The 52491-nt window shown below is 32.1% G+C and overlaps 4 protein-coding genes across 8 annotated transcripts; 3 read left to right on the forward strand and 1 right to left on the reverse strand.

Annotated features, from left to right (window-relative positions):
• Positions 1-1457: 1457 nt before the first annotated feature.
• On the forward strand, positions 1458-8449 carry LOC132754064 (zinc finger Ran-binding domain-containing protein 2-like; the record flags this gene model as incomplete). Of its 5 annotated transcripts, none has more annotated exon segments than XR_009629036.1 (7): positions 1458-1510; positions 2119-2224; positions 2839-3004; positions 3455-3583; positions 6141-6417; positions 7909-8003; positions 8217-8449. XR_009629036.1 is itself a non-coding variant. In XM_060744650.1 (7 exon segments), coding segments are annotated over 6 exon segments (772 nt in total), but the record flags the coding sequence as incomplete, so codon positions are not given.
• Positions 8450-14447: 5998 nt separating this feature from the next.
• Positions 14448-20352, reverse strand: LOC132754068 (doublesex- and mab-3-related transcription factor A2-like). The gene is made up of 3 exons (XM_060744655.1): positions 20115-20352; positions 16014-16269; positions 14448-15748 (listed from the first exon to the last, which is right to left on the reverse strand). The coding sequence occupies exons 1-3, from the start codon at positions 20289-20291 to the stop codon at positions 15159-15161; spliced, it is 1023 nt and encodes a 340-aa protein (XP_060600638.1). The 5' UTR covers positions 20292-20352; the 3' UTR covers positions 14448-15158.
• A 2533-nt stretch (positions 20353-22885) lies between these two features.
• On the forward strand, positions 22886-24532 carry LOC132754067 (uncharacterized). Its single transcript, XM_060744654.1, has 3 exons — positions 22886-23069; positions 23410-23549; positions 24512-24532. Exons 1-3 carry the CDS (start codon positions 22913-22915, stop codon positions 24530-24532), a joined length of 318 nt encoding a protein of 105 aa, XP_060600637.1. The 5' UTR covers positions 22886-22912.
• A 3180-nt stretch (positions 24533-27712) lies between these two features.
• LOC132754065 (tubulin polyglutamylase TTLL7-like) lies at positions 27713-43632 on the forward strand. The gene is made up of 15 exons (XM_060744653.1): positions 27713-27824; positions 29886-30062; positions 32550-32801; positions 35388-35445; positions 36482-36613; positions 37255-37413; positions 37759-37975; positions 38692-39015; positions 39710-39804; positions 40146-40293; positions 40957-41169; positions 41795-41896; positions 42203-42499; positions 42833-42967; positions 43423-43632. The coding sequence occupies exons 2-15, from the start codon at positions 29990-29992 to the stop codon at positions 43615-43617; spliced, it is 2400 nt and encodes a 799-aa protein (XP_060600636.1). The 5' UTR covers positions 27713-27824; positions 29886-29989; the 3' UTR covers positions 43618-43632.
• Positions 43633-52491: the final 8859 nt, after the last annotated feature.

Raw genomic sequence — 52491 nt, forward strand, 5'->3', positions numbered from 1 at the left:
TGTTTGAGTGGAAAAATATATTCGAACATGCTGATGGTGCATGGGCAATTATTTCCTTTAAAAAATATTCTGTTACACCGTTTGCATTTGAATTAGCCAATCAGATTTTGCTCACTGTATGGCGGCCATTTGTTTATCCGCTGCATAAGGAATTTAATTACGTCATGACAGGATTAAATTAATATGATTTTTCTGATGTGACAGTTTCGGGGGAGCATATAGTTGGCGCCCTGTCCGTCGGTCTGTCAGTCCGTTGTCTTGTCCGGAGTATAACTTGAAAACCCTTGGAGATAATTTGTTTAAACTTCATACAGTGGTAGAGGGCATTGAGGGGGAGTGCAGTGTCAAAGAACCATAACTCTATTTTGCCTGGTTTTTGAATTATCTCCCCTGATAGAAAAATCTTGTTCGGGACATAACTAAAACTATAAAAGATATTAACATGAAACTTTGTAGGTGAATAGATCTCAATGGGTAGATGTGCAGTGCATAAGAATAATAACTCTTTTTGTCCTAATTTTGGAGTTATTGCCCTTTGTTATTTTTAACACTTTGAACATTGTCAGGAACATAACTCTAAAACTATAAGAGATATCTAGATGAAACATTGTAGGTAGATAGATCTCATTGAGTAGAAGTGCAGTGCAAAAGAACCATAACTCTGTTAAGCCTCATTTTTGAATAATCTCCCCTTATAGAGAAATCTTGTCCGGGACAAAACTCTAAAATTATAAGAGATATCAACATGAAACTTTGTAGGTGAATAGATCTCAATGGGTAGATGTGCAGTGCAAAAGAACCATAACTCTGTTAAGCCTCATTTTTGAATTATCTCCCCTTTTAGAAAAATCTTGTCCAGGACATAGCTGTAAAACTATAAGAGATATCAACATGAAACTTTGTAGGTAGATATATCTCAATGGGTAGATGTACAGTGCACAAGAATCATAACTCGGCATTGCCTAATTCTGGAGTTATTGCCCTTTGTTTATTTTTACTTTTTGAAGTTGTCCGGGACATAACTCGGAAACCATAAGAGATATCAACAAGAAACTTTGTAGGTTGATAGATGACTTTGATTAGAAGTGCAGTGCAAAGAACAGTAACTCTTCCTTGCCTCATTTTGGATTTTTGCACTTTGAACTTTTTCCACGACTACAAGAGGTGTACTTTCCTGTGTCCAAAACCTATTCGGGGAGCATCACCTGGCTCAAACCGGGCTCTTGTTTCCATATAAAGCCATTAAAGGTCAAAATTAATGTAAGTACACGCTTGTTTTTTGTTCCGCCTGATTTTCTGGCAGAACATGCTATGGGTTTTCGAGCAATTTTGATATGACATTGCTTTGTCCAGAAGCAAAAATATCTCTAAGCGACATCATATTTATAGGAATAAAACAGGGGAAGGATTAATTTTGTTTACCTCACATTAATTGTATTTCTTAATTTAACTTTCAGGTGTGGAAATGTTAATTTTGCAAGAAGATCACAATGTAACAAATGTGGAAAAGGTACAAGTTATTTAAACCTGACCATACATTATGTCTTATTCTTAAATGGACTTGTGCATCTTTTAATCTGGACAAAACCATTCGTCAAAATAATGCATGGCCATTATGGAATGGCAAAATTTAACCACCTTATCTGATTTATAAGCCTTTGTCACTATGGCCTAATTTAATGATGCCCCTTACCTAATCACTTAAAAAGATAACAAGATGAAAATTGGCATACTTGATTTAATAAACATGAAATTGACAAGGTGCATTTGTTAGACAAAAGGCATACTGTGAAAGCTATGTTTGAGTTATGCACCTTTTTGACTTAAAAAATTATGCTTTAAGCCTTTATTGATAATAGAGTTATTTAATAAAATCTTACGGAACGTCGGTGGTTCTACTCAGGTACCCGTTCGTGCCTGAAATAATGCACAGAAGGGCACCTTAGGTTTTCCTCCACCAGTAAAGCTGGGACATCTCGACTCGATATGACCTATACTGTGGCGATGTGACGTAAAATCCAATTTAATAAAATGCATCAATTGTAAATTTTCTATGCTTATGACGCCTATATTTCATCGGGCAGGAGTTTTAATTATGTTAACTTATTTTGAATTTAGATAGAAAAGAAGGAATTGTGTATAAGAAAGGTGGACAAGAAATTGGTAAAAACTTGGCGGAGAAAAGCAAGGGACTCTTCAGTGCCGATGACTGGCAGTGTAAAACGTAAAATGAACTTATTTGATCTTGATAAAAGATTTAATATATAATATAGTTTCTACTTATGTTAATTTTACCAAATTTATTTTAGATCGATTGTGTAAAAAGCTGTATAAAACTCAAAATTGTTCCTGAAACCAACCTAAGCAATGAGGGAAATTTTCTTGTTCAAGGCATTAACGTTTGCCTCTATCTGGGTTTGAACCAATGTGACTAGCAATCCTAGATTACTAGTCTGAATGATGCATCTACCTGACAATGCCACTACTTAAAAAAAAACACAAAATTGTATTAAAATGACATGTGACAAGGTTTCACTTATTTGTTTGTTTCTTTTTACAAAAAAATAAATCAACTAAAAATATTTTCAATGATTTGTAAATTTTTAATAAATGATAATGTAGTTTCTTTGCAGCTCATTGTTTTCCCTTTGGGAAGATATGGGAGGGTAAGTAGGTCCAATCATGAATGTCAAGGTCACCAAATTAAACTTTATTGTTTTGTTTGTCAGTGATAATAATTAAGCTTGCTAAAGCAATGTAGGGAAGCTACTTTCAGTATATTCTTGCAATATATTTTTAGAGCTTAAAAGATTTTTATCTCCTTTTTTTCTGTTAAAGATGTGGGAATGTAAATTGGGCAAGACGAATGACGTGTAACATGTGTAATACTCCAAAATATGGCAAGCAGGAACAGCGAACTGGATTTGGTGGTGGCTACATGGAAAGAGACGAAGTTGTGGAGTATAAAGAACGAGTTGTTGATGATAATGATGAATATGATGAGGTATTTATACTGTTAATTTTTGTTCTAATTTGAATGTAGAATTTCATGGCCTCGGAAGTTTTAAGGACTAATCATGGGGGAAAAGATGCTTGTTTGTTTCGGGCAGCTGGGTTTCTTCAGTTTTTTTTTGGCCCTGATTGTCAATTTAAAAATATCTTTGGTAATGACTTTGAACCTGTGAAATGACTTTTTGTAAGATTTCCTAAATTGGATAGGTCAAGGCAGTTTCATGCTTATACATGAAGTGATACATGTTTGCCATTTGATTTGCCATTTGACTTTATAATAGTTTGTGTGCAATGTATGTGTAGTGGAAATTTTAGATTAATGATGGAAGTCAATGTATTTAAAAAAAAGTCACCTTAATTTAACCTATTTTTTTGTAGTCATGTGTGGAATCCTATGTTCTTTATTTATAGAGCATTATAAATAATATGTGAAATTCTATAGTTTGGCAGAAAAAAGAAAAAAGGTAGACAATCAATTGATGAAGTACAAAAGAAATATCCTGATAATGATGAGGAGGAAAATGACAGCAATGATGATGAGGGAGATGCTTCAGCATACAAACTTGACTCGGTAAATGTTATTTTAGAGTTTTTGCTTATTTATACCCCCGCACAACAAAGTTGTAAGGGGGGTATACTGGAATCAGCTTGTCCGGCCGGCCGTCCGGCCGGCTGTCCGTCGGTTTTTTCTTGTCCGCCCAATAACTTAAGATTCCTTTGACCCTTAGTCTTCATATTTGGCATGGAGGTTAGTCATGATTAGTAGATGACCCCTATTTATTTTGAGGTCACTAGGTCAAAGGTCAAGGTCACAGGGGCCTTGACTTCAGAAAGCTTGTCCGCCCAATATCTTAAGATTCCTTTGACCTACAGTCGTCATATTTGGCATGGAGGTTAGTCATGATTAGAAGATGACCCCTATTTATTTTGAGGTCACCAGGTCAAAGGTCAAGGGCACAGGGACCTTTACTTCAAAAAGCTTGTCCGCCCAATAACTTAAGATTCCTTTGACCCACAGTCTTCATATTTGGCATGGAGGTAAGTCATGATTAGTAGATGACCCCTATTGATTTTGAGGTCACCAGGTCAAAGGTCAAGGTCACAGGGGCCTTTACTATAAGAAGCTTGTCCGCCCAATAATTTTAGATTCCTTTGACCTACAGTCTTCATATTTGGCATGGAGGTTAGTCATGATTAGTAGATGACCCCTATTTATTTTGAGGTCACTAGGTCAAAGGTCAAGGTCACAGGGGCCTTGACTTCAAAAAGCTTGTCCCCCCCAATATCTTAAGATTCCTTTGACCTACAGTCGTCATATTTGGCATGGAGGTTAGTCATGATTAGTAGATGACCCCTATTATTTGAGGTCACCAGGTCAAAGGTCAAGGTCACAGGGGCCTTTACTTCAAAAAGCTTGTCCGCCCAATAACTTAAGATTCCTTTGACCCACAGTCTTCATATTTGGCATGGAGGTAAGTCATGATTAGTAGATGACCCCTATTGATTTTGAGGTCACCAGGTCAAAGGTCAAGGTCACAGGGGCCTTGACTTCAAAAAGCTTGTCCGCCCAATAACTTAAGATTCCTTTGACCCACAGTCTTCATATTTGGCATGGAGGTAAGTCATGATTAGTAGATGACCCCCTATTGATTTTGTTGTCACCAGGTCAAAGGTCAAGGTCACAGGGGCCTTCACTTCAAAAAGCTTGTCCGCCCAATAACTTAAGATTCCTTTGACCCACAGTCTTCATAGTTGGCATGGAGGTTAATAATGATAGGTAGATGACCCTTACTGAATTTGAGGTCCTTGGGTCAAATGTCAAGGTCACAGGGGCCTTGACTTCAAAAAGCTTGTCCGCCCAATAACTTAAGATTCCTTTGACCTACAGTCGTCATATTTGGCATGGAGGTTAGTCACGATTAGTAGATGACCCCTATATATTTTGAGGTCAAAGGTCAAGGTCACAGGGGCCTTCACTTCAAAAAGCTTGTCCACCCATTAACTTAAGATTCCTTTGACCCACGGTCTTCATATTTGGCATGGATGTTGATCATGACTATAAGGTGACCCCTATTGATTTTGAGGTCACTGGGTCAAATGTCAAGGTCACAGGGACCTTGACAAAAGCTTTTCTTCTCAATTGCTAAAGAATGTCCTGTCCGCAATGTATTGATTTTGACATTTTCACATTTGAAGCATGTAGACTACATAACTTAGCAATGCACTGGCTTAGTAACCTCAGATTTGGCAGGGAGGTTGTCCTTGAGCTCTAAATGGCCACTGTTGATTCTGACAAAGTGGTATGCGGGGGTATTCACGCCATGATAGTGGCAGTTCTAGTTTCAATCTCTAGTAGCCATGTTGTGCAATAAAGCTAGAACAATAATTGTTATTTTTGACCGCGCAAGGATCGTTCCTGTATTGTCACATCACAATAGGAAATGTTCATTTGTTTGAAGTGCATGACATAAAAGGCTGATAATTATACTAGAGCTACAAAATGCCCAAAACGCAAAAGGTTGAACAATACATCATTCTTTGCACATAAATACCATGTGTAACTATATATTGACATTTTTTGCTACAGCTGTGTGAAGTATTAAATTAGTTTAAATCATGCTGTCCCCTCTGACAGCTCTTGTAATGGAAACAATTCTTTCTGTTTCAGAAAAAATTAAAAAATCATTTGTCACAATTTTTTAAAAAAAGTTTTTACAGCAAAAATTTTATGTTTTTCGGAAATATGTAACATTGAAAATTTAACTTAGTGTTTTGTTAGTGAATAATGGGTTGTTTTCAGGTTGAATATGGTTGTTATGAACACATAAAGTAGAAAAAAGAATATGCATAATTAAGACCATTTACTGTTTATAGTATAGTATGAATGATTATTCAAGATATCTCGGTTAGAATGTTAACTGTTAGTAAGAATGTGATAACTCGGTATGATAAGTCAGTTAGAATGATACCTCGGTAAGAATGTGGCAACCAGCCTTCATCCTCTGACATTCTTTGAAGGCACATATGAAGTCTTACTCTAGGAATGACCTATACTGTGTTGGTGTGCTGTAAAACCAAGCAAACAAACTCTAGCAATTTATTCTAATAACATGTTTTTAAACTTCCAGGATGAAGAAGAAGAGGATGATGATGGAGACCTGGGGCAGTATGATCTTGCTGCAAGTGATGATGATGATGATGATGATGATAAAAATGTGTCCCGTGGTAAAAGGTCAAGGTCACGGTCAAGTTCATCCAGTTCTAGCTCACAATCCTCTCGCAGCTCAAGTTCAGGTTCATCATCAACATCCAGATCGAGGTCAAGGTCAAAAGACAGAAAGCGTGCTAGATACTCACGGTCTAGGTCCAGGTAACGGGTAACAGGGGTACTGGTAAAGGTCAAAGGTCAATATCACTTGTTAATTTTTTTGGTATCCGATGTTTTGCTAAATTATTGTCAAAAATTTACTGTTGGGTTATACAAATTATCTACAAAACAAAATATGGACTGATAGATATGTTTAGATATTGCTTGATAGGGGCTTGGGGTTATTGTAATTGAGAAAAACAGTCTTCATTATAAAGATGCATGTAGTTATCCCATGATTAAAGATTTTTAGGTAAGGGCATTTAGTAAGGCTCATTAATGATTAACTTCAGCGTTTCCTTTTGGATACTTTGTTTTCCCTCAAAGTATATTTTTATGTCAAAATGGTTTTTTGAAAAATATTATGTTTGAATCAAAGTGTGAGTTTGTGTTATTTTGATAGAAATACTTAAACGTGTAAGTTAAAAAAATATTTGTGAAATAATTTTTCTCATTTAATTAAGTATATTTCATACCACTGGTTTAGTTATAACACAATGTAACTTGATTGCAATAATTATATTTTATATGGATAGAACATTAAAATTTTGTGAATTGGACATACCGTATATTTTAAGTATTGCTTAAAAATTGTGCCAAGGTGAATTTGGAGCTACAATCTATCAAATTTTCAGTCCACTTGATACATGTTTAATTTTGTTAGAAAACTGTATCTTACCTAGTAATTACAGTAGAACTTCTATGAGTCGAACTTCGATTAGTCGATTTTCTCGTTGTGTCGAAGTAAAATGAAAGTCCCGATTTTTTTCCTTATATATTCCTTATAAAAACCTACTTATGAGTCGTGATTTTATGTGTCGAATTTTTCGATGTGTCGAAGTTTTTTCGTGGTCCGTATAGAATAAAACTAGAACCATTTACCACAAATAAGCCGAAGTCCTTCGATTATTTTGACACCTTCGATCTCGAGACATTTTTCACACCTTTTCTGGGCCGGGCGAAGACGATTTCCGATCAACTTTAGTGACAGGTGTTAATTACACAGCCGAGTGTTCAAACAGCCTTTGTATGCGTTTAAATGTGTGAAAAAAATGCTTTAATCGTTACTATTTTAATTGCATTAGCGGATTTTAAAGTACATGTATCATTTGAGTACTTCCGTGACCCGGTGTCGCGTGATAATCACACGCGAAATAATTACTATAAGCTGGTTTAGTTATTGCCCTTTCAAATTGTTACGCCTTTTGTAACTTTATTGAATACGTCAACAGGTAGTCCAAGTCAATTTAGCCGTGAAAAGTTACTTAACGTGTCATATTTATCATTGTATAATGTAAAATATCTGATTAATGAATGAAAGAAAAACATGAAATAGGTTACGTTATAGATCTTATAAATAGGGCTAGTCACGGGTTGAAATTTGGTCATGAAATTCAGACCGATTCATGAGTCGAAGTCTCGATGTGTCGAAGTTTTTACACAAGTCCTCCAACTTCGACTTACCGAAGTTCTACTGTATTTAGATGTTTATCATGTAATTAATTAGATATTTCTTATTTTACTTGCAGGTCATCATCGCGTGGTAGAAATTACAAGGAATCCGAAGATTCAAGAGCAAGCTATGAGTCGGATGGCAAGAAATAACAATGGCTGACTGGTCAAGGTTTGATTGTTAATGAAAATGAAATGAATTTAGCTTTCTTCTCCTAAATTGAATAGTAACATTAAATATTCTATAGTAATTCTAATCAGAAATTTTGTCCCCAACAAACTTTTCTAGATTTTAAGCAGGGGCAATTATTTGTGAAGAGTGGTAGTTTATATATGTTTTTTTTTCTACTTCACTGATTGATTATTGATGTGTTGTCATTTTTAGCAGACAGACAGACGGACACCAAAACCAAGCTTTCAAGTACCAAGAGAAGGATGTTGACTATACAGCTAAAACAAAACATGAGAAATTATTTTCTCGCCTGCTTCCATTTTGGATCATTGCATGAAAATATTTCTACTAACCACAATGCCATGCTTGTTAATAATATTTGATATGAGTTGTATAAATATTTTGAATGCTTGATCATGTGGAAATTATTTCTGATGGATCATTTAGTTAATAGTTTGTCTTTCGTTTATTTTGATCCCTCCTTTCTTCAGATTTAGTCACTGTTTCTTATAGAACCTTCATTTGTTGACAAATATGTTTCTGGTACCTTTCATGGATATCAGATCACTTGATTAATTTTTCAATGCAGCTAAAACTAAAGTTTCCTTTTTTTTCCTCACTAAGGCCCTGTTTTCAGCTTTGTTAAAGCAGCATCGGGGAGTGTTTGTCAGTGTTAATAAAAAAACCAATATTTTGTTTAAGATTATAAACAGAAATTTGATTTGCTTTTAAACCTTAATCTTAATTTGAGTACTTGATTTGCCCTGCTTTGAATCTGGAACAGTCCATTCAAACTTTTAAGGGGTTTTATTAACAAAAATTTAAAAAGGCTGCCAACAGGATAGACCCTGGTCAGATTGCATGACTGTGCTGGCTGGCCTGGCTCTATACTGGTGACAAAGGCTGATCTCTTTTAGTTCTAACAAGTTAAGAGTTGAAAAATATTTTTTCAAGAAAATCTGCTTCTTGTTATGCAATTTAGATATAAATTGAACTAAGCATCAGTGCATCCAGAATTACAGGATGGTTTTAACAGTTTCAGTGACCTTTGAGATACCTTGACATTAGATGAATTTGGTTACACAATATTATGGAAAGATTTTTTTCAGAATCTTTCATTCAAAAATAGCATACTCTTATCATGCAAAAATATAATTCTGTTAAATAATTCTTTTTCTGAACTGAAGTTAAAAAAAGGTTATTATATGGCTAACCAGGTGCAACATACTATATTACATAACACTATATTATCATGAGTCAAATCCCCAAAAATGTTGTGAAATTTTGTTTGAAAATCTAGCACTATTAATAGATTCTTATTTCAAATTACCAAAAATATAACATGATTTTTTTCTGATTTTATACAAGTTTAGAGAATTTTATTTTGACATCAAATGGGTTAACAACATTTACTATGTAAAACATTTGACCTAACTCGTATCTTCCTGTATAATGAATTTGCCCTGCCTTTAATGTGAGGCAGTTCATTCAAAATTTCAGGGATTTCAATTACAAAATACAAAAATTGAGCGACCATCTGTATAGAGCCTGGTCAGTCTGCACAGATGTACAGGCTGGCCTGGCTCTGTACTGGTGGCAAAGGTCAATCACTTCCGGTTCCAGTAGGTTAAGTGTAAAAACTATACCTTCTAAGTCTATAAACAAATTCAAAATTAATCTTTCAAGAGTACCGGTGATTTATTAATGAGTGATACATCTTTTCACTTCAGCTCTGAACATTTTGTCTTACAAGTAGGTAAAAAAGTATAGGGCAATAATGGACTGCTACTTGAGAAGTGTTCATTTAATGAAGTTGGTCTTCTTTACAAGGGGTGTTCGTTAGATAATGTTAATGGAAATATTTTCTGTTTTTTGAGCTTCTAAAATTTAAGTGTCACCTGATGTAACTACATCTGACATTCTGATTTCATTATTTAATAAACAGCCCTGTGCAAAAGAAGACTGATCAAATGACAATAAAATCAACAGAAGGTACAGCTAGAGGGGGCCAATTATTTGTTTTATCTGAAAGGGGAATAAAGTTTGGTAGCTTATGCATATGTTTCAATTTTACATTAATTTAGGTAACAATGTAAAAAAAAAACGAACTGATTTTTTAAACAAAATGTAGAGCATGGACATAGATTCAAACTACAATGTACATATGTACTTGTTCTATTTTACCAGCAAAGGTGTCAATAACATCAAAGATGTCAATATATAAAGATAGTACTGTAAGATTTATGTAATGTTTGTAAATGGAGGATGAATACAACTACTTCAGCTCATGTTGAATTGGCCACTTATATCATTGACTATATTTGAGAAATCCTGCTGTTACAGGCAAATATCATTTTGCTGGATGTTGCACATAGTATGTCTGTAAATTTTTGTATTGCTTTTATGCAAAACCTAGCACCACACGATGATTTTCTGTAAACCATTTTTCTGTTAATGTTCTGTTCTGTTTCTAAGTTAAGGAAAAAAAACACCAACATTGGTTTAATTTTTGCCAGTTGATGAATAGGAAGAATTGTAGGATATCATTTGTAAAAAGCATGTAGAAAATACAGTATTTTGAACAACTGTTATGAATTGATTTAGCGGGTTTTAAAAATGTTAACTTTTATGTACATTGTTTTGTCTTTACTGGATTTTTTTTCATTCTTTTTTGTGAAGATGCAAATTTAACCAGAAGGTAATATTTTACACAGACCATTTGTTTCAATACTAAGTATGATTATGAAATGACTGTTAAGAAATTTATTTAATAATTTGTTGAAGAATATTTTAGCATATATACTGTTAAAGTGACATTTTGCCCATGAAAGTATAAATGGGGAGTGTTCAGATGAAAGTCCAAATACTTTTACATTTCGCCATAATTGTTTTCAATTTTATATTTGGCTTATTTAAACTTAGCACCATTATGATAGTCAACCTTTGAGATTCAATTGTCAAGTAAAAAAATGAGCATCATGTCACTTTATCTGATACAGGAAACATCACAGTGATGATATTATAAATCTCTCATTTTTACTCCTCGTGTTGTTTGTTTTGAATATTACATCTGAAAATGAAATAAATATGAGAAGTGAGAAACATCTTGTGTTGTTTTCATAAGAATTGTATATTCTCTATAGTTCACATTTTTATCTGGTTCAGTTTAATGTGATTCTATATTTTGCCCTTAACCTTCTTAGTTTAAACATTTATTTAAGCTCAATTGCGAAACAAGTTCTTGCAACCTTGTACTAATCACTTTTGTGTCCGCTTCATGGAACCAACCAGTACTGGCTCGAGCCCATGATTCCTGGGTTAAGAGGCTGACACCTTAACCACTAGCCCGTACACCTCTTAATACTGGTTTTACAAATATAATTTGATTGGTAAAGTATGCATATTCATAAAGCCTCGTAACTCTTGTTGGTAGTGATGGCAAAAATGTTTCTTCATTCCTGTTGTGTTGAAGTCTGAACAGTAAGGTATTAGATGATGCTATCAACACATTTTTTATTATATAATTTGAATTGTTTTCTTTCTGCATATTTAGCAAGAAACAGTTGAATGTTTGCTTGTAGACAACTATTTTTAGGATTATTTAAAGGTCACAAAGTGACCTTAAATGCATTGTTGCTTGATTATTGGTGGCGAACTTAGCCTGATTACTTCAGATTTCATTCAAGAATTGTATAACTGATGATAAAATGTCGAGGGTTAAAGGTCAGTCTATGACAATAAAATAGGTACGCTGTGTAAAACCAGCCGTAATGTCACCATTTGAAATGCACAGCTTTTGTGTTTTAACCAGATTTTCAGAAGAAAAAATGGTTGATTGGTAAACATTAGTGGACGAGCGTGTACACAACTTACATTTACAAAAGTTTTGTCGTGGAGGGCTATAGGTATATTTTGTTTTGTGGTTATCATTGTAAGGTCTAATTCTAACCCGTTTGTTCACATATTAATAGATTAAGAAATATTCATTTTCTCGAGAGATTTCAACGCTTACACTTTCTCGGAATTATTTCCTACAAATGCCCTGGCGCATACTGGCGGGGTTTTGTGATTTGATCTCTTTTTTTTTTTTTGGCAGGCTCGAGCTCTATATATAGAAATAAATTTCTCTCTTGTAACTCCCAAATTTTCTAGAGAAATTTCCAGAATTTTTCAGAATTATTGTCATCTTCGAACGTATAATATTATACATCTGGATATACGTCTTGTCGCACCTATACTGCGCGGAGTATTCTGTAAGATTTATTGTTCTAATCCTAAACGGATTTTTTTTTTTGTTTTTTTGTTGTTTTTTTTTAAATTCTTGTACATTTCATGATTTTTCTTTATATCACGATAGAAAAAATATTCATCAGTGTGCAGGCCTTCCTAAATGCCAGGAGGATTTAAACCAAATTTTCACAAAACCATTTTAAGTGTACTACATAAATTGATGACGCTGAAGCTAGGAATTTTGTTGTTATTTTTAAGGAAATGTCCCGTTGTGTACTTTGGAAGAAGACACTGAATATCATTGGCTTGAAACCTGGTTTTGTGACAATTCCTGCCGCGTCTTCGACATTCTTGTTAATATTTTTTGAGTATTTACCATTTCTGTTCAGAAAAAAATATGTGTCCCTATATTACCAGGAATGGCCGAAATTCTGTTTTTTTTCCCCGGATACTTTGATAACGTCACGTCATTTGGGCTTTTAGAATAAATGGATTGTCTGTTAAATTGTTTTTACGACAGTTGGAATGATTATATATAAGAAAAACAACAACAACCCAGTACAGTATTGTATGAAACTTAACTAGGTGAATGTGTTCCAGCTTCCATGCATTTTTAGCATATGGAGAGCTGTCCTACTCTAGATTTGGTCCTCGTCCAGATTTTAGATTAATGTTTTTAAACAGTATAATATTTATACTGTAGATTTTTCACTTCTTAAGGTATCAACTTCAAATATATGTTCCTTCTCATCAACCACATGATACTTGACAAGATTCATAACTAGCACAGAATTATTCCCCTCTTGACCTTGGAATGTTTTTATATAAAAAAAATTGATTTAACTTCTTTATTTTTCAAACGATTTATTTGAATTTAGTTTCATATCAACTCCCTTATAATAATGATATGAAAGGTTCATAACTCTTGCGTCAATATTTTCCGAATTATCTTTCCGTTGAACATAGAATTTTCCATATTTTTTCCATATTTTTTCTTTAATTTCTTTATTTCTTCAGGGATTTAATTCAGACTTCAAAATATGTTTGTTATCATCTTTGTCAGTGATAAAATTTATAACACTACCTCATATATTTCAAGAATTCTCTCCAGTTAAGTTTTAATCTTCAAATTTATTTGAAAATTGTTATATTGTAAATGGTACAAATGTATCTACTATAGACTTAAGATAATTAAGGTAATTCTTATTTGTCATTTCTCACATTATGCATGACAAGATTCATAACCCTAGTATCTTTATTTCAATAGTCTTTTACTTATTTGAACTTATAATTTTACTTTAAATACTTTTTTGCTCTTATTTCTGTTACGAAATGGATTGTGATGCAAACACATTGAACATTGAGTGCTTTCTTGATACTGATACAGAAATGTACTTATATCATAATAATTATTGATTTTTCCCAATAGTTATATCTTCTTTTATCACGTCAAGTATTTAATTAGTCGAGCGCCGAAGTCTTCTCTGACAGTCTTGTTTTATTTTACCATATATTAAGACAGTATTTAATTCCTGTCCTTTATTAAATTGATAAATAAGATGAAACATTTGTTTTTAAGACAAAAGATAAGAAAGAAAAAAGACAAATTGATTTTGACTGCACCTCGAACTTTACTTCGACAGTATAAATTCGAACCCATTTTATTTTTCCCATTAAATATCTTGCATGTAATATTTATTTAGCGTTTGCAGTTTAAGATATCGATTGCGTTTTAAAGGTGCTATTAAATATAAGTCTCTGTTTTCCTTATAAGATACCGGGTACAGATCTTTTGGAACAACGTTAATTAGTTTTTTCGACTAGCACTATTGAAGAGCGCAAAAATATAGATTTAAAAGGTTTAAATTTTTCTGTCATTGCAATGAAAGACGCATTAATTATGCCTCGGAAATGAATACATTTTTACTTCTTTAGAAATGGCAAACGAATTTTTTGTAACTTTTAAATATAGTGGTTAAAGAGCTGGTTACCTGAATAAGCGCTAAATGTGAAATAATTTTTCATAAAAGTAGCGAAATGTACACAAAAACACTATAACTGTACTCTAATTGCCAAAAAAGCAACATAAGCATAAGAAAAAGAATGTTGATGTAATCGACTAATGAATAAATTGGAAATCCGAAAAAAGAAAGTTTTTGAGTAACGAAATTAAAAGCATCTCTTTGGAATATGTTTTTTTGGTTGACAATCTGATGTTTAAGAAATACACCACAGATGCACGGTCACGCTTTATTATCTAATGTCCTAGCGTTAAATCTTTTGCTGAAATTATTTTCTGACATCCTCAGAAAAACTTATACATTTTGTATATAAATCTTAAATCACAATATTAAAATGCAAGTCTTATACAGTCTGAATGCAACGGGTCAAATTATACAATATACTATGTACACGCAAGTAATGTAATTTGAATATGTACATGTATTTCTTCACCAAATCCAAGTATCATAATTATGTCAATCAACACTTCTATTGCTGTTGTTTTCAAAATGAAAAAAGGTCAAACACTGAGGAAAGTATCATTTCCTTTAAGAATACACGAAAATTGTAACAGTAACTGTTCCCATAACAATTGCAAGCTAGCATTTTTTTCAGACATTAAATCTTATTGGGGCATATGCCCAACGTCCACAAAGTTGCATTGGCTGTTTTCCCGACGTATATACTTATCTATAATAATATTTACTGTCTGTCGAAATGAATAGCAATTTTTAGTAAGTTATACAGTATAGAATAAATTCAGCTTCGCAAAAAAGAAAAACAAAACAGGGATCCCCCTGAAATGTTGACCAAATCATTTATCTTCCTCTAGAGAAATTCCTTTAATGTCACGTATGGTCTTTTTTGATTACAAAGTATTACTGAGTAGGCCTACTATTTAGAATTCACATGCATTGTATTTTACTACCCGGAGATTGAATCGTGTTTGACGTTTGTTTCCCTTGCACTTGTAATACGTTTATTTCTGTCCTCTGAATGAGTTCCTGGGATTTCAAGCATCGAGTATGGTAAACTGTTGAAAACTGTTGTCATCGGAAACCGGAAGTTGTCGGCTGCTGTACAGTTTGGAAATGCCCGAAGTCTTCCGATCATAGCGTTGCTGCCATAGATATTTGAATGTAGGGCGTTACCAAAGAAACCAGGTCTTAACATCATAGATGAAGAAACCATTGAAACCGAATTACGCGAATCGTTTAAATTTTTCGACAGAATAAAATCAATTGTCATGGAAATATCATTATCATTGATACTCAAAATATTTTTCACATTTGTGGCAGACAACATTGGAAACAGTTTACTAATGATTTCGTATTTCTTATCCGATTGTGAATGTGCGTCTTGGGTGTCCAACTTTTGGTCCTGGTGAAATTGTCGGCTGCTTCTGTGTGATGAAGCCATCGTGCTGATCGTATCTGATTTAGCAGAAGAAATTTGCGAAGTGCTCTCTACTTCTCCATATTCTGCATTCCCCTTACATTGCTTCACAGGTTTAGCTGAAAAAGAATATTACAAATACTGAATAAAACACAATACTCAAATGCAATCAAGCAACAAGTGTTATTTTGCTTCTTGCGGAGACCATCTTAACTTCAATTGGTGATCTCAAAAAGATGGTTTGTTTATTTATTGTTTTGTTGTTATTTTTCGTGAATTTAAATGTTCAATGGTAATCTTAATTAGTATTAAAATATTGTAGAAAAAGGCCCATTAAGATTGTGAACTGCAGCTTTCGTATTTTTGGGAAAAAAGAACACTTACAATTGTTATGAGAATCTTGTCCATCATTCCTTCTTTTACTGATTTTATTATTAGACACGGGTGGTTTCATGTTATCAGAATTTATGCGTAGAAGTCCGCCGGGTCCATACAGCATACCCAAGTCGCTAGCTTCGTTTTCTTCCTGTGCCTGCTGACGACGGAGAGCGACTTGTGCCGCCATTACGCGCTGACGTTCGGCTATCAGAGTACATTTCGCGCAAAGACAATCCCTCCACTGGCAGTATCGCTTATGTCCCTGTAGAAAAAATATAAAAAGGACATTAGTGAATATTTCTTAGAAACATGATGAACTTGAAAACAGTAATGAACCTCAAACGGCAAAATGAGACCTTTTTGAAGTTTATACCTTTGAAAATCTTTGAGTTAGAAGACAAAATAATAAGTAAAAATAATGGTCATAACTTCGCAAATAATAATTTCAGGATTATCTGCCATTTTACAATTTTAGAAATGTCGTATCAATTTTATGTATTTGTAAATAAGATTTGCCACGAGCTTTGAATGTTGGATATAGGAGCCTGGAACATACGCTTTGCTTTGTTGTCTCAAAGCTCTGTTGCATTGCGAAGTCGATTTGTATTAATTCGTATTACACTTTGTTTCTCATTTTCATGGAACTTAAACAGAATAGAAAAACAGTTTTATGCATACAATCACAATTATCACATGTTGTACAATAATTCAAACATAGTAAATATAGGTAGGTCATGGTTTAAACATTAATACAAGCCCATAAATTCATTTATAAATTAAACAATGTTCAATACTAGTATTGCTGTGTTTTTTCTCTTTTTTTTCTGAAAAATGTTGTCTTAATGCACTTAAAATTATAATCATGTAATATCTTTTGACTTTTTATAGTGTGCACTAAAACCAGTTATTTATTGAACACGCTATCTTTAAATTTATACTTTTAATAGAAATACAACACCGCTATATACATTTATAACATACCCGTGACGTTTTTTGCGACTCGGTAAAAATGGTATTGCACGACCATGCATATATTTTGACGTGACGTCATTTGCGTTATACAAGCAAAGCGTTAAGCCGCTCTAAATGTTAGCGTTATATACGAAAGGCGCGTCAATGAAAAAAGGTTCTTTTTCACTTCAATTGGTCTTTATTTTCAGTCTGTTATAAAAAGAATATTAAATTCGTGTAAGTTCTTTACTGAATTTAATGAACTCGTTGTATGAAATAATATTAAGCCCGCCAGAGGCTCGCATAATACATTTGTATGCACCTCGTTCGATAAATTCAGTTTTAAACTTACACTCATTCAATATTCTCTATATAATGAAATGCATGCATAACTTTGCAGTTGGAGTGATTAAGGATGTGAGAATTCACATAGTAAGTACATGTATTTTAAATCACAGCCGGTCCGTGTGGTATATAATAGCCTATTCTACAGCCGCCAATTCATTTTTGATGAATTATCTTTCTCGCAAGAAAATTATAGCTACATTAAATGTTTAAAATGTCGCATATTTAAATTTAATCCAGGCGAGAATCAGAATATACTCTCGCGAGTCTGTTTCAGACTATCACGAGGAGTAACCTTAAATCTCGCATGCCCTTTTCGGATAACGTGCATGCCTACGGAAAAAATAGCCAAAGTTCTCCGTGCAAGACATGAAACCCTTTAAAGATTTATATATCAAAATATGATTTACCTATTTTTATCGATATTAAAATTTGCAATTGAACTGTTACATTATATCAAAAGTTTTCTGTCAATATTAGGCATTTGGTAGACTTTCAGCTTATTTATTTATTCATTTATTTATCTATTTATTATGTAACATAATTTGCATTATCAAAAGTCCTGAAGTGAGACAATTTCATGTCCATGTTTTTTATTTTTGTCTACAAAAGAAAAAGTTACTTTTTTTCTAAATAATAATACACCCGTACTTGCCTGAAAATGAATGTTTAGGGGAATCGGGACTGAAATAATCTTTTGGTCAAAAACGTACGTCAAAAACCGCTTTCAGGTTTAGTACGCATGAATGGTTTATATAGTTTTATTTTTTGTAATAATATATACTACAACGATGAGTTTTTTTCAATAAATACAAGAATTATTTTCATAAAGTGGTATGAAAAGAAATATTTCATGAGTTGCGGTAGCCACGAGTGAAATATGATAATTTTCATACCACAGGATGAAATAAAATGCTGTATTCATAGAAAAAAGCTTGATTTTTCTGTTTATTATATACATATTTCTCTTTTTTAATATTACAATTTGAAAGACTTGCCCTTAAATTTTGATTATCAGCTGATATAGGAGAAAGTAGTCCGGCAGACATCAGTGAAAATACGGACAATATGTTCCGTTGCAGTGAAAAATAAATTTTTATGTTAAAAATACGGAAAATGAAAATACGCCTTTTTTCATCAATATTTCTCAAAATGTCATTTATAAGTATATGATAAATGAATTTATGTGCTTGTATGTATAACAAACTAAACTTCCCTTATTTTCATTCCGAGTTTATTTTTTACAAAACAACGAGAGATCGCTCGTTTTCGGACAGATTTAATACAGACAATTTTAGGTGTGGATCGAACTTTTGAATCCCATCCCATCTGACTACACATTTCATTTTTCTCCCTAAATTACCAAATGCAAAAAGGTAATACAGAAATATACTCAGAATAAGATTAAAAATCGATTCCTTGTGTGCAATTCTAGCTTAGCCCGATTTGAATTTAATATTATTATTATTATTATTATTATTATTATTATTATTATTATTATTATTATTATTATTATCATCATCATCATTATTATTGTTATTATTATTATTATTGGGATAATTTTGAAAAATAAAAAATGTCCACGAAAAGTCCGATTTTTTTAAATGTTTCGTAGGGTAAGAATTTGATTAAGGATTTACAAAAAATAGCAGATAATTTTGTTTACGTATAGTCGGTTGAGAAGGGGTCAGAGTCAAATTGTGTTCGTTTGTATACCTTTCTTCAACTCAAATAGTGTCATTAGGAATCGTTTATTATTGGAATGGTTAACAGATTATTAAAATAAATCTTTTTATTCCCATAAATTTGAAATAATGTCGACATTATTAAAATATTCATCCCGTTCATTTACAATGAAATCGTTTTTTAAAGGAACTCCACTGAGGATTTTTAGGAAATATCTTTTTCAAGATTTAAGTATCACTCGATGTAGATCTAGATAAATAACTTTTGTGTAAATTTTCAAATCATTCGCTCACCTCGTTCTTCTAGAATTATCACGTTTATCTTGCAAAATGATCTCGCCCCTCCCGGAAAAGAAGTCGGGCTTAGAATCGCACAAGGAATCGATTTTCAATTTAATTCCGAGTATATTTTTCATTGTTTTTTGCATATTGTAAGTTTAAAGTGCTCCGATCGATCTTTGTCTGACTTTCACAATTTTAATATTTGACACGCTTTTGGGCCTAAGTCGAGCTCCTTTAAAGAGTAAAAGTACATTTGAGCCGCGTCACGACAAAACCAACATAGTGGGTTTGCGACCAGCATGGATCCAGACCAGCCTGCGCATCCGCGCAGTCTGATTAGGATCCATGCTGTTCATACTAGCAAAGAACTTGTACGAACGAATGGATTTCATATATCTATAAAAAAAAGGGGGAAATCATCTTGGTAAATTGACATTTTAGTTTTAACCAAAATATTACAATTTTAGATAACCTATCCTTCTTCAAATTAATTTAAAGTTTAAAACACCAAATTGGGCTGACTTTAATAGCGATTGCCTAGTGGTTAATGTGTTTGACTCTCAATCGAGGAAGCATGGGTTCAATCCCTACTCGGTTAACTATCATGTTTCTTCATATGACACCAGTACTGGTTAGTTCCAGGAAGCGAACTCGAATGTGATTAATGCAAGTTGCAATAACTTGTTTCTCAATCGAGCTAAAATAAACATGTTTAAACTAAACTAAACTTCAATATAATAGTTATAGTATCTGGAATGGGTTTTTTGCTTATATGCTACTAAACAAGATCTACATAATAATTATAATTTTATTTTAAAAAATAAATGTTTACCTGTGACCTTACCTTCAGAGCTGATACGACACCATGATTCCTACATCTGGCACATTTTGGAGTTCTTGGAAATCTTTCCGCCTTCCTTGTTTCATTTATAGAGACATTTTCCGTACGGTCGACTGTTTCAAAACTATCCTGCGCATGCCGAATTCCAGAAGATAAAACTTTATCCATTCCAAACTGCATGTTTGCCTTCGAATTTTTTTTCCCAATTTTTTTACAAGATTGGCAGTAAAAATTTTATGTGTGGAATATTTGGTAAAGAAAGAGGATATATTCTTTGGCAAGCGCTTTGGAATGCTCTGAAAAGAAACAAGATACATTTAAAGTAACACAATATAATTATGTTCATGAAGGGGAGGGACTTGACCATGCCAGCTTATCACAGATTCTTTGCAATTCACGAAGCACCGCCTCCTAGAAACATAAATTAATACATCAATGTTCCGATATATTAAGCTCAAATAAGGAAATGGCAACTGTAGAGGAAAAGAAATGAACATCGCCGATAACAACAAGAGTAAAGTTATCATTTCATTTTAAGTCGATCCTTCAGCTTATTTGCGTAGACTGGTTTCTCTTTGATATCCAGTATTTATAATTTGGAAAGGAGGTCGTGCTGGGATTTCTTATTGAAATATGTTTTGTTTGCTTCCCTACAGATACATTGTTTCCACCCCATGTTGCTTTATATTAGCCGCTAATATAGATACAATTCATTATGATATTATATATATTTTTTTCTTTCCTGTAAAGTCAAAAAGGTGAAAGCATAATTAATAATTCTTTTGTTCTTTTGTACACGTATTAAAGGCTATAATAATGTCTTATTGAAACAAAGCGGGGTATAATCAGGTTTGTTTCTTAGTTTTCTATATTTATATTTTACCGTTATGTGTTTCAAATTGCTTACTGTGTCAAACATGTTTAATATCCTTTTTTAATAACGTCTTATTATTTTGTTTACACACCCCTTCTGTCAACTGAGCCGTTGTGAAAATGATGCTCTTATGATTCCAAAAATGGTGCAATTGTTAAGAAATCAATGCTTTTCAAACAATTTTTCAGATCGACAACAAAATTTAAGTTTCATAAATCAAAACCTCATACATATTTCCTCAAATATCTTATTAAAATACTTTATAAAAACATCTTTTCTTTGAAAAAGTTGGACGCATACAAGTGTCTTTGAAATAATTATATCAAAAAGTCAACATTGTCAAGTGAAGAAATACATGAAATAACAACCAAACTTTGAATAATTTCTGTGATAGTAAAATGTGATTAACATCGGTTAATCAATTACAATTGTCAGAAACCTCCGATATTGTGACAAGTCTCGTCCTCGCTCTTGTTATATTACTTTTAATTTCTCCATAGTTGCCCCATCATATTCACCGAAGCAGACGACATTGCTGGAAATGATTGCCAGCAGACGACGGAGCGTTAATGTTACAAGGAACGCTAAGGAAACTTCGAGGAATAACCAAATGACTCGGAAAAAGAAATGACTGTTATTGGCAACAGATATTGGTTAGCTATAGAGCGTGGCTTAAAAACTGATCGCTTGGAAATTATTTCAATCGTGTGCAGAAATTTGTCTTCGATAGGTTCACTTGAACACTCATCGGTGCATTTAATCTTATTAATTGAAGCAATTTGAAGTGCACATCAGTTTTACAATAGGAAAAAAAAGATTGTTCCCCATTATTTTTTAAATCGTGCACGATGTTCGGACTTTTTGGAAGCTGATATTGTTCTAAAAATGTTTTTTATTTATTCTAGTATTTTCAGGATTTTTTTTTATTCATTTAAATTTCAAGGTACATTATGCCTCAGAAGCGAATTTATTTTCTTACTTAGAAATGGCAAACATGGTTTTTGCAACATTGAATTGTAGTTTTAGAGCATGTTAGATACTTAAAACCTTAAGAAATTACCCTTTAATATGAAATTAATTGAGCCGCGTCACGACAAAACCAACATAATGGGTTTGCGAGCAGCATGGATCCAGACCAGCCTGCGCATCCGTGCAGTCTGATCAGGATCCATGCTGCTCGCTTTCTAACAAGTAAAGAAACTGATAGCGAACAGCATGGATCCTGACCAGACTGCGCGGATGCGCAGGCTGGTCTGGATCCATGCTGGTCGCAAACGCACTATGTTAGTTTTGTCATGACGCGGCTCAATAGTCATAAAAGACAAAGTAGTATTTTGACTTCTGTAACAATACTATATAACTATAACTGTAATAATTGCCAAAAGACAACAGAAGCAAATGATTGTCCAGGTAATGTCTTTACTCTTAACTTGGACGAGACTTGCTTGCGAATATTTGCTGTAAAAGTTTTAATCGACCTATTATGTCAAAATGTACAATTTACATGTAATAGGTTTTCCTTTTTAATTATACAACTAAATGAGTTTGTGTTGTTAATAAAGTAGTCTATTGATTCAAGCATGGTATCCGTAGTCTTTTAATTAGTTTTTTTTATAGCAGAATAGTGCCCGTATCTTATATAGTTATTTCTCCTTGTATATTGTATTTTACTCGTATATAGTGTGTTAGGTATTATGCAAGAATTGTAATTCTTAGTAATTTTCTTTAGATGAATAGCTGGATGACATTACACAATGCGCAAAACAAAAACAAATTAATATGACTTAATGACGTAATGACGTACTATTGACGTTGTTTCTATGACCGTAAAATGTTGTTTCATGTGATCGGTAAATATACGGCAACATTTCTGTTTTTGACACACATTAGCGATTTTGTGAGATAAAAAATAATAAAAAATATCAAAATGGGCAGTTGTCTTGTAAAGAGTAAAATTAAAAAGAACAGCGTTTCTCCTTCTTACTCGGAGGCGGAAATACGAAAGAGAAATTCAAGGAATTCACCAGGACGAAAGGCACCGGACCCGATCAACCCGGAGGATATGGTAAAACAGCTGCAAGAGGGTATGTCGTTTTTTGATTCAGTTCCTAATAAATATTAAAAAATGTAAGCATACTTATACTAGTGAATGATAATAACAATATTGTAGAACAAATAATAATGATAATTTGATATTAATTCTAGGATTTAGTTAAGTTATCATATTTACTTTGGACATAAAGAAAATTTTTCACGTTTCTATCATCATCATCATCATCATCATCATCAGCAGCAGCAGCAGCAGCAGCAGCAGCAGCAGCAGCAGCATTTTAATTGTCTATTTCGTCTTTCATTAGCGTCATTACATATAAAGAATGTTTGCTAATCATTCTAATTTATTCACTTCATTTTCTCTTTCTTAAGCTGAAATCGAAGAGTCAAAATTGACAAAGGGAGGTGTTTCATTTACTGTTGATTTCAACACGGGTGACCCAAGCAGGATGCCTTCAAGATTGGCTGACGGTTTGGATGAGGCGGTAACCCCAACCCAGAACGAAGAGGAGGTAGATATATTTCAAATTAAATTATATCTTAAAGTAACATATTTTTAATCGCTCATTGATACCCGATACTGTTGAGATTACTGGTTCAGATGTCCACAAAGAATTTGTCTGGATTACAATTTCATGTGTAGGTCTCTAAAAATTGGTTTGACATTATCGGTAAAACAACAAACGACTGATAACAAAAGTTGCATTGTTACTGACCCAACTTGTATGTGAAAAAATATATAGCCATCATAACCAGAATGAAAAAAAAATATTTGAATACCGTTCAATGCCAAGAATCACACCTATTTGTTGGCAGATGTGATACTTAAAATTAATACCTATATACACTTTTATACATTTAAAAAATGACTGTATGGTTTAATTTAACTTTTTAAAAAGTCTACATTTTATCAAAGATACATGAGTCACTAAAATCTTTAGATACCGATATCAAGTTAGTCTGCGTGACATAAGTCGAGTGATTGGCAAAAGTCGAATCATTGTACTAAGTCGAGTGATTGGCGAAAGTCAAGCCATTGACATAAGTCGACTGATTGGCAAAAATCAAGCTATTGATATAAAAATCAAGCTATTGATATAAGTCAAGTGAATGGCAAACATCGAACCATTGAGATAAGTCGAGTGATTGCCAAAAATCGAGCAATTGACATATGTCGAGTGATTGGCAAATGTCGAGCCACATAAGTCGAATGATTGACAAAGTCGAGCCATTGACATAAGTCGAGTGATTGACAAAGTCGAACAAATGACATAAGTCGAGTGATTGGCAAAAGTTGAGCCGATGACATAAATCGAGTGATTGGCAAAAGTCGAGTCATTGACTATGCTTTGTAAAGTCCTCTAGAAAAGAGGAATAATTCGACCGCTGTTATAGATAGCAATCTAATTAATTATTTTATGCTTAATTAAACATTTTCCTGCCCAGAAATCTTTATTTTCTGTTGTTTTTGTAGGTTCACTACACTTGCCGCTGAAAAAGAGTTGATGGCAAGAATTAATGCGGGATGATATTTTAAGAGAAAAGAGCGTGAAGGCACGTAGAGACGTACAGCTTTATGACGCAGCAAGACGCCGTGCTGCTTACAACACCTAAGTAGAGATAGATTGGTATGTAGTTCTAGAAGACGATCTTTACAAAGATATGAACTAGTATTTAAGTGTGACTTATGAATTTACAGACATTCTAGTTTGGTTTGATTGAAATGAAAGGCTAGCATCTTCCTGCTAAATAAAACCCCTGTTATGCTTGAAAACGTCTTAAATTTCCAGGTAAAGTAAAGAAACAATATATATTTTAATGCTAAATATTTGCATATCATTAACTGTATTTATCATGATGCTGCTACATAAGTAAAGTAGGAAAACAATTACGTAACGCACATTTTGAACGGATATTTATAATTATTTACATTTTTTATCCTTTTTGTTTTCAGAAATGTGACTTTGGAAGACACAGTGGCAACGTTTTGTATAAGGAAGAAACTGCACTCAATATATAGACATGTAGTGAAATTATGAGTTTTTGTTGATTTTTCTTTTTGTTATGTTGTTGTTGTTATTTTTATTGTTGTTTTTGTGTTTCTGTTATTTCTTAACAAATAAAAAGAACCATTCAATTCATATTGAAAACTGATATATATTTGTTATGTATTTTCCATTTTTATCTTTACCGTCAACATTTCAAAGCAAACGGAACATCTCGGCTATTATTAATAATAACCTCGGACTTAATACAGGGCTTTTCTATATGTAGAATATGCAGCTACATGTATATAATGATAAAGCGTGACGAGGTCTGGGCTTTTGAGCAATAGTTTTAAGAAATGATTAAAGGATTATTGTAACTACTGGACACTACTGAAAGTTTTCCCACTAGACATTCATGTCCAAGCCAGTGGACATGGGGATTAGTGGTATTTTTTGTTGTAGTTTACCCTCCGGATCACGGCAGTAAAATATAAATAGGTCTACAAGGAAGGGCATCCTTCAATGTAAGCTTCCCCAAACACAAGACCATTGGTAAGGGAATTAGCAGAACACCAATCAGGACATGACACACAGAAAATGGACTAGATGTCATTATAAATCATTTTTAAAAAAAAAGATATCATAGAAACCTGCAATGTAATTCAAGATGAAAATTAATGAAAAGAACTACAAAAGGATAAGGGTGGAATGGAAGGGGTCAGTAGGACGGTGGGTTGGGGGCCAAATTAATTCTAAAAAGAAATATGGTGAAAGGGATGATAGTTATCTTTGTATGTAACAATTAACAAGAAACACATCTGAGTAACAAAAAGGGACAATGTAAATAAAAACGAATCCCCGCCAAGCGAAATTCTAAATGTTGTTTTGGTTCCAAAAGGTGAATTAGTAAAACACATAAATGATCATGTAGATACAAATAAAAAGTAAACCAAAAGAGCTCATTGTCTCAAAGGAAGACCGAGCAGCAATGATTAATATCACCTACAAGAGCCCGACGAAGCAAGACAGAAGATGGAAATTAAAACAATTCAGTCCCGATGAGTTTTAGAACTGCCCAAAATAGTCTCCCACTTGGTCCGTCAGATGTAATAAAAAGAAGAAAGCGTAGTGTCCAAATTTAAAATGGTTAACACCAAGCATGCGGTATGTCTTAATAAGTTAGTTTAGTAGAGTCATATAACTTCTTTAATAAAACGTTTAATTATTTTAGTAAAGACAACAGAAAGTTTACCATGACCCAAGATCTTGTGCAGTTTGTAATTCGCATCGTTATAAAAATCAGGCTTGCTAATCCCTAGTCGCAGAAGAATTTTCAAATCGTCATTGAATTTTGATATTAAATCGAAATTACGATTATAAAATTTCGTAAAATATTTCCGAAGTTTATGCAGCGGTAGCCCTTTGTTAAAATCGTTTACTTGGATACCAGCCCTGGCTAATCTAATTAACTGAGATGCATTTACCCCGTAAAATGTTGCATGAGGTACATTTCCATCGAAATGTGGATAATTCGCTTTACCAAAATCAAAATCAACTCTCATAGATTTTCATGTAAATATTAGTGTTATTGGCTGAAATATGAAGACCCAAAAATGATGTGGTAAAATATCAAGAATTCGTTTCATTAAGTTTTAAGTTCCATAAGAAAGGTATTATACACCATTTGATGAAAGTAAATATTGTCCAAATGAAAAATATCAGCAATCGGGACGTGCTGTTAAATGATCCAATAAAATATTGTTGTGTATCTGGAAAGAGGCTCATCAAAAAGTTCCTTTCATAGCAATACAGTAACAAATCGGCGACCAGGGGTGCACATTTAGTACCCATAGGAAGGTCCATTACAATACAATTTGTACAGAAAATCTTTTGAAAATTACATGCGAGAATGTTATTTTTCCCGTTAATACGGGAAATACAATGTAAGTAGTCACCAGAGCACAGTCGACCTTGGGGTGGGGATTATTCAAATATTGATACCTGTTGTAGACATTTCCAACGCCTAGCGGAAGGAAGTAACCTTTCAAGTTTAATGCAAGCATTAGAAAAATACGAAGATGGTTTTTATAATCCTGCAGAATGTTATAAATGTTCAGGGCTACTAAAAGTCTAAAATATATATAATCAATGTTTCTAACTGCAACTATGCATTAAAAAAAACGCAAGATAAAGTTGCGGTTAAAACCTAGAAGAAATTTATAAATGACATCTATCTATAGGGGAAGAGCTTAATCTAATGTTGCTAGAAATTGTTGCCTTTTGTTATATAATTATCATTTGTATAATATTTTACAAGTATGCGCTGCAATAACATATGACATTTATAAATGGATCTTCCTTTAAATGCTTAATGAGCCGATGCATGTTATCTATGTCTCTGATTAATTGTACCGTACAATAGAATTGAGATCAATATAAGTCAACCAAACGTTTAAATACTTGGAATGACATTCCCCATTTTGATCAATTTGCAATACAGCTAATGTAATTCTTCAATATTATCTGAGCACATTAAACAAATTAAGCGCCAAGTAAAACTTTCGATGCACCGGTAAACCCAATTTTGCACGCACCTGCTGGCAATTAGCGTAACTAAGCAGATTGTTTATCACGTGATCTAAACAACATGGCGGACGTGCTACCGTAATGACAAGTACCTGCTTAGGCTGCTAGTTTCAATTTACGTTTAATTTTACAAACTTTAATCCAATTTGCAGGCTTACAATATAAAAATTGGAATATAAACGAAAACTGTAAACACTTTATACGTTTGGTAAGGTAAGCAAAGTTCATTTTCACACTCACACGGAATTGGAACGTTAGTAATAGACTTTCAATTTGTTGACAAAAATAACTTTGTTTTATAATTGTTTAAACAGTTGAATAGGTTTGACATTGAATACTATGTATGTAACGAAAAATAGATCCCAAAGTGTGTACATGAATGTACTCTTTATTAAACTGTTTCACATTTCTAATATTCTAACTGAACTGGCCGGGTTATGTTAGCACACTCTTTTACAGTTTTAGGCAAACCCAGTTTCTGGACAAAATACTTTTGTACATTGTTTGATTAAAAGAGGTCATACATCTTAAAAATATATAATACATAAACTTATAATACATATTCTAAAACCTTATTTTGATTAATCTTGTTGAATTGATCCCTAAAAAGCATGTATTCAATTAGTGACCATGACATCTACATGTAATTGGTATTAAAATTAAATTTTTGTTGAATGACTAGGTGGCGTGAAAGCTCAGTTGGTTAGACCACTGACTGTCACTCCTGAGGTTCAGGGTTAGATCCTGGGTAACACCCTTAGGACTTTTCAGAGACACTTTCAGTGTTTCCCACCTACCTAATATGATGTTTACTGGTAATTTAAGAAACCCAGGTAATCCTCAGTGCTTTACTCTGGGCATGTAAAAGAACCAAGGGATCTATTCAATAAGAGCTAGGAACTGGTTCCCGGACTCCCTTGTATCTCATAGCTGTCTCTAGAGTCTGTTGAGGTAAGGACCCTACTGGAAATAAGTGCTTGCACTTTCGTAGCTAGGTTATCCTTGACCGCCAGGTCTAAAGAAAATCAATCAACCACTTCTGATTTTAGACAAATCAATTATCTGAAATTTGAAAGAAAGTGTATCATTATACTTTATATATTGTCTGAGCTTGATTGTGAAACAAGTTATTGCAACATATATATGTATTATTTATCACTTTCAAGTCCGCTTCCTTAAGAGCTAATTAGTTTGTAATTTATAACCAGTGCTAGTGCATTGTTACATGTATGTAAGAGGAAACATAATGTGAACTGACTGGCTTGAGGTCCACAGTCTTTTGGTTGAGAGGCAGAAACCTTAACTTAGAGACCAACTCTCATATAGATAAAATACTAAAAATAGTGTTTTGATTATACCGGGAATCTTAAATGACATAAATTTACAAGATTCCTGAAAGACAAAGACATGGATATGCAGTTCAGTGGCCCAAATAAACTGATTGTGATGTATTTTAATCATGTTGGTATATGACATTTGTTTAACTGTCTTCTTCTTCTTGTCATTTGCCCTTCTACAATGTCTATATGTTGTTGATGAACGTGTAGTCATGGCATAGATGCATATCACCGTGGTTTGTTAGAGAGCGCCATTTGGCCTTACTTAAGTAATGCTGAATTCAGCTGTCTAGGTTTTCTGTAGGGGATTCCCAACCCTTAGCTTCTGGCTAAAGAACCTTCCTTGGAAGCACAAGGGTCGTTGTTTTCTGTCAGGGTCTTCTCCCTTAGCCTCTCCCGAGGCATACACAAGGCAGTGGAGCTATTTACCTTTAGCTGGGTGGCCTGTTCATGGGCATCAGGGCTTGTCCACACGCTGGTGGGCCAGACATGCATGCACGTCCAGGGGCAGACCACCTCCGAGTCCCCTGTAGTTCAGCCTGAGACCGTGAGATACTCAGTTGATGTGTGTCGTCACAAGGAGGCACTACAAAGGGCTTGTACTGGCAGGGATTCACACAATCTGCTTTCATTTTGCATTTGGTTTAAGTTAGCGGCAGAGGCTGAAAGCGGAAGGTGAAACAAGCACACAACACACCTGATACTTGATGCATCTACAAACCAATTGACACACATGTTTAACTGTAATTTAATTAGACTTATATTACAATTTTACTCAAAGGATAATGCATATTGTACTGATATTTACTTGTTAGTTTTAAAATTGAATTTTAACTCTGTTTTGTTGGTTTTTGGGGACCTAGACATATATATAGTGCTGTAGGTAAAAGTTGAATAGATTAATTTTTCTAATTTGCTATATTGATATTATTTTCAGTATAAATCTTGTGAATCATTAGATGGATAAGTCACATATGAAACAGTTAAGTAAGGCAAGCATACATGGTGCTATATAAAACTTGGTACAACTAGAAGAGGAGAATGTCAACAAGTTTAAAACACAGTACATCGGTATCATCTCTAGCATCAATGGATAAAGGAGCAAATAATGACGGTCAGTTTTACATTTTGATTTCTAAAAAAAATCTTTTAATCTTACCAAGCTATAATTTATTATCTTAAACCTGTACAAAACCATCCATCGTTTTCAGGGCACAATTCTAAAATAAGTACTGACTGAATAGTGAACAGTGCAGCCCCTGATCAGACAGCATTGATGTGCCCGCTGATCTTGGTCTACACTGCTCAAATTGGTAGAATCAGTTGCTACCCTCAGGCTATTGAGTTTAAGTCTTAAATTACTTCCAATTATCTTTTCCTGCCATTTCAAATGATTGATTTGGAGCAGTGGAATTCTAACTTGTTGAGAAACGGGTTGGTAGGTCAGTACAACATACGTTTTTACTTGTTTTGATTTTTCCTGCTTGTATATGATATGTTTTACTGTTAAACTATGAAACCATTAAAGGTCATTGCATGAATTCCCAGCATCCCACAACAACCCACCCCCATACTTTGCCCCCTCCCCTGTCTATTCTCTATAAACCAAGTCGTCGAATTCCAAGCATTCCACAAGACCCTACCTCCATCCTCTGCCCCCCTGTCCACTCTCTCTTCCACCTGTATCTCAAATGACTGGTGCATTAGAAAGGTTATCTTGATCTAATTAAGTTTCAAAACAACTGATAGAAGGAAATCAATTGATTCACTGTAAGGTCTTTAATCTTTAATTCACACTGAGCATTTATACTTAATTAAGATCAGTTATTGATGCTGAAATGTTTCATTAATGATATCTTTAAACCTTACCACATAAAATATCTTAAATGAACTTGTCCATCTTTTATTCTTACCAATCATTCACCATTTTTATGGAATTTGAGTTTCAAAATATGAACTGACTGATTAGCAAACAGTACAGACCATGATCAGATGGGGTGCTAACAGGCTACATCTTTGTCATAGACTTTGGGTGTTTTAATTTTCTCTTAGATATGTATTTGATGATTAATTATAAGATTTTTTAATTTCTTTGACTAGATTTTTATTTACTGTAAGAAATGGTCTATACTGTTCACTATTCAATCAGTACTTGTTTTGAAATATTCCCTAAAAATCATGATTTTTTCGTAAATTGAAAGTTGAATTATGATATTAGGCAATAATATTTAATTGATATTAGATCTTAAATAAAAGTTTCTTAGATTTTAATTGGCTCTGACAGCTTTAATTAACACACTCAGACTTCTTAAATTTGTCTGTTGCAAATTTTGTTAAATTCAAGCTAAAAGGACTCCAGTTAGGATAAGGGGAATAAATTTATGATAAGATACAGTAAAATGATTATTGTCTTTCATGTTTTGTTGTTTCTATATAGGTTTAATTGATTTCACGAAGACTGATAACCCTTATGGTATGCAACAGTTAGATAAAAACACTTGATTAAATCTGATATATCTATGAGTAGTTTCTTATCTAATTTTGTTTGACAAATTTAAGCAATCAAGGTTACTTTTATGCATGAAAGGGGGCCTTTGATCTCAGTTGTGTTATATTTAGTAGCAGGAGACATTTTTTGCTGTGGTTTTTTTTTTTAAATATTCTTTTTTAGAATTGTTGGCAAAAAATATAGCAAAAAAAAAAATTTGTTCAATGACTTTTTTATTTGTGTCAAAGTAAACTAAGTAGGAACAAAAAGTAATTGACCTTAATAGAACTGTAAGCCCTTCAGCCCATTGTCAAGTATTGATAGTTGATACTTTAGTTTATTTTTTAATGGCATTTAAATTATTTACTGACTTATTTAAGTAGAGAAAAGTATGACCCATTGTTCTGTAGATAATTGAATGTTTTCCGCTCTCGGGTCTTAATGTGGTCTTAATTACACCTTAACTTTAACCAGTATTGTAATTGATATGTTATATGCAAAATTGCAAATCTATAAAAAGAAACAGTGTAAAAGTGAAAAGAAAATAGCGTGATTTATAAGATTAACTCTGAAAATAAAAGCAGTATATGAATGCATAATGAATGACTAGATTGATGTTATGTTTTATATTTCATAATGCAAATTGAACATTTTGAAACAGTTAGTTGTAACAGTATCACTGTATGTAACCCATAATTTCATACCAGGTTAATTATTGAAATCTATCCAAACCTGTCTTTGTTAATCCATTTTACGCATAAATTATTGTTACTATTATTATTACATGAGCTACTAATATTACTATTATTATTATTATTATTATTATTATTATCATTATTATTATCACTTTATTTATTATTATTATTATGATTATCACTTTTATTATTATTATTATATTATTATTATTATTATCATCACTTTTATTATTATTATTTTCATTAGTATTATCACTTTTATTATTATTATCATCTTGAAAGAGGTAATTGAAGCTCAATTAACTTTATTCCATTGATTACATTGGGAATAAAAGCAGAGAAGAAGAGTGTTGTTTTTGTATATATAATCTTTTACTTTGTGCTGTCATTGTTATGTAATGATCTGTTTTATTTTCAGATATTTCTCTCTCATCATTGCATTCTCATTTCGCTCATCGTACCGCTGCAAACATGGTGCTAGGTCCTGCTGGACCTATGTCCGGGTACCAGTCACATATGCGGGCTGAGAACCGTCCTCGTCAGAATGATGTTAATATGGAAAGGGTAGATAATGATGAAGAGAGACGTCTTAGAAATCAGCCAAAGGCAAAGCGGAAAAAACGTAAAAATATGATCACTGCCAATTTAAGTGGTACAAGATATGAAGTCAGTAAGTAATCAGTTACTATAATAAATATTAAATCTTTATGTCAAAATGAATTTGAGAATGAACTGGTCCTGCTTCAAATTTAGAGTAGTCCATTGTTAATTTAAGGGATTTCTGTACCCAATTTTAGCAGCCAAGACATGTGTATAGTAAGATGTGAAGATTGTTGTGGTAACATTCAGTTCAAACACTTATTGTATCATAAATTGGGTTAATTTCAGTACACATAATTTAATACGATTCATTTGTACTTCAATTATATTACGTAAGTCTGTATGCACTAGATGCATTAACATATATGTTGAAAACTGAAAATAATTGTTAAGTAAACTTTGAAACTTCACATTTAAAAAAAAAATTGTTTGACATATTAAAAGAAAAATTCTGATTGTTGATATTTATACTCTATTTTTATCAAAAGTTTAATGTACATGTATTTATAATCAATAGTACCCCTATTACATTTCATGAACAAGCAGTTTCTTGTTTATAAAGTAATTTAAAGGCACATTAAGCTATAGAAAGTAATATATAAGTGTTTTTTTTCTGTCCAGAGATTTAGGCAAGCTTTATATTGTGACATAATGAATTAATAATAGGTTTAGAACATGTTATATGCCAGTCATGTGAACAATGCAGCATTGAATGTGAATAAATTTGTCATTAAAGTAGCAAGACATAAACAAAGTGGTCTGTTGTTTTGTAAACAAAATATTAAACCGCTATAACATTAATAAAATGACCAAATGTAAAAGATTGTTCAGATTTATGGCCAAATAAATACTTTTCAGAAACTGTATCTAAACATCAAATATTAATAGCTTTTAAGAAATGTAAAAAATTAGCAAAAGCCTTTCAAGATTTTATAAACTTAAAGGCAAATTATGCCTTAGAAATCCATATTTTCTTTAAATCTTTAGAAATGCCAAACATGTGTTTAATAATGTTTTAATAATGGATTAATAGCATGTAAGATATTCAACAACTAAATAAAGCTAAATAAAAGAAGTGTCAAAAAGATTGCAACATGTAAACAAATAAATATTTTGACTTCCATACAAAAACCTAATTCACTAAATATACAAATTGCCAACAGAGCAAAATAAGCAAAGGATAGTTTAAATATGTATTTGGCAAATGAGTATAAAAGTTTTTGAGAAATGGAAATTATAGCATTTCTAAGACATAATGGGCCTTTAAAAGTTGAAGTTTCTCCTGGTGATATTTATTTTAAAATTAGGAAAATACTTAATCATTAACTTGCTGAATTTCCTTAAATGGACTTATTTAACTTTCATGTTTGTGTCACCAGCTACAGAGTACTACATGATTTTACCAGAGTTATGGCCCATTAATGATTTCTATTTTATTTAGTTTGTCCAAACTACTTTTGTTCTATCCTAATGCAATTTGAATGAAATATAACAGGATTGATCAGTACCTCAAGTACTTGTGCATATTTAACATGTTTTTTTGGTTGGATGATTTTAAGCTGAGTTATGGTCATTGAATTAAAAGGGTGTTTTGGGTTGATATTGATTTTGTGTCTCCTGCTACACAGTAGCTGCTACATGCTAGAAAGAAGATGCAACAAATAGGGAACAAATTTTTCAATCACCCCTCAATACAACTGCTTAATTGGCTGTCATCAGGTGACACATGTGGTCACTGATCACTCTTGTTGGAACTGTCCTGGAGTATCAATTTTAATTTTGGAGTATAAAAATGAAAATTTTAGTTGGTCAGCCAACAGTATTGAGCTATGTCAGATTGCATGGTAGTGTAGGCTGGTCTGGCTCTTGACTGGTGGCAAAGGCTGATCACTTTTGGTTCCAGCAGGTTAAGGGTTTATATAATATGGTTCTAAATTCTAAAATTATTTAAATGATTGTAAATGTATAAGATTCTCAATTTCTAAAATTATTGAAATAATTGTAAATGTCTGAGATTCTCAAATTCTAGAAATATGTTACTGTTTAAGATTCACAAATTCTGAAATTATTGTAAATGTCTAAAATATTTGTAACAGTTGTTTTAGATTCTCAAACTTTAAAAAAAATTATAACTGTTTAATATTCTCAAATTTTAAAGTTATTGAAAATATTGAATAATTTGTCTAAGATGCTCAAATTCTATTATTATTATTTTTTTGTAAATTTTTAAAATTCTCAAATTCTTAAATCATTGAAATTATCTGATACTGTAAATGCCTAAGATTCTAAAATTTTAAAATAATTGTTAATGTTTTCAGATTTGAAAATTCTAACATCATTAAAATTATTGTTAACATCTAAGATTGTCAACTTCTAGAATTTTTGTAAATATTATGATTCTCAAACTCTAAAATCATTGTAAATATTCAAGATTCTGAAATTATAGTTATTCTTTATGACTTTCGGCAATTATTTTCAAAGGTGCAGCAGATGCTTAGAAAATATTGTAAATTTTATATAAAGTTTTCATATACATGTTTACATGCACTTAAAACTATTCAGTAAGTGGATGATTGGATAATTACCAGTACTATAACCAGAAATGTTAATTTAGATATACATGTACTTACAAGATATACATTTGTCTCCCTTTCAGTCCGCCAGATGGTAGAACATATTGGCTTCAGTGTTGCCAAAGATGACGACCCAACATCGTAAGTAACTTAAGTTTTTGTAACATTACAGAAAGGTAATTGTTTATACAGAAATGAATGGCCACCTCTAAAATAATTCATTATTAGACCCTTCTCCTGTACATTTTTAGCTCGACTATTCGAAGAATATGAGAGCTATTGTAGTCGCCCCGGCGTCGGCGTCGGCGTCCGCGTCGGCGTCTGCGTTGGTTAAAGTTTTTTGTAAAGTCAAATATCTCAATTATTACTTGAGATATTCAATTGAAACTTACAATACTTATTTATAGTAACAAGGTACATCAGATTGACAAGTTGGATAACTCTGCCTACAATATTGACAGAATTATGCCCCTTTTTAACTTAGAAATTTTGGTTAAAGTTTTTTGTAAAGTCAAATATCTCAATTATTGCTTGAGATATTCAATTGAAATTTAAAATTCTTATTTATAATAACAATGTACATCAGTTTGCAAAATTGCAAAACCCTTGTGACATTACCTTCCAAATAGTCAAGCCAATTCTGTATAATTAGACTCTCTCTAAGACCTATAACATGAATTTATAAAAAAAAAATAGCCCTTTTGTGAACTTAAAAAATTTAACATTATCAAGGCTCTTTTACTATCAAGCACTTAGAATAGTCGAGCGTGCTGTCCTACAGACAGCTCTTGTTAAATTTGAAAGTCCATGCTGGTCTCAAGCCCACTATGCTGGTTTTGTCATGTTGCGGCTCACTTAGTTATAAAGGAAAGAGATTGCGAATGACTCTATCCCACAAATTCTACTGAGGTCATGACACCAGACTACTAGTTAGTTGTAGGTTTTGTGAATAGGTCAATCCACAAATGTAAGATCCATCAAAAATTTTACTTTGTCTAAGAAGTTAAATATGTGTGATGAATAATAAAGTATGAAAAGATTAAATTTGATTCATTTATGCTTGTCAACACATAGACAATTCGAAACTCAGTAAATGATTCACGATATTACAATATGTGTATATTTTAAAATTATAGATAAAATTTTGTACATTATATTGTTGTGTGTTTACTTACAGTTTCTTATTATGGAATGATGCATTTGTATCAACAGAGAAGATATCTGATTTGAAGCCTTATCAGAGGATAAATCATTTCCCTGGCATGGGTGAGGTGACTCGCAAAGACAATTTGGCTCGCAACATGATGAAGTAAGAGATTGTGTTGATTTTAAAGGGACTCCACTGAAGTTTTTTGACATGATGGAACTGGACATAATTTTTCAAGATAAATATTCCATTTGCTGAAGGTCTAGATCAATTACTTGTGTGCAAAGTTTCAGATCATTTGTTTACTCCAGAATAATTATTCTAATTGTGAAAAATGACCAAAATTGAAAAACGTTGCAATGCTTTTCACTCAAACTAGGCTAAGAATAGCACTAAAATAGGATGTTTTATTTGTTTCTTAGTATATTTCTTAATTATCTTCTGCATAATTATCTTTCTGTATTAAATGCCCCAGTTCAGATCTTTGCAACAAATTATTTTCTATAGGTTTTGGACCTCAGTGGAATGCCTTTAATGTATTTTTGATTTATTCTTTTATAGCCATGGTATTTAAAAAAAATAAGGTATTTCTTAAGAATTTTAGACATATAAAAGATATATATTTCTCAAAATATTATTTTACATGTTACAGTTAACAATATATACTAAGTTTGCAAATATTCTTTCAAAACAGGAATAAAATTTCATTTGAACGTATAGGCTGTGTGTCGGACAACCTTGGCAATACAGACAATTGATTTTTCCACCCCTTGAGTTTATATAATTATGATTAATGTTTTCAGAATGGCCAAGGCAAAACCAGAAGAATACAACTTTGTACCTCGCACATGGATTTTACCATCCGACTACAACATTATTCAGAATTACATGAAAGATTTGAAAGCTCATAAAAAGTCAAAAACATTTATTGTAAAGCCATCAAATGGTGCCCAAGGTCATGGGTAAGAAAGTTATTTATTATTACCATAATTACTTTTTTTTTTGATAAGTTCATTATAATAATTGCCCAGTATATATGTTTCCATGGCAAACAACTGTATATTGACATATAAACCATATAACCCGCCAAAAATCTATATATTTAACAATTTTGTTATACTGCACTTGTAATTTCAACATCAAACAACAACAAAAATTTGTATTTGACCAGAGTTTTATAATGGTGAAATACTGGTTTTAGAGCATGTAACATAAGGTTTTAAGAAATAAAAATAAAAGCTGTTCTGAGGGATAATGTGCCTTTAAGGATAATATATAATTTTAATATTTTTCTTTCTTTATTTCAGGATCAGCTTGTATAAAAACCTAGAGAAGATTCCAGCTCAGGAACACTTCATTGTTCAAGAATATGTTGAGAAGCCATTGTTAATGGATGGATATAAGTTTGATTTAAGAATTTATGTTTTGGTAACGTCATGTGATCCACTTAGGGTGTTCCTATTTAATGATGGCCTTGTCAGATTAAGTACAGAGAAATATCTACCACCTTCTGAAAATAACATAGTAAGTATTCAAGGTCTATTTTAATCCACACTAAATATCTTAAACGGCCTTGTCCATCTTTTACAGTCTAAGTACAAAATTTCACCCGTAATTAAATTCAGCCTGGTTATGGTTCCAACAATTTTAAAGAAATAATTTTCTGTATTTGGCGGACTGATACAGACTTTGCTTTTCCGTTTAATGTCAACCCAGAAACAGTGATTCTGCCCCAATTCAGTGCCATTTACGCCCAGAATCTGTGCCAAATTTCATACAGGAATCCGGACAAAACCTTGATTTTCAGCGGAAATTTCAAAAATATACTGATATCGATGAATAGCAATCTATAATGAATAATTATGTTGACAGTATTTAGTTTAAATAGAAAATACTAAATACTGTCACTATAATTATTCATTGTCACTATTACAGTCTTTCCATTATAGACCAATTCACTTTAACATACTAGATTGAAATAATAGACTTGTCATGCTTTTAATTAAGAACAGTTCATTATAAGTTTAACAGATTTTGATTAAGTGCTAGACTTAAAATATCAAACAGTCTGGTTTGCATTGCTGTCAGCCTATGATGCAATCGAAAATTGGTTGTTTGTTACACAGCAATATTTTGACAAGAACTACTTTTGCAAACTATACTATCTAAAGTTATGATTTATTTGTACAACATCCAGTTAGCAATTATTGATCAATACCATGTCATTTTATTTTTTTCAGAGTCACCTGTTTATGCATTTAACAAACTATTCTGTAAATAAACACAACGAGTTCTACGAAAAAGGGGCCAGTCTGGACGCAGGAAGCAAAAGATCTATTAAGTCATTTAACGAATATCTTCGTCGGAATGACTACGATGTTGCATTATTGTGGCGAAATATAAGTGACATGATAGTAAAGACTATGATTGTAGCGGAGCCCCATATTTTACACGCGTACAGAATGTGTCGGCCAGGGGCACCTGCAGTCAGTGATAGTGTGTGTTTTGAGGTGCTCGGATTTGATGTGCTCATTGACAGAAAATTAAGGCCTTGGTTACTTGAGGTAAAGCAAGTTTCATAATAGTAAATATATCTGCTAGATTTGTAAAATAAATTCATTTAACTTTTATCATGGTGAACAAATAAAAATATTAACAGTTAATGCCTTTCTTAAATTAAAAAAATTCTTGCAGAACAGGATCAGTTTGACCTAATTTATTTCAAATTGTTTAAAATAGTAGCCGGTTATACATGTATATTAAAATCACACTTTAAAGGCACAATATGCATCAGAAATGAATATTTTTTACTTCTTTAGAAAGGGAGAAAATGAACTAATATTACATTTTAAATAATGGCTTTAAAACCATGTTAGATGCTTATTACTTGAAGAAAGTAGGGCTAAATGCTAAATAATTTGTCATAAAAGTGGCATATTGTAAACAAAGTATTATTTTGACTTAAATACAAAATACTAAATAACTATGACTGTACTAACTGAAAAAAAAAAAGGTTCAGGCAATTGGCCAACAAATAGCCCTTTGGTCACCCAAAATAACAAGCTTTTGAGAAATGAAAAAAAGAAGCATTTTTGATGCATAATGGGCCTTTAATAACAGAGAGAGGTTACACCATAATTAACTGACAATATTTTTCAATCAGTACAAAGTTTCACTTGCCTTCAGTAAAAGTTCTTCAGGAAATCTCTATTTATGAAAAAAAATATAATTGATATGTGCATATAATTTAAATTAAAGATTAATAGATCACCAAGTTTTGGTACAGATGAAAAGATTGACTTTGACATCAAGTCAGCATTGATAGAAGATACCATCAGACTGTTGAATATCAAGTAAGTTTCTTGTAACCTTCTTATGTTTTAAACGTGCACTCCTCTCATTGTGTGAACAAAGTTTTAAAATGAACAAAGCTATGGTTTGTTTCTTCCATTTTTATGCCATTTTTAGCACATTATTGGTCATATCTCAGCTGTCAGTCTATCTGAGATTTGTATGAGATATATGTTTGTATTATAAGTGATTTAAGTTTGGGTTATAAGTGATATATGTTTTGGTTATAAATATATATATGTTTGGCTTGTAAATGATATATGTTTGGGTTATAAGTGATGTAGGTTTGGGTTATAAGTGATATATGTTTGGGTTAAAAATGATGTATGCTTTTATGATTCAGAATGAGCGACAAAAAGAAAAATATGACGGCTCAAAAACTAGAAGCTCAGAAACGACTTTTCAGGCCATCGAAGCGTGTATCAGACACGGAGCACATGACCGAGTATGATAAAAAACGTGCAAGTATTGAAAGAAGAAAAGATGAATTGGTCAGTTTATAATACTGTTGTATGAAAAGATATTTTAAAAACAAAAAACTGTTTTAATTTCTGAGAGATAAAGTTGGCCTTTTACTATCTATATATTTGTAATGTTTTTTCCATTTAAAAAGAGATAGAAAAGCCATTTTGAAAGTGAATAGGTTTTTTGAATTCAAAGTAAGGTGCAGACAAAATCACTGATTTTATTTTATGAATATGTAAAATGACAAAAGTTAATTTTTTTAAATTTTTTCTCCTCAGTTCTAATGGTTAATTAATATCTGTAGTGCCTGACATCTGTATTTTGTAATATAGTTGAGAGCTTGTCATGTGACAAATGCTTAAACTCCCAATAAATCATGATGAAAGTGTCCCAGAATTTTCTAACTAAAATGTTAAGTTTTCTTACCTGACCAACATGGGACTGACCTTGTGGTTATTCTTAAAGAAGATGCCTTGTATTTCCAACATATCTATCAGGGTGCTCATTTTAAGCACAATTATAACTATGATTATCATAAAGAAAATTGGTTGAAAGAAATAAGAAATTTACCTGCGTATCCATTTTAGCAACAACTGCTTTCTGCATAATGGTCTATAATGAAGACGATTTTTTTCATATTCCATAACATGTGTCATTGCTTAATTATACATACTTTTTTTTGTATATAGAAAGAGTTGTTGGCGAGAGTTAAGAAAGCTGGTGCGAGAGAAGAATATGAAAACAGGAATCGTGGACGTTTTATTAGAATATTTCCGTGCGAAGATAAACCAAAACAAGAGAAATACATACATCTACTGGAGGCTGCCTATACAACATTCATGTCTGGCAGGGCTACATCTATGCATAAAGAAATACAGCTCATCTATAATAATAAACTCAAGGTAGATGCCATACTTGTATTGATTAACCCTAATCATGCTTAATATCTGAAATGGACTTGTCCATCTTTCAATCTGGTCAAAACCATTTATCAGTTTTAGGGAAAAGCCATAAGGTTAGCTCAATAGGTAGAGCGTTGTGAATTGGGCGACCTGGGTTCGATTCCCGAACGGCGCAGATCACTTTTTGTTGTAATTGATCATGAAATCCTTTCTACGGTCATTCACACTGTAGCTCTGCCCTTGCATGTACAGAAGTAATCAGTACCTTATGAAAGTGAAGGCAACTAGCACTTGTTAAATGACAGCCTGCCCAGGAACAATGCGGTGGCTGATTAGTGTGCTCTGGTAAATTCAATGTGACTTTCTGCTGTGATTCGGAGTGAAAGCTACCAACACCACTACACAGTTTAAGGGAAAATTTATAAAAAGACTTTGATGAGACAGCACAGATGTCTTGGTAGTTTGCAATTTGGTTGCTGATCAAATTGCACAAATATAAAGCTTGCTCTATAATGGTGGCATAGGGAATATTTTTATTGCCACTTTCAATAATTAAAGGGTTGAAATTCATTAGAATCTGATTTATTTTGGATATGGTAGCAGATTGTAATATTTTACATTGTAGGAAACTGATATTTTGGATATGATAGCAGATTGTGAAGCAGATGAGCAGCAGGGTAAAATGAACTTTGAGGGTAAACCTATGACAGGATCCAGAGGACCAAAGGTATTACTTTAAACATGTATATTACTTGATTTATCTTGACAGTAAAACAAGTTCCTACAAGTTGCTTTCGAACGATTAACTGCATCATATGAGCATAGTTTAACATTGTTGTGTTCAAAGTAGAGCCACTAGGACCCCCTATTCCTGGGGTGAGAGGTGAAAACTTTTATAACTAGATCACCAAACCCCCTTATTGATCAAAGATAAAAAATGCTGCTTTAATGCTTTATATAACAGTCTTGATATTTATTTGCAAACTCTTTTGAAATATAAATTAGAATATAAATAATTTCTTTTCTAATATAGCCATTGGCCAGTATGCCATCATCAGAGCAGTTCCGAGGGACAGACCGTGAAGAAGACGATGAGGAAAGTGAATCAGCCTCGCCACCTAGTACTCCTTATAACAGAGGAACAATGTCACGACCTGCGTCTGTTAACAGTAGAATCAGTGCTAGCAGAACACCGAACGGAATGGGGTCACGGCCTAACTCAGGATTAGTACAACCAGGTGGTAGACCAATCGGCAGTGTTGGACCGAATCAGACACGATCCCGACAAGCTGGAGGACAGAAACTTACAAATATACAAAGATCAAATGTGGTATATGACATATTCATTAAAGATTGATGTTACTTATATAGACAAAGTTGTATGTAGTAGCATTTCATTGAAAACCCTTTCATTTATTTAAAATTTCGTTCATAGCACTGAAACAATTAATGTCCTATTTATACTGATGCTTTTAAGCACTACCCCTGTTTGATTAAGATTCTTTCCTGAAAACATATCCAAAACTGATACATTTTACTGTGCAGTTATTCATTTCAAATTTTGAATTGGTATTTAATTCTTTGATACATGTTCATTGCATTTGTTAAATATATTGTATGAACAGGAAATACTGTCAATTTCAATATTTTGTTTATTTTGTAGGATGACAATTTTTTGGTGAATGTTATACGCGAGAGAGAGGAGGAGCTAGTACGCAGGACGTTACAGGCCCTCAATGATATGAGAATCAAATTTCCCGGTAAATCTGACCAGGAGGCGGACACTATTCTTGATAAAGTACGTAAACTTCCTTTTGTTATTTAACCTTTGTAATGTTAAATATCTGAAATGGACTTGTCCATCTTTCAATCTAGACAAAATCTTTCATCATTTGTAGAAAAATTTTTAAAATGAGGTCCTGACTGAATACAGACAGTAATATATGTTTATAATCATGTTGATTTGACCTTTTGTTATGTATAAAAGATAATTTATATCATGCTCAAATTTGATATTTGAAAATATATGTGACAGAAAATTACTACACTTTCTCTTTGTAAATATGAATAAACATGTTTTTATTCAAAAAGCGGCACTTTTTTAAGAAAGGATCAACTTCACGTGACCTATAAGTTGGGGAATGCAGCTTCGATACATATTTTTTATATTGTTTAATTCAAAATAGACATATTCAGTAAGAATTTCATAGATTTCAATAAATTTTAAAGTATGAATATTTTCTAATGTTACAGTTATATGAAAATTGGAAGTTCCACAAGCCTAGAATTGCCTCATATTGGTTAGTTAAACTGGATTCAATTAAACGAAGAAAGGTAAAGTGTAAAATAATGATGTTTTTATGTTTTCTGTCTATCCAAAAAGGCATATATATATTTCTTTCACATGACAATTTTGCTTCTTTTCCATGTAATGTAATAATGCTTTGACATTTTTACCTCAATATTCATGAAAAGCGGAATTCCAAAGTACGCATGAAATGTCAAAACAAGTTGGTTTGCTTAGTGAATTTCAATGAATTAAGTCATGTGAAAAAAGAATATAACATTGGTTGTCATATAATATAGAACTCTAATAAAATTGCCAAGGAAATGTCAAGGTCACCAATGGCAGGATTTAAATAAATTTCTTGAACTTGTTTAACCCTTTCGCTGCCAGAGGGTTATTTATTTATTGATCACCTATTTGCCAGAAGGTTTCTAAGAAATGACTACCGGTATATTATTAATTAATATAATTATTATTATTTGTTATTAGTATTAGTTTCCAAATCTGCTAGTATATAATAATTATTGTCAATGGTATAATTATCTCTATATTTATTATTATTATTATTATAATTATTATTATTATTATAATTATTATTATTATTATAGAAACGGCAAAAGCGGTCCATATGGCAAATACGCCAAAAATAATAGGGACAGCATATGCCGTCCCTATGGCAGTGTCAAAGGGTTAATAAAATTTTTATATTTTATGGCTACTCATGTTGATCTTATCAGTATACAGTCATGTAAATACATGTACAATATATCCAATATATAAGCTCAAAATCTTACATTGTTTCACTAAATGATGGAATTTTTCATTTTTACAGAAAATTTTATTTTAATCTTGACCATTAAAGGCACATTGTGCCTCAGAAATGGACATAATGCCTAATTTTCAAAAGTAATGCCTATATTTATGTTCACAATACTCTGGCTGTTTTTGCTATTCAAAACTATGTATGTTGTCAAAACAAAGTAATGATAAAAGATTTTACCCATTTGCCTGTAACACAATAACTGTTTTATTTAGATATCATTAAAGCAAGACAGAATTTTTCAATCTTTGTTTGAACGGGTTGATAGACATTGTTGAATCCAAAAAGTTCGAACCGGGACTAACCCCGCGTAAAATGGGGTGTTAAAGGGGTTGGAACCCTTTAACCCCCTTGTTTCCCAAAAGTTTGGTCGAGTTTTCAACCCCGGGGGTTTCCCGGGAGGTTTTATGGGCAAAAGGGGTCCGGGGAATTTTTTTTTTGCATCCTCCCGGGGAATTTTTGTTAGTATATTTGTTTTGGTTTCCCAAAATCTTTTTTATAAAAGTTGCCTTTATGGGAAACCCATAAAAAATTTTTTTTCCCCTTTTTCTTGGGTTTTTTTCTTCAAAAGGGTTGAATTTTGGGGGTTAAAAAAAAACTTGTTTTTTCCCCTTTTGAAAATTTAAAGGGGCCCTTAAGTTACGAAAATTTTTTTTAGGGAATTTTTAAAAATAAAACTTTTTAAAAACATTTAATTTTGATTAAACCTAAAAAAAAATTATAAATCTGACTTGAATTGGGCATGTTTGTTTTGTTATGTTCGGTTATTCTGTCTCTTTATTTAAACACATTTGAATTTTATTGAGAGAAAAACTTTCATGTTAGGGATCCGACATTATTATGCAGGAAAGTATACGAAGGGGCCATAATTGTGTCCTCTTTCTTGTCTTTATTTTTGTACATTTCATATATCTCTACAATTACCTTGAATTTTGCTGATAAAATTTTTTTCAAAACTATGACTTATTACAGAAATCCGGCCAGTTGGGAAACTATATTTAGTAAGAGCTCAGAAAACGTTGACGAGGTTGAATTAAATTGTTGCCGCCGTATTGTTCAACTCTGTAAGGACTGCCTACTTATTGTGTATCAGTTTGCTGCAGAGGCCAAAAATGCTTCACAGGTTGGAGAAAGGGAAAATGAGGGGACCGGTCACACAAAGGGGAAATTTAAAATATTTTTGTTTTTTGTTAAAAGAAAAAAAGTATGGAAATTGTGTTTTAAGGCCCCTTTAAAAAATGTTTTAAAGCTTTTTATAGGAAAATTGGCCTTTGGGGGAACCAAAAAAAGAATAGTTTTGGGGGGCCGGGAGGGGCTTTTTTAAACTATTGCCCCTCCCCCAAACTTTTTGGGAAGAATTTTCCCGTTTGGAACTTTTGGGCAAATCTACCCTGTGAGGGAAATATTTCAAACTTACTTAAGAAAGGTTTTTTTGCTTGGGAAAAAAAGGTTAAGGGGGCACTTTTAGGGCGTGGGCCCCTTAAAAAGTTTTAACATTTAAATTACATTTTTCCCCCTCGCCAAAAACATTTAAAAATTTCCCGTATAACATTTTTTGGTTGTTTTTTTAAAATTCTTTTTTTTTATATTTTTTAGGGGGCAGTTTAATTTTCAAATTTTTGGAAAAAAAAAACAAAGAAAAAAAAAGAATTTAAAAAAAAAAAAACGTCAAAATAAATTTTTAAAAAATTTAATTTTTATTTTTTAAAATTTTTAAACAAAAAATTTAAAAGTATATTTCTATTTTCAGAAAAACGAGGGGCCAAAAAATCTTTGGTTTTTCCAAAAAACAAAAAACAATGAGCCAGAGGTTAGTTAAAAATCTACGACGGCTTTTAATCTACTTTTGATGTGGCCTTTTAAAAAAATTTAAAAAAATGTTTTTCCCAAAAAATTTTATTATGGGGATAAAATATAAATTTTACATTTTAAAAAATTTGGGCTTAAAAATGAGTGTACAATTTTAGGGGGACTTTTTCCCCGATAATTTTTTATTAAATAAAATTTGGAAAGGGGGCATTCACAAGACCTTTTTTTTATTAGTTTTGGGGGAAAAAGGGTTTAAAATTTATTTCTGAACATTTTTCCCAAAAATTTGGAAGAGTTTAAAAAATAAAAATTTTTAAAACACAATCCTTTTAAAAATTAAAAAAACCCGCGTCTTCAAAAGTTTATACGATTTAGAAAAACAAAAAATTAAGGGGAGTGTAAAACATCCAATTTTCAGAAAAAATTTTTTGGAATTTAAACAAAAATTTCAAAAATTAATGAACTTCTGGAAATAAACAAAGGGGAAATATTTTAGAAAAAAAAAAAACCCCAAATTTTCTTTGGGGCCCCCTGAAAAAAAGGGGAAAAAGGGCACGTTTTAAAAAAACCCTTTTATTTGTAGGGGGAAAAAGCTAATTCAATATAACCCTTTTAAAAATAAAATTTGGGCACCAAAAAAAAAGTGTTATAAACCATTGTTAGTGTTGTTATTTAACCTTGACCTTTTATGAAGGTCAATTAGATTTACCTCATTATAAAAATTTTATTCACCATACATTAAATTTTTTGTCTGACTATTTTGTGTTTAAAGTCAAACCCCCCACCCCCGCCCCACCCCCACCTCAATAAAATTGTCTAGATATAATATAAATAAATTAAAAGATAAATGTTTTCTCAGTCAAGTACTTGAATGTGTCAGCGTTAGGGGAAGGGATTCATGGATTTTTTTTGTTAAATTTACATTGTACTCTGAATCTGGGAAGATGTCTTCCCAGCCTGAATCTTGTTCATTTTGTCAGTCTGTTAAATCATGTAAGAAAGTTTGTTGTTAATTTGTTTAAAAATGAACATTTTACGCACTAGTATGAATAAATTTTATGGTTTTTAGAACTATTACTAAGTTGAATAAAAATTGTTTTGTCCCTCTTAATTAAAGTTGTTATTTAAAGTTTGTATACATTTTAGCTGCTTTTATGTAAATTGATATAATGTACTGATCATAGTCTTTTATAATTTATTTTTCATATGTTAGAAATAGTATAGACAATTGCAACAGTTTCAAATCAAAGTTTATTTCATTAAAACTTTCATTGTGATAGTAAGTTATGTTACAGTTTAATTTAAAATAGCTATTTACCTACTTTGATTTGGACCTTGCTTTTGACTCACAAGAATGAGCTCAGTCGTATACTACACTCCACTACTTAGTGCAAATTTGAATCACTTGAGCTAATCATAATTCCAAAAACAAGATTATCCTTTGAGTAACCCTAATGTATAGCATTTCTTAAGAGTTGAAAATGGAGTACCACTCAAGCCGGTGCTAGGGAGTATGAGGGATGTTATATTTTTTCATTGTCCCTCTTGTACAGACTCAATCAAACTGATTCTGCAATTTTCATTTAATTTTGTTGTAGTAATGCTTTCAAAGGATCGTACTTTATTCAGATTTTTGACATGGTGTTTTTACCAGACTCCTAAAGTAAGGATTGCCAATACCTCATAAGAGGCTGTATTATAAATCTTTTTTTGTTCTGAATAGCTTTTATACGATCTTTACTGATAAAATGTAGAAAGACATGGGTTGTATAATAATCTCTAATCATAACAAAGCAACTCTTGTCATTGAAGTAAAAGAAAACCTAGAATTTATTGAACTTTACAGAGAATCTCTGAAAATACATGGCTTTGGTCATGGCTTCCAACTGATTGCAGCATGCAGACAGATACCTTTTGTTAAATCCCTGTATCAATGCTTAAATCTGAAATACAGTGTTACACAGAATATATGATTTATTCTTACCAACTGTAAAAATGTTACAATTTCTTGTAGTTATTATGTTTTATATAGCGATAATGTGATAGAAAATTGTTAAATGTTTTTTTTTGCTTAGTTACATGTACATGGTCATTTACACCTATATGTCATTTATTTTTATTCATCGTTTATGTATACATTTTAGATTTGTTAAGATTTTTAAAAACAAGCTGCTCTGATGTAACAATATTTCATTCCTTGACACAGGTTGAATACAATTTTATTTATTGTACTCATAAAACTTGTTTGTCTGTTTCTTCTTTGTTACGTTTCTATTGTATTGCCTTTGTTAAACTACAAACAGTGCTCGAGGTACATGCTGCTCCAGGTACTTTTACCAACATTATATAAATGTATTAGTTCAATTTGTGCTCAAATTTTGGATTTGCAAATTAAAATTGTATGTGAAGGTTTAAAGGTACGGAGATTAACATTTGTGATATATATGTTTTTCTTTCTGTGATGTTATTTTGTAAATCAAAAATGAGATCAAAAATCAGTTTATTAAAGCCTCTGTGTATAGATTACAAGTATTTTTTTAAATAAAGTCTACAAGTAATTCTTTAAAAAAAATCACGTTTAGGTTTTTATCCTTCATAATGGTTCTCAAAGTGTTCTTGCACATTTTGTGTGAGCCCTACATTTACTTTTAATGTTTTTGTAAAGTAATTTAGCAGACAGTTTTTGAATGCCTTAAATACCTAAGGAGCTAACAGATTTGTCCTGCGTCCGCCTGTCACGCTGTCCATCCGTAGGTTAACAAAACAATTTAAAGTGGGGTATCGCTGTCCTAATGATACATTTCTCATTCGTAAAGATTTATGATACTAAATTTCCATCATAATATATGTGGCATATAATTAATTTTAACATACAACAGCAAAGTTAATACAAAATATATATTGCTTTATATGGCTGACATCTTTCATCCTACATTCTTTCTGCTTAAGTTTACCCATTAAAACATTCAGAGGGATACAAAATAATTTAGAGATATAAGACTGTGATAATATTTCATTTCTTTTTCAATGCTTTACCTTCTTTTAAACCACTGAATTACAGTGTATTCTTATTATTTCATTATAATATAACTAAGTTTAAAAGTTGCCTTGCGAGAAGATGAAAGGACATTGTGTATAAATATTGTCAAAATTGCAGGAAATAGAAGTCAATAGCTAGTCATTACATGTGAATTTTGATGTTTAAAAATCTTACATGAAATACATAATAAAGACCATTTGTTAATTTATACGAATTTCTTTTTAAGATACATATTTGTATTCGTTTTGGCATTGTTATTTACACATTCATACTTTCATTTGTTATTTTGTATTTATACTCTTTTTCATAAAGAAAATGCCATTTCAAGTGGTGTAAGTATCGTCATTGTACCAGCTCAGATTTTATATTTATAATTCAGGTCTTTATAAAACCTACTGTACACACATCTACAGATTTCATTAGGTCAGATTTATAATTTATGATAAGGTAAAACCGTTATCTTGTCTGTATTTCATGCTTAGAGCTTTATAAAATTATAAATCTGTCGACTTTGTTAGAATGCTGAAGTATTGTAAATTTTGTTGCAATGCTTAGAAATGTATGTACTTTTTTGTTGAAACGCTGAAATATTGTATATTTTGTCCAAAGGCCGAAATTATGTACTATTTGTTGAAATTTTGAAATGTGTATATTTTGTTCAAATGCTTATATAGTGAGCATCATAATTATTATTAGATACATTGACCATATTTTTGCATTAGTTAATCCCTTAATTTGAAAGCTTTGTAACAATACAGAGCCATTTTTTCATCTTCTTATTACTAATTTGCATTAATGATATATACTTAATTATATTTGCGTGGGTATAATAATACCTGGCTATATAAAGCCTTCTTTCATTTTCTGAAATTCGTCCTCTTGATCGTTTAAAATACAGAGTGTACATTTTCGTTCATCACGCGGAATATTGTTGTGTCGGCCGACTTCAATGTTAAGTTTAGTTGAAGAGAGACGTAATTTAGCCAGTTTCTAAATTTTGTATTTTCTTATAGTCTGGTATAATTTGACTGCTATCTCCAGGAAAATATTTAAAGAACTTGACATTTGTAGCCCCGTTCTCCAATATAGTAATATATACAAACTGTAAGCCGCAGTTATTTACTTGGTCCGCAAGGTCTGCATGTTAATTTCAAAAAACGCGGGAAAGTACTCGTCTGCGAAAGTGTCTATTTTCAATCAATGTGTTTAGATAAGATACAAGTTTGAGGACAACTTATGACTTGTTATTCTCTTCGAGGATAAAAGAATAACATGAGAAATTTTACATTTTGAAGGTATTTTTATTGAAAATTAACAACACGTAACTATAACAAATGCTTTAACAATAAATATTTACAGCAATAAAGTAATATCTCGACAGATTCAACTTATGACATGAAGAAAGACCCTGTAGATTGCAAACTGATCTTTTAACTGATGAATCAATACATAAAAATGTCAATGGCATTCATTGTAACAAATGCTTGAACAATAAATATTATCTGCAATGAACAAAAATCCGACTGATACATTAGATTCAAAAATGGCATGAAGAAATGCTCTGTAGTCTGCAAATTGTCAAACAAATGTCAATGGCATTTATCGGCAGCTCGCGTTTCTTGATTATTTCGCCAACTCTTGACAACGACCGTCATTTTTTCAGAGACCAGCTAGCAAATGCTCGTTAAGTGTTTCACATCAAGACTACTCGTCTTCACTCGAAAACTCTTCATCCTCACTGTCTGTTCCATTATTAAGATTGTGTCTTAGTTTCATTATCTCCATTTTCTTTATTTTAGCATAACTGCAGTATGCTGTCAGCATGCCTTCAATGACCAACATCCGGCTGCGCAGTGAGTACCGGAAGATCTTGTTGTTATTGTCCCTTGCAAACATGTAGCGTTTACTGATTTCATCTAATTTTCCATTCAGATGAAGTATTTGTTCACAAGCTCGCTGAAATCTGGCTAATTCAATATCATGTTGGTGATAAATTTCGCTCTTCATCTCCATGATCGGTTTGTAATAAGGATATTTTAACTAGGTATGATGAACCGTTGACCGATATGCAAACTCATTTGCCCAGCAATAACAAAGCAAACTGTCCATGTGATTTTAGACCTCTATAAAATGTTGAACTCAATGCCACTATCAGAACCTCAACCATATACCACCTATATTGTTTGACAGTACATATCTACACATTTACAAACCGCCGACTAGCGTTTCTTGAGATATCCAAATAGAATCCATAGAATTCTACAGACTGTTACCAACCACAATCTAACTAGAAGACAAACCGTCTCTTGCTTCCCGGTAACTAAGCAAACTGTCACTGTCAAGTAATTTCCAATACATACAAACTGTTGACCTACATCTATCTACCTAAAGGACTTCCAATGTTTCCTACTTGCTCATAACTAAGAAACGGACATGTCAACAACGTAAAAGTTATATGACAATATTCTTCCAGCTTTACAGCTTAAAAAGGTGAAGGAGGAAGACCTCAGATGTCCCTCTGCATAATTTAATGCACTAACAGACAAACAACATTGTGATATAAAGCACATCTATATACAAAACATCATTTTATGAAAATATCTGTTGATTATTGCAACAATTTATCAAATTTTAAACTAACACAATTTAATGATTATGATCTATATGTAATTGAACTAAATGAACAATTTCTTTGCTCCAAATTATCAGCACTTACTAAGCAAAATGAACTAATGCCTTTAAAATAGAAATTTTCTTAAGTGTATATTATAAAATAGTAACCAAATCATAAAGCTGCAATTTAAATAAGAACTCTAGCCTACATGAAACTACGGAATATTTATGAACTATTTTTATGCAAAATTGGATATTCAAACTCTTGAAAAGGCAACCATTTTTCTTACTTGTTTATGATTTTTTAAACAGTCTACAAATGTAAAAATGCAAATAACCATGTGATAAGTCAATCATGTGAAGTCCAATTCATTGATATTGATATGTACTGACAAAAATAGCTAACTTTATACAATGAACTGACTAAATTGGCAGCAGAGAAAATACAATAACAGTTTTTTTTAACAAATGAAACCCTTCTATGAATTATATGAAATAATGGTTTAGTACTGCATGTACTTACAGAAAAAAAATTTGCTACAATGTACATTTACAATAAATCAATTTTTCCAAGACAAATGCAAGACTAACCTAATTATACATGTACTACATGTACTAAAAGAAAAAAATAAACAACACAAGCATCTGTAAATTAAATGAAAAATCATAAACGTCCTGCCAGTATATGTTTTATTAAAATTAATACTATCACATCACTGGTTTGTTGGTAACAACAATAATTCAAAGGTTAAA

The sequence above is a fragment of the Ruditapes philippinarum genome, unplaced genomic scaffold (assembly GCF_026571515.1).
Source record: "Ruditapes philippinarum isolate M1 unplaced genomic scaffold, ASM2657151v2 ctg7041_1_1_1_1, whole genome shotgun sequence".
Classification (NCBI taxonomy): domain Eukaryota; kingdom Metazoa; phylum Mollusca; class Bivalvia; order Venerida; family Veneridae; genus Ruditapes; species Ruditapes philippinarum.

Coding starts and splice junctions, on each gene's coding strand:
- LOC132754065 (XM_060744653.1), top strand. CDS start 29,990: ATGTCAACAAGTTTAAAACACAGTACATCGGTATCATCTCTAGCATCA. Junction 30,063..32,549: donor TAAAGGAGCAAATAATGACG/GTCAGTTTTACA, acceptor TTTTATTTTCAG/ATATTTCTCTCTCATCATTG. Junction 37,976..38,691: donor CACCTTCTGAAAATAACATA/GTAAGTATTCAA, acceptor TATTTTTTTCAG/AGTCACCTGTTTATGCATTT.
- LOC132754067 (XM_060744654.1), top strand. CDS start 22,913: ATGGGCAGTTGTCTTGTAAAGAGTAAAATTAAAAAGAACAGCGTTTCT. Junction 23,070..23,409: donor GGTAAAACAGCTGCAAGAGG/GTATGTCGTTTT, acceptor CTCTTTCTTAAG/CTGAAATCGAAGAGTCAAAA. Junction 23,550..24,511: donor CAACCCAGAACGAAGAGGAG/GTAGATATATTT, acceptor TTGTTTTTGTAG/GTTCACTACACTTGCCGCTG.
- LOC132754068 (XM_060744655.1), bottom strand. CDS start 20,291: ATGCAGTTTGGAATGGATAAAGTTTTATCTTCTGGAATTCGGCATGCG. Junction 16,270..20,114: donor GTGTCGTATCAGCTCTGAAG/GTAAGGTCACAG, acceptor TTTTTTCTACAG/GGACATAAGCGATACTGCCA. Junction 15,749..16,013: donor ACAAGATTCTCATAACAATT/GTAAGTGTTCTT, acceptor ATTCTTTTTCAG/CTAAACCTGTGAAGCAATGT.